The 72,089-nt window shown below is 39.9% G+C and overlaps 1 protein-coding gene across 1 annotated transcript; it reads right to left on the bottom strand.

Annotated features, from left to right (window-relative positions):
- Positions 1 to 43,939: 43,939 nt before the first annotated feature.
- Positions 43,940 to 62,751, bottom strand: ELOVL4 (ELOVL fatty acid elongase 4). Its single transcript, XM_029962829.1, has 7 exons — positions 62,730 to 62,751; positions 60,307 to 60,407; positions 57,828 to 58,052; positions 54,412 to 54,492; positions 47,645 to 47,816; positions 45,356 to 45,483; positions 43,940 to 44,851 (listed from the first exon to the last, which is right to left on the bottom strand). The coding sequence occupies exons 1-7, from the start codon at positions 62,749 to 62,751 to the stop codon at positions 44,576 to 44,578; spliced, it is 1,005 nt and encodes a 334-aa protein (XP_029818689.1). The 3' UTR covers positions 43,940 to 44,575.
- Between the last annotated feature and the right edge of the window lie 9,338 nt (positions 62,752 to 72,089).

Below are 72,089 nucleotides of genomic sequence, written 5' to 3'. Positions count from 1 at the left end.
TGATTTGGTCTTACCAGAACTTTGAAGGGCTCAGCTGTGCTTAAGATTTTCTCCAAACCTGTATATCTGCATTACATTAATCACAACAAATGTAAGCTCAGAAAATATTCAATACTTATTTTAACTGGCATATCTATATCTCAAAGATGGTTCATAAATAGGCTCTGTATATCATTGTCTTCTTCAAATAAACATCTTCAAAAAACAAAGGTGACTGAAGGAAGGATATTTGGCAGTAAAGTCGACTACTACTAGAAGTGTCTCCTCATAGCCCCTGGAATCACAGATCCTCACCACACAGTGACTGACTTCAATATTCACCTTCTGCTGTCTTAACATGAGCCCAAGCAGTGCATGAGCACATGCAAAACACCAGTCATGGCACCATCTGGGCAGCAGTAGTCCCACCTTTTGGGTGCTAATATGGAACCCCAAAAATACATCGTGAGCGTGCTTCCCTTTGCAAAGGGCTGGATTTCTTTTCCACTGAAAATATGCTTATTGCTAATAAAGTACTAACATGGTTGTGCCTGATTTTACACATCAAAAAGGAGCAGAACATCCTTTAATTGTTCTTGAGGGAAGAACAAGAGAGTAAAGGAATGGGACAATCTCAAAATTCCCTAATAAGTTGCTTTTAATGAATGGCATTTAATAAACTATAAGCACTACATATTACAGACTCTGTAGTTTAACTAAAAAGGGCCATAACCCTCCGGAGTTTACAAATGCTTTGTATGAACTAAAACAGTTTGGCTGACATCTGCCTTTACAGCAGATTTCCCATACCATCCAGCTATTCCAGTTTAGTCATAATTAAATAACAACACAGACATCTGCTTTAAAAGTAAAAGTAAACCTTCCAAAGCCGTTACAGCTGCTTGGTATTGATATTATTTTTTTACAGCATGAGACCATCTTCCTTTCCAAATGACCTTTAATTAATCTTCTTCCAACTACTTCTACAAATACTACTGTTGTTCGTGGTTTGTTACCACAGTAATTACTGAACTAGAAACAATACAGAAGGACCTTTTTGATAAGGCTACTGGGGATGCAGCAGCAGCAGCAAAGGAAGGATCAGGATAGGCACAGTGTCACTGACACGAGCAACGGTAACCTTTAAAGACATTTTCTATGAAGTAGAGATCTGGTGAGAACATAATCAGATCTTTATTGATATCAGGTAAGAACATAATCAGGTCTTTATCAATATCAGATAATAGAAAAAAATCTTATGTGGACAATACTTAAACTTTTCTGCTCAACTGGCATTTCATCTGGTTTATGTGTTGTGAAGGAAGATAAATCAATGGAGCAAGTAAGTTCTTTCACACCAGCCAACTCTGTTTATAAAGTATTTTATAAATTACAGAAGTGGAAATAAAATCTTGTTCATCTGTGCTTTGATCACCACCCTTGTTTGATTGTTGCACTTCTGTATCAAAGGAAGCCCAGGTTTCTTCTATGTTTTCCTCTACCCTTTCAACACCTGTCCTGATCATACTATGCTATTTTCAGGTTCACTTGAAATTTGCTTGTCTTGAATTTGTAGCTAGTGCCTTAGAAGGTAAGTGACCAGCTGCAGGGATAACAGAGGTCTCCCAAAGCTTGTGTTCCTACTAAAATTAATACAATAAATTATTTATCACCTCCAAGGAAAACATCTACCAATAGAAAATGCTCTTCTCTGATACTTAGAAAGGAAAATTGCATTTACCCCATCTGATGTCAAATAATGTGGCAAAATCATAGAATCACAGAATCATGGAATCGACTGGGTTGGAAAAGACCTCAAGATCATCAAGTCCAACCCTTGATCCAACACTGCCATGGTTACTAGACCATGGCACTAAGTGCCACATCCAGTCTCATCTTAAAAACCTCCACCATGGTGAATCCACCACCTTCCTGGGCAGCCCATTCCAATGTCTGAACTCTCTCTGTAAAAAATTTTTTCCTAATATCTAACCTAAACCTCCCCTGGCACAGCTTAAGACCATGCCCTCTTATCTTTCTGATAATTGCCTGGGAGAAGAGACCAACCCCCACCTGGCTACAACCTCCTTTCAGGGAGTTACAGAGAGTGATGAGGTCTCCCCTGAGCCTCCTCTTCTCCAGGCTGAACAACCCCAGCTCCTTCAGCCTCTCCTCATGGGACTTGTGCTCGAGTCCCTTCACCAGCCTCGTTGCTCTTCTCTGGACCTGCTCCAGCACCTCAATATCCTTCCTGAGCTGAGGGGCCCAGAACTGGACACAGTACTAGAGGTGTGGCCTCACTGGTGCTGAGTACTGGGGAAGAATCACTTCCCTGGTCCCTCTGGCCACCCTGTTCCTGATACAGGCCAGGATGCCATTGGCCTTCTTGGCCACTTGGGCACACTGCTGGCTCATGCTTTGGTTTTGTAACCCCCTTTTTAGGCAAACCCAGGTTTGGTCAATTCTCACCAAAGCTGTATCATCCAGAAAATTTGTTTCCTCCTTGAAACAAAGCAGCAGTGTGCACATCTGTTCAAGCCTAAAGCTTGAAGTAGATCAACCCACCTCCAGCAGTGACAGATCCAGGCAGATCTGAGCCCCAGACACATTCTGTGTAGTCTTCAGTCAATAGGAGGTTGTATGTGCCCCACATCCCTACCCCTGCTGAGGTGCCCAAACTGGTGCTGTGCTCAGACTGGGTGTCCTTTCAACACCAGGAAAGCATTAATATAGAGCAGTGGGTTGCAGAGAATTCAGATGATGTTCATGTCCTCTGCAGGAAGCAGGATGGTGTCCCAAGGACATATTCAGACTAATGACTTGTGACTGGGAAGAAAAGGAAGAGTAAGATGTACTGAGAACACAAAAAAGCAGACTGAGAAAAACATGTCACAGGAGAAGCTTTATATGGGACAAGACAGTGCTTGAGCTTACCTGGAGATGAATAGAGGAATCAGGACACAAGCAAGATGTTGTGTCTCAGAAAGCAGATAAAACAAGCCAACTGGAACCAGTATGAACCAGATAATTCAAGGGGAATTCAAGCTCTTTTGGGGAATTAAGCCTTACAAGGACAGGTGTACCTAGGAAACCATATCATTTATGACATTTAATGCTGAGATGGTGTATGTACTACTGTCAGGCATTTGGAAATGGATGTAGTAAAACTGGGATTACAAGGTGGTTTGTCTGGGAGGAGATTGAGTGGAGAAAGGGAGGTAAAGGTGGTAAAAATGAGAGTAGAAATGGGGGAAAAATAAAATAAGAAGGCTGCATTAAACCATTCAGTGAACAGCAGGATGTGGGATGTTCACTGGCAGGAACATGGACACCTATAGACAGTTCTGAAGCTGATGGGCACATCCGAAGCCCACCAGTATGCTGAAGGAAACACCTTGGATAATCCACCAGACACTCCATCAGTCCAAAAGTCTTCTTTGGGACAGTAGCCAAAGAAGGAGGAACTGCACTACAGTGACACATGGCGTGGGAGGGTACAGGGAGGGGTGGCAGAGCTGGAACCCTTTGGAAACGACCAAGGTGTTATCTGTCAAGCTGTTGGAGTTTCCCATTACATTTTTCAGCCTCATAATTAGATAGATAAACTGCAATCAGTCACTAGAAAAAATCATAGTGTTATCACCCATTCTAAAATCTAAATAAAATAAAATTCACATTGTCTATTCTAAAAATAAAGAAAACGTATTCCATGAGGCTTTGAACATCCTTTTCTTTGTGAAAAAACATCTTTGTGTTCAACAGGCATTTCTTAATACAGGGGCAGGTAAAGGTGAAACATTTGTTGACAGATACATAGTTAACTTGGCTTTTCCTCTTTACAGTGAATGACAATGAAACATGTATGGATTTAGGAAGTGACAGAGAAGCGTTCATCATTTATAATCTGGGTGATAAACTAATAATGCTGGACTGTTCCTTATTAACCATCTGTTCTGGCAGATAATGGGTCAGCACTGAGCGCTGTCATGTCAAGGATGTAATGGCCTCTGCAGTCCTGCACATCTACGTGGGCTTGGGAATGCAAAACATGGAAAGGCTCTCACTGGGTTAAGCAGTCAGAAACTCTCCAAGTGCATCCATAATCTGCTTACTGGCTAAGCTGGTTGGGAACCGAGGCGCTGAGATCTTGCTGACCTTCCTCAGTGGGGTCATCTCAGTCCATACAAATTTCAGAAGGTCTCAGACTGTGCAAAGGGAGCATGTTAGCCCTGCTCAAAATTATTGCCACTGCATCAGAGATGTGTGGCTATCTCGTCTGCATGAGCATTTAGAAGAAATATGGGTGTGATGATGATGATGATGATAATCTGTTGTTAGCTTGCAGAGTTTCACAAAACTGACAAGAGGAAGTTTTGTGCATTTTTCAGCAAAACTGATAACACTAAATTCAAGTAAAGGCCAGGGATTTCTTTTCCATGGTACTTATTGAATGGCTTGAAGCACAAAGTTTCCTATACATTGTATTATATTTATATTTTTAAAAATATATATATAAATATGAGTGTGAATTCTAGGGACTGGTTGGGTGGAGGGGGATAGAATTATGCCTCTGTCTTGAACATATAGTGTGATACGATGCTTTTTTCATACTTGTTCAAGTTATCACTGAAAATATTCATTATACCACCTTTTATTTCCTTAATTCAAATATTTATTTATATTTCAGGTGTGGGTGCTCTCGTGACAATTTGCTTGGTGTGGTATTAGATCTTTTATACTTCCTTTTCCCTTCAAGGAGGAAGCCGCATCCAATTCCAGGGATTCCTAAGGCCTGGTTCTACTGGAAAATATGAAGGCAAAGAAGGCATTAAGTACCTTGGCTTTTTCCATCACCTTCCCAGAGACAAAGGTGTGTCTCACGAGCCTGTAATTCCCTGACTCCTCCTTCTTACAATGCTTGAAAACAGGACTGATATTTTCTTTCTTCCAGTCCTCAGGATCCTCTCCCAGTTGCTACAGCCTTCCAAAGATGGGCAGGGTTGGTCTTGCAATGACGTTGGCCAGCACCCCAACAGGCCCCATGGACTTGGGTGTGTCCAGTTCCTTGAAATGTTTCCTAACCTTGTTCTCCTTCACAAAGGTTAAGTCTTCCTCATTCCAGACTTTCCTACTGGTCTTGGGGACCTGTGATTCCTGACAACAGGTTTTACCTGTAAAGACGAAAGACTGAAGGCATCGAGCTTAGCTTTTTCTATATCCTCTGTCACCAGGTGTCCTGTCCAATTCCTCAGCAAGCCCACATTTATCTGCCTTTCTTTTGCTCCCACAGATACACTTGAAGGAGCCCTTCACGCCTCTTGCTGGATTTGGCTTTGGAGAGCTTTAACTGTCCACCTCTCTTTCCATCTGTGCTGTATTGCCACAGGGACAATTTGCATTTAACCTTAACAGAATATTCTAGTTCTTTTCACTAGTTCTGCATGATTTTCTACAATGATTTTATATTATTCGTATACTACACATTTCATTTATTTTAAATTGGTACCAAATTATGGATAGTTATTTATGTGTGACTGTTTGAGATGACTCCTCACTCCATTAAAAGAACCTACAGAAGCATCAAGTTGTTACCATGTTAAAGGTTCCATGCACTGTTATCAGCATTTATGCTTAATATATATGTTCTTCTTCTAGGATGAAAGTAAAAGACTATAGGATGGTTGGAACTCCTTCCTTCATATCCATTAGAATTTATCCACAGAAATATTTCTGAGTTTGGACTCTTTTTTTCCTGGCTTTGAAGTGGTTTTGTCCCTGCAAATAAAGTAAAAAATAAAATGAAATTAAACATTCTAGCATTTATATTTCTTGTCATTTTCTACAGGGAGTAAACATTATTACAGAGTAATGAACTTCACACTTGTAGGAGGTCAGGGGAACAGACCATCCACTGTGTCTATGTTGCACTAACCAGGCATGGATGACCACCACACTTCTGTGTCTCTTGAAGGACCTTCTGGAGTTTATTGACATCTCATAGTGTTTCCTACAAGATGCATTTCTTTTCACTGTGATGCTGGCTTGACAAATTCCCAACCCAAATACTTTGGCTGAGGCCACTTTTACCCCTCCACGGTTTTTCCATCCCCAGTCACTTCAGTTTGTTGACACTGCAGGAGTGTTGCTGGTCCTTATCTTCCCAATCCTGTTTGCAGGGGACCTTAGTGAACAATGGCAGAATTGGGGGCAGAAAATGAACTGGAGAAAGGGAATAGTGGAACAGAGTAGTGGTTCCTGACTTGAGCAGGACTTACTTAATCCAGCTTTGCATGACGGTGGTCTATTATACAATTACGATTTTGGATGCCAACTACTTCTTCAGAGAGTGAGGAAGTAGCCACAACGTCTAAGATGTTTTGAAGGATTGTTGTTTTTAACCTACTGAGCCTCTTGGTTTTTCCTAAGAAAAAATAATGTTCTTGTGAAATGAAGTCATACTCTATTTCTCATCCTACACAGAAATGAACAACCATCATGTATGAGTAGTGGAGAATGAGGACAGATTTCCATATGCTGGGACCCAGGAATGCCGGAGTTTATTTTTAAGCTGGATCTGGTAAAGATTTGTGAAAGATTGATTAACAGTTTTACTGTACTTACAACTCCCTTCCAAATTTAAAAGAATCTCTGTGTCTTACCCTGTTCACCTTCAGAAAGAGACTAAATTGTTTGTGCTGGTAGCAAAGTTCAACTCTTCCCTCTCTGCCAACTTGCCCAGGCACCACTACAGAGCACAGCTGCTGACAGGTGCCCCTGGGGAAAACCTGTACAGGCACACACCAGGGAGGTTCAGCATGTCTCAGTAGGCATGAACAGCCCCCTGCTGTAGTTCTGATGCTTAAACAGACATCTGGCTCTTCTAATATTGTGTCCCCCACCACCATCCCTGCTCCCTTCCAACCTCTTTTTCTCAGGGGTCGCTAGTCCTCTCCTTCTAGTGCTTCAGCAGTACATGTTGGACCAAACTGTGCTAGCATGTACTCCTTGCAGTCACCCGGGGTCCCCATCAAGAACGGACACAGATTTCCCCTAAAAACCCAGTGTGATGGGAATTACTGTTTTTTACTGACCCTGAGTTAGTTTAAAACGGGAAGATTCACATTTGAACAGAAGCATATGGATTAGTGCTATTTATTTATTTATTTTTAACCATCTGCAGAGGTTGTTACTGGTATTTTGGTTTCTAAGTCCTGACATAGTAAAAGGGCCTTTGTTTGCAAACACTTCACTGTTCTGATATGTTTAGTGATGTTCTTCCTTAAAGTCCATTGGAAAGAAAGCATTATACATCTATGAGTCTGGTTCATTTGAATTCTGATAATAGCTTCATTTCAATAATTTCCTGTTTCTAATTATAATGACCAAAGCTACACACTGGTGTCTATTTTCAAACACTGTATATAATTTATGACATTGTTTATATAATGTTATAGAGATTTATATATAACATTATTTATATGTTTGTGTTTTCACTTCTCTTCTAGATTTCATCAGACTCTTTACCAGATTCAAATTTCCATTTGATTTTAGTAATCTTTATATTTCTATGCTCCACTTTCCTGGCACCAAGAGGAAAATTAACAGAAAAAAAAAAAATCAGTCATACAATCATTTAGGTTGAAAAAGGCCTCTAAGATCATTGAGTCCAACCATTAATCCAGCACTACCAAATCCACCACTAAACCGTGTTCCCAAATGCCACAGCTATACATCTTCTAAAGACCTCCTGTGATAGTGACTCTGACACTTCCCCAGGCAGCCTGCTCCAATGCTTGACAATCCTTTTAAAGAAATTTTTCTTAATAACCGATTGAAACCTGCCTTGGCACAACTTGAATCCATTTCCTCTTATCCTATTGCTTGTTACTTGGAGACCAACTGTAGAGAACAATAAGGTCCCCTCTGAGACTCCTTTTCTTCAGGCTAAACACCCACAACTCCCTCAGCCACTCCTCATAAGACTCATGCTCCAGATGCTTCAGCTTTGTTGCCCTTCTCTGGAAACTCTCCAGCACCCCAATGTCCTTCTTGTAGTGAGGGCCCAGAACTGGACTTGAGGTGCAGCCTCACCAATGCTGAGTACAGGGGGACAATCACTTCTCTGATCCTGCTGGCCACACTATTTTTGATACAAATCAGGATGCCATTGACCTTCTTGGCCACCTGGGCACATTGCTGAGGAAAGGAAACAGCCCAGCAAGCAAGCCAGTGTAAAAAGGCAATTAGATTGAAGGAACAAGGACAAATGAAAAAGAGTAATTCCCTTTCTCTTTTTGAGTGTCTTTTAGGCACTTGTTATTTGTATCCTCCCACACCCATTTTCATATTCAGGTAACCCATTCAGACTTGCAGTCTAGCTGGGTCACTCACTCTTCTCTTCCTCCTCTGAGAGATGATTCCCCCAAAATATTTTCCATTTTCCAAGTGCATTCATCTTTTACATTTACAACTTTGAGATCTTAAATTCAGTTATCATTTAAAGCTCCACCTTCCATTTCTGGCCAAATAACTCAAAAAGTCACTTCTCAGGCTGGATCTATGTCACTCTATTTTTCTAATCCATTTGACATGATTTTTAGTTGACTGCTATGGATAAAGCAGCATGAAAGTAAGCTGTGTGATTGAAAGGTATCTTTCATAAAAGCAAGGGATACAACCTGCTCTCAGTATTTCACTGAGAGCACTGTGCCATTAGCATGTGTTATCTCTGCTGGAAAACAGTCAGATTGCTTTGCCAGGTATTCCTGTGAGGGTTTCTTTCTGCCAAATCACAAAGAAATGGCAATGCTGGAGCCTGGCTTTCCTTGAAGGACAATGACTGCCTTTTAAAGTATCTTATTTCTGAGGTAGTTAGAAAAAGGGGAAAGTTTACTCTTTAGTGCCTATTTCAATACCAATTTTTATTCCAAATACTGTTATTTCAGCTGTTTTCCAGAGATCAACACTATAAAGTGAGGTGATTCTGCAGCTTAGACCTCCTTTTGCCTGGAAGACTTATAACTAAACCTAGCTGTCCTTACCAACCAATTAAACCAATTTTTTTTCCTCTTCAGTGCAGATAATACACTATCCTCAGTGCAGAGCACAGAGTTTTTTCTCTTTTTTTTGGATAAATTTCACAACTCAACTCTACTTTTTCAAATTGCACATTAAGCTGAATTAATCATAGAACATATAAGAGCACCTTTGGAAAGCAGGGCAATCGCACAGACAATTTTGTTTCCAGGATAAATGTTAGCTTTTTTCGCTGTTGATGAGAAGACTAGCAAATCACGTGATGCTACCTACCTGGCTAAGGGGGAGACACAGGGTATGATACCTTAGGCTTGCAACTGAAGCATTGAGGATGTGTGTGTTCCATGTTCCCCTTAAATAATCACTGGAGATAATACGTGTATCTCCATGCCATGTTGACCTGGAAATTTAATTTGGGGCAGGATTCCAGGACTGGAATCATCTCCTGGTTCAAGCATTTAGCAAAGAGCTCCGAGTTTTCAGGTCCTCTTCATTCATAAGGGAAACCAAGCACAGGGAAGGGCAGTGTCCTCTGCACCACTTCTGTGGTCACGGTCTGACTTTCCCTCTCCCTTCTCTCTCTCATTTATAAAGTTTATTCTGTCAGACTATACTGATAATAAAATCCTATCCAGGAACATGTGTATCTGAACCTCCTAATATTCCAACCCTTCTTTTTTTCTCCTTGCATCCCCACAGTAGGTGTTACTGGCACAGACATCTATGAAGTGTGGAGGAATCCCTGGGTATGTGTGTAGTGCTTCTAATGTGTCCACAAGTCACATCAACAACACAGTTAATGTTTTCTAGGCTACATAGTAGGTTAGAGGGATGAATCTGTTCCAGAGAGATTATTGAAGAGTAAGGCTTTGCATCCTCATACTCCTGAAAAGTGCTTGCAGTGACAATTCTGTCTTTAAAAAACACTCTAGTCTCCTTTTATTGTTTTCAGATACATTTAAGTGAAGACTTTTGCATAAGGACATTATATATCAAGCTCTTAATTAAGAACATTTTTGGTACAATAAATATAATGTAAACTTAGAATGCAAACAAAGAAAACCCAGCCAACCTTCTTGTAGAAAATCTGAAGTGTTGGATGACATGATGGCATGAAAAACAACTAGTCTGAAACTACTTTTTGTTTCCATAATAGTAAGCCACATGATAAAGTAGGTTTTGCAAATCTTTGAGTTGGGAATTGCAGATCAGATCCCTGACACACTCCACTTCAGTTCTTGCAATGGTTCCCTGGAAGATCTCCAGAGGGCTGATGCAGTAGAGGGAGGCTCTGTTGCCTGCAGGGTCCTGTCCTCTCTTCAAGAATGCTGTGGTGTCACCAGGCACACCCTTGTGCTGCCTGAAGGGCAGCACTGAGTTTGGGGGCTCTGAACAACCCCGTTGGTGCAAGAGGAATGTGACATACTGCTTTTTTATAATGTAGGTATGGTGCCTGGTAGTGGGTGGTTTTCATCACAGCCTTGAGCCTCTTCTGAGAACCGAGTGGGGGAACGAGGGAGTGATCAAAATGGAGAGTAGGCATTGCTCACTGTTATTTTTACTTACATCGTTACCAGCTGCCTTGCTTGTCCTGCTGAGTTGTGCTGAGTCCTTTGAATTAATGGGAGACTCGGTGGCACAGAAGGCAGAATTACAAGACATGGCAATTTGGACAAGCAAGCAGCCATAAACGTCACTGTCAAGTAGGTTAAGGATGGCACCACTGCTCACATCCAGCTTCTAGGGCAGTACAGTGGAGTTAAGGGCTGTTTTATTCTGACACAAATTTTGGAACAATAGTCCACTGTTCCTGAGCATTATCTGAAATCTAAATAATTCCAAGTGATTTGTGAGAGCAATCTGAGTTTGGATGATACTCATGGTATCTGTCAAAATTTTGTTCCCTACTTATGAGAATAATGAGTTGAAATGGGAGAAAAAGAGTCCCTGATGGCATTCTCATCACTCCTGGACTCCCTGAATGGAGTTATTTGAGCACAGACACCATGGGCACAAGAAAAAGTGTTGCAAACTGGTCATGAGTAAACTTACACTGGAAAATAAAAGCTTTCTAATTATGTATGGTATAAATCCTGAAATAACTTCCAACTGGATGCAGAAAGCCATCTGCTTTCAAAGCAGAATTTAAAAAACATGCGAGAGGGATGAGATAAGGTAAGTAGGTACATCAGCTGCCTTACTTGCAATGACTTAATATGTTGGAATTTATTTTTCATGTGATAGTCTGAATCATAATGTAAGGAACTCCTCATCCTCATACAGGGCATGGCACTAACTTTCCACTGGACATATTCTGTGTCAGTGGTCCCTAAGGCATGGTAGTATATACTCTGGTGGGGAGGTTCACCCAAGTGAACAAGCAGGGTGACAAGATACTTTTCAAGGATTAATGTTTCAGGTTGAACTGGGAAAGCCAAGGTTTTCAAACTATACTTCTGTGTGTCAGGCGAGCACCTGTGTCTTCCGTTTGGCTCAGCAGAGAGGCTCTGAGCAAGTTTGTTGGGTCAATATGACCTTGCAGAAAAGGCAAGTGGGGAAATAGCTGGTTTGAAAATCCTCCCATTGATGAGATGGGAGATAAAACTCTGAGCAGCTTAATGGGGTCAGGCTCTTTCTGGCTGTGCATAAGGTCCCCAGAGGAAACACTGTCACCCTGGGCAGTGGGGAGACTGGGTGAGAGCCTGTACAACACATGTGCTGGGGACAGGCAGAGGAGGTTGGGCACCTCTTCTTTGGGGGTTACATCTGTTGTACAGTCCTAAATTCAAACACCCATGTAGCTTTTGGGAAGGAGATATTTTTATTATTTCACACGTAATGTTCCAGATATTTCCAAGACATTGCACCAGAAAAAGGTCTTTCCTTTACCTTCTGGCTGCTCTTCTGCTGGTTAAATTGGAAGGACATCCTCTATAATAAAATCATCTGAGCATCGCAAATCAAAACAGTGCTGGTATTTGAGGACTGGAGACAGTGGTCAGGTTTTATGCTTGGACTGGTGCAGTTCAAGCCCCTGGAGTTGTTTGCCACAATGGTCTGAAAATGTAAGTGCGTGTATGGCTCTTGTAGTATGTTTCAATCTTCAAGTAAACAAGATATAATCATATTTCCTTTATGTGCCTTTAAAGCCCTAATCCCTGCAGGAATAAAAGGAATTATTTAGTAGATTAATGTAAACACTTCTTTATATAATCAGAGGTTTTATGTTTGGGCCAAAATATTTATGTTTTCCATTAGTAGGAAAATACGTAACAGATACCTGTCCATTATTAATCATCTTTATGTTAAGAAAACTTTCATTTATGGTTAGCAAGTACATAGTGTGTGACTAGACTATTTTAAAACATGATGAATGGAAATTTTACCTCTGTTCTGCCAATGAGGCAATTTTTATACTCAGATGATATTTATATTATAAATAGCACAAGCTGACTGCATTAATGCTAATAGAATCATTTGTTATTGGTCTTTCAGCACTCCTCCTGAAAGCTGGCTTCACTGGATTTAAATCCATCCAGAGCATTTGCTGAAAAGGTATTTATGTGCCTTTAACACCCACTCTATGCTGGCATTGGGGTGTCAGTGGGAAGCTGTGTCTCCCTGCCTGTGAGCTTCATGTGGGAACAAATCAGTGTTCTTTCATGACTTAGAGTATTTCTCCCCTTCTCCCCTTGCTGATTTGAAATGTGGTTTTCACATTAACCTTCTAAATAAAGCTTGGAGATACCTATGTGACATTTCCTTGACTGTTTTAGGTACCCAAATTTCCATGAGAGCTCCAAGTCTAATAAGATGCTATGGTAGTTATACAAAGGCTGCTGGGTAATAGTACAAAGTATGCTGCTGGCATGATTAACTCATCTCAAGCTCTCGTCATCACAGAAATGCATTTCTATTCTGGAATCCATTTCTACACTCAACCCCTTCAGCAAACAAAAGAATAATTTCAAGATGAAGGCTGAAATTACTCTCTCTTGAATAAATTTCCAGTGCTTAAGGCTGTGTGAAAGGCCTGATATTAGTGGGGATACAGAAAATCCCAGTGCCAGACCTTTCTGTGGACCTCCAGCACCATCTGGCCCTGTCCCCTGGCTCATGGGGACTACGAGGTTGCAACCTTCATGTCGGCATGCTTTGCTTTCCTTCTCCATGGGTAATAATATCCCCCCCACACACACAGAGCCACAGGCAGAGGGAGCTGCATTAAAAGCACTCCAAGAAGGGCCAGTGGCCTCTCTGGGGCAGCACTGCCACCTGTGCCAGACCCCTGATGCATGGTCATCACCAGCCCCTGCTTGGTTTTCCCACTGGGCTGCTACCAGGTTCAGAGCTGGGGAAGAACCAGCCACGCCTTATTTACTGCATACTAGCCAACCCCGATTCTCAAATGCTAATTTCCTAATACTTTTTTCCTGTGGCATTTCCCATAATGCACCTGCTTCATGAACATTAATTAACATACCTTAAAAGCATGCCTGTGTCAGGAGAGACACACCATAGGCCTGATTTCCAGCCCTCCCGAGGCACAGAGTGTTTGATTGCAAACTGCGTCCTCCCAAGGGCTGGCCCGAGGTGAGCTCACCATGGGGGCAGGATAAGTGAGAACGAAACTTCAGGGAATCTTGTTTGAGTGTGTATATACTCAAGAGCCCCCCTGAATCCCTTAGGTAGTGGCAAAATCCTGCCCTACCAGAAGTCAGAACGAGATGCTCTAGCTAGATGTCGTTCTCTGTCCTTTCCAACATCCCGGGCACTGAGCTGGAACCTCAGCTGCTGGTACCCTGGGATCAGCACCAAAGCGGAACCAAAGGGGACATCTCCATCCTCCTTGTAACTCCTGCATCCTGCTCATCAGGCTGAGAGCAGTGAATTAGATTTTTGATAGCAGGAGATGGCATCTCCACCATCTGAAACAAGATCCCAAACAACGAAGAAGCAAAACTACGGAGAGCTGAGATCCTAACTTTCTGTATTCAAGTATCTTGCTTTATTAACTAGTAGAGAAATAAATACAACGCAGCCAGTAGTCACAAAGGGACTTGTTCAGACCACCTGCAACAGAGCCAGCGTTGAAGATAGCAATGAGTGATGTAGACTCTCTATTGCCATTTTCTATGCTATGGTTGATGAAAGGAGTTGAGCAAGTTGGGTTAGACACCCGGGCATGAGCTGTCTGAATATGTCCCCTTTATCCTCAAACTGCAGAGACCAAGGTGTGACCACCCCACATTTTTGCAAGTCTGATCAACTCAGTGCTTTCTTTGTGGGAGATATGAAAACTTACCTTTGTGACATAGCGGACTTTGACTATAGCATGGTATTATCGGAGACATGGAGTGAATCACCATCTCTCTGTAAAGGGGGTATATATGAGGAGTAGTGGGAACAACACTTCAAATGGAAAACAGCAACCCTGAAACCAGTAAAAGTGTGGTGCTGTGTTCCTGCTCTGTAATGCTCTGCTTACCAGAAACCCATCTGCATCCTTGCTTTAGGGGTCCTCTCTCATTTGGACTCCAGACACTTCCCTGCTTTTAATATTTAGTTTTATGGGCACAGATGCCCAGTGACAGCCAGAATCTAATTAGACATCCTTATTTAGAAAGATAATATTTCCCAAATGATGGCACTTGAAATACCTTGTACAGTAATTAGTGGGTTTGGTCATTCCTAGATTATAGACATTATAATTATCACACATCATTTTTCTGCTAGTTGGAAAAAATCTGTTTGTTTTTTTGGAGGGGAGGAAAGTGGCCAGCAACTTATATATATTGGTTTGTTATGCTGAGAAAAAGAGACATACAGTAGCACAAAGTGTCCCATTTCACTTTTTCTGTCTCCTCCTAGGTTATGCATTAGCTGCCACTAATCACAGGTCCCTTTCAGGTGTTTCAAAATTTCTCCCTTAATATGGTTGATATACAATCAACATACATTTCATAATCAATATATTGATAAAATGTGTTTTAGGGTTATTTCTTTCTGAATAAAGCTTGCCTTTTTTTAACACTGAATCAAACTTGCTGGCTTTTGCAATTACGTCACTAATCAGATTTATACAGCAGCTAAAGTAAATTTAGAGAATTATTTTATCATAGAATCATAGAATGGTTTGGGTTGGAAGGACCTTAAACATCGAGTTCCAAATTCTCTGCCTTTGGCAAGGACACATTTCACTAGACCAGGTTGCTCAGAGCCCCATCCTATCTGGCCTTGGAAACTTCCAGGGATGAGGCATCCACAACTCCTCTGTGCAACCTGTTCCAGTGCCTTACCACCCTCAGAGTAAAGAATTTCTTCCTAATATCCAGTCTAAATCTACGTCCTTTCAGCTTAAAGCCACTTTAGAAAGAAGCATCTCTAACCTCTTTCATGTTATTTTTTTTTAGCTCCGTTAGAGCAGCAATAACAAAACACTCTTTCAGATGTTGCTTTTGTTCTTTAAATCATAGTATACAAAGGAACTGAGATGAGTCTAAGTGGACCATTATTCCATGCAATATTAGCTTACCTTGAGGGTAAGTTCTGAGCAATGAAAATTCCAATAAATAAATTGCAGCCCACAAAATCCTCTTATCTTTCTACCATGTTATTCTCTTCCAAAATCTCAGTTAATTTCATGGTCACAACTTCAATATCAAGATGTCACCAAAGCAACAAGTAATTTTTTTTTTTTTGCAGCTGCAGAACATGGCTTCTGCTTTTACGCCACATTACACTGACTCACACTTACTTTCAACCTCTCTGTGCCCCCAGTTCACCCAAAATCTCTAGTGATAAACTTTTCTGTAATATGTACAATATTTCTCATGGGTCTGGTGTCTCTAAACACTAAGATACCATGCATCATCCTTAATAAAATACCCATGAATAAACAGTCAGGCTATGACAGGGATTTTTGAAGAGGCTACTGGAGGTTTCAAGTATTGCTTTATAACAAATCCATGGGATTTAAGTAGAAATCTAGTACTTTACTTAAATCCATTAATTTTAACCATACTGCCAACTTCCATCATTTGTCGTTAAAGCTGTATGACATAAAAGCTCATCTGTCCAAATATTTCAGCTGTGGTTTTGTTGCCCATTTTATCACTGCCCAGCAAGTACAGCAAGCTTTAGAAGCTTAAAAATTAAGATTCCTGAAGACCTTTGAGACTAAAGATAAGTAATACTAGCTCTTGTCATAAGACCTAATTAACTGGTTTGAAATAGTGCCATTCCTTGACACTAATTCCACCGAAGGTGTATGTGTGTTCAAAAGAAATAAACAGGTATAAAGGATAGCACCACAGCATTAAAAAAGGGTCTCTCAGTCTACCTCTCTTTGAAGCTGATGTGAGCTTGCTGTTGACATTGTGGTAATGCAGGTGTAAGTGAAAAGGTGTGTATGTTTTCAGACCACTGTTGTGGGAAATGGGGAGCACTTCTCAGGAACTCCCAGATCCAGGGGCTCCTCTCCATCAGGCCATCCTACCATTGCCTATGTGGGATGAAGGTGAAGGGGAGCCATTTGGGCCTCATGGTACTCACCAGTTCATCAATGGCAGGTGTCCTGATTTTGGTCAGAAGAAGCTGTCCCAAAGCCGCTCCTTTCTATAGACACATTCCAAAGAGCCTCTTTCAAGTGCCTCTAAATCAGGCTTGAAATTATACTTGTGAAAACCTTCATGTGGGTTATAACAACGTCCAGGATCACTCAGGCAACATGGGAGAGGCTAAAGTGGTGAGGCCCAGCCCAAATCTGCAGGTGGAAATGGAAGGTTTTCACAGAACCATCTCACAGGCAATAGCCCATGTGCCCTTTTAGAAAGGGTCTCGATTCTTTCTAGAGACTTTTTTTTTTGTACCAACAAACCATTTTGTACTTTTGCATGTACCAAGGTGATTATAATATTCCTGCCTTATGTCTTGGACCTTAATTATACTTTCAGTCTTGTTCTCAATTACTTTAATTAATTCATTCTTTAGTTCTCTTCGATATTCAAAAGACATGTCTGTCAGAATAGAAAAAATGAAGCTGAGGTACTGGTTCAAATCCTGACACATGATTATCCATCAAGCTTAAAGGAAGGTGTGGGGAGAGGGAATTTGGGGAATGTCATCTGTGAACTCTGCCAGGTCATTTGAACACAAGGCCAGAAAATGAGCTTCATGGTCCTTTACATTTACTAAGAAAAATATGACCACTAGCTCCAAAAAAGTCATTCTCAGTGCCTCCCTGTGGCTGGTTGGGCTGTTTGCAGCCACCCCCACAGTAAATGTCCTGTGTGAATTTTGGGCAATGTGCTTGGATGCATGCTTCATTTTGGTTGTAGTTCAGCACGTCAGATGTTTCTGCAAATTTAAAAGTGTCCATCTTTGGGTGTGAAAGTGTGTTTTTACAAGTTGACCTGTTAGCTCCTGGAGCTTCTTTCTGTGAAGATAATTTCTCATCCTGTGGTGGTCTTGTCTGGATAAAACATAAGTGAGCAGAGGTACTGCAGAAATAGGATGCTCCACTGCATAACTATTGTCAGCTTAAAAGGTTTATGACTGCTGTCCCAAAAACTGCTTCCTTCCATAGACACATTCTAAAGAGCCTCTTTCAAGTGCCTCTAAATCAGGCTTGAAATTATAGTTGTGAAAACCTTCATATGGGTTATAACTGATGGTCAATTCTTTTCAGATGCCATCTATGTGTCCTGTGTTTGTGTGCAGTGAGGTAGAGGGGATCTGGAATCTCAAATGTTGTAAATCAGGCAAACATGAGCAGATTTACACAAGCTAGCCGTTTGGGTGAAGGCCATTATACTTTATTTATGTAATTATTTACTTCTTTCTGAAACTCATAAACACTATACATCACTCTATAATCATTGTTACAATAGATAACAAGTGGTACTTTCAGCTGGTGGGAAAATCATACCAGTACTTCTGCATCTGGAGCTATACAGTGAACCATGCTGAGGAATCGATCTGGTTAAAAGCAATTCAATAAAGAAGATCCACCTAAGACTCAGATCAGGGTCCTCTTATGGTCCCACAAAAGCTGTGAAGGCAAAACTGAGGAGATAACATGGGGCTGGGAGTGCTGAGAGACAGGGCAGAACGGGAGCCATCAAAGGGAACCTTTGTCAAATGGCAACCTGGCAGGAAATATGGCTGGTGTCATCAGTAAGTAAATCAGCTGATAAGTTATGGATAATCTTTGACCTCAAATGTGCTTTCAGTAAACCTATACATCTATCTAGTATAGGCTTAAGCAATTTGACTGCACCTGACATCAATATCTGACTGGTGTGACCAGACCTGCCCAAGCACATTGCACTGGGAAAGGATTTAGGATTACATGTTATTAAGTTAAGAGGCAACATATGAAAGGGAAACTAACATTTATTCAGAGTTAACTTTAATTTGCACAAAAAAGCACAGGTTTTAAGTTCTTAAGGCTCCCTGTGTGTTTAATACATTTTAAATGCTTGGTGAATTAAACATTCCAAGATTTTCTCTTTCTTATAGTGATGTGGGTCTGAGGGGAGATTAAAAGTTGTATTTGAGGACATTGTTATGTAATTAGACTTGTGTGGCCTTTTGTTAGCCAGTGCAGTTGCTTCCTCAGACCTGTCCATGTAGCATGATTTATAATTCAGCACAGAATAGGTTTTCTTGGCTTCACGTAATTGCTCAAATTTTTATTTGTCAACTGTTGTAGATCACAAGCATTTTCAGTTCTGCATAGACAGGCAAATGCTGCTTAAAATAACCTACATTCTGCAATTCTTCCCTCAGGAGCTTATCCATGAACATTTTCAGCATACTGATTAATGAGACCAAGCTTCCCCCTCACACTCGTCTGATTAAAATATTTAAAGGAATACTAGACAAATTCAGATTGTTTAGTAAGTACTGGACATGCTCTTCTCTGATTAGCTGACTCTTGTTCATCTTGATAAAAGATGTCAAGAAAATCTCAATAAATCAGAAGTCTGCTACTGTCTGAGTCAGGAATGCTCTCCTGACTTGTGGAGGGGACGAGCTTTGGCAGGTAACAGGTGTGAGGTCAGACCAAATATTATGAAACAAGTGATGAAATAGGCAGCAAAGCTATTATACAGTGCAAGTTAAAGAAGTATCTGTTTCAACGAAATTTTAAAAAATAATTAATGATTGGGTCTGCCAAAATGATCCCAAGATCTGTGACTCAACAGATGTTGATAATGAGAAGACCCAGTGTGAGAATTCAGATGCTTGACATGAAATGGGTTAAGCTCACAGCTTGTGTGTGATAAGCATTCCTGACTTTCGGTAATGGGATGTCATGGCAGGCATCAAGCTCTGCCCATTTCAGCTGCTCATATGTGAATCACACAGATTCTTCTTGACAAAGTCAGTGTTCTCTCTTCATCTGCTCATCATTTTTGATACCAGCTGCACTCTTAAACACAGGGCTAATCTATGTATTCCTAGGAATGTTATAAAATTGATGAGGGCGCAGTGAACTGCATCCAAATGGACCTCTCTGAAGCTAACAGTTAATAAAGAAAAACATTTCCTCTACTACCATGATTTAGGAGCCCTAATTTTTATATATATGGACATGAGATCAATAGGTAGACGTGTGCTATGCTCAGCACATGCAAGCAGGGAAGGCATGGATATGGAAACTTCTGTTACAACTACATTGTGGAAGGCAATTGAGCTGTGGACAGCTTGGGCCCCGAATTTGAGGGGTTGCAGGTGTGAAATTGCGAAGGAATGTCAACGATGAAGATGAGAAGGTGGACAGGGAGGACGGAGCTGCAGGGCAGCTGTGATAGCCAGAGAGCCTGGACTGTTTGCTGAGTCACCCTGAGTTGCAGAAGCTACAGAGCAATCAACCTTAAAATGTGTATGTAGTAAGGGCACCAATGGTGGTGAAACACGCTGGCTAGGGGAGACTATAAATTGGCCATGTTTGTATGAAATAAAGGCTTTTCTGCATGAAATCCCACTGTGGTGCCTGTCCTGACAACGACACTACATCCCCTGCAAGTGTGTATAAATATATTGACTTTAAACTACCTTTAAATATATGTGCCTCTTTGTCCTCTACAACCTTTAGCAGCTTGAAATTCTTTGTGAACCACCATCCCTTCGTGAAGCTGTGAAATGCTGTCAGTGGCATTTTGGAAACGGGGAAGAGAGAGGCTGAGGTCTGAGTTCACAAAGGCAAGCTGAAGCTGAAACATGCCAGCAGCACATGTGTTATGCCCCAGGTTATGGGCCAAGTCTCCAGCAAAGCTCAGAAACAATCAGGAACCTCCCAAAGCCAAAAGCACCTCCTTGTCAGAATGGAAACTGCTTGGCAAGCCTTCCTTCGCTGCAATTGCAAGCAGAGAGAATGGCTTTGCCCCAGCTGAGGAAACCTTTGTACAAGGACAGGTTGAGGCTGAGGGTGGGTTCCAGCTGCTTTGCACCAGCCAAGTCAAAAGAAGTGAGGCTGGAAAAGCAAGGGCTACAAAGAGGAAGAAGTAGACTTTCTTATTGGAAAATTCTTCCTTTATTTTAAATATGTATATTTTCAGTACCTCTAGTAAGAAAACGTAAAAAACTTTAAGAAGATCTTTCAATCCTACAATTTTTCCTCTGATTTTCCTGTTAAGAGAGGAATTTGGCACGTGGGAAGAAATGTTGATGGGAGGTATTTTTGATGGAGTCAGTGGTGACCAGAAGTAGGATGCAGCTGCTTGACTGCAACAAAATTACTTAATCTCTCTATCAAGAGAAAATCCTGATAAGACAATACTGACCAGGAAGGGAAAGTTTAAAACTGCTGATAAATTCTGAGTGGAAATGAGACAAGTTGCTTGGAGATTCCCATGAAAGGGGGTGCATGGGATGACAGTGACATCCAGATCTCACCACACAGCTCTGGGGGTTTCTCATCTCCCTGTAGACATATCCCCTCTGCAATGGATTCTGGAGTCTGTAGGGCAGGAGGGGGTGGCAGGAGAACCACAGGAAATGTGGGTTTTGATCCCATGAAAGTGAAGGTATTAATGATCCCACTGGATTTGAGAGCTTGAGGTGTGAACCTCTATGCTGTTACTGTGGCTGATGGGCCACTGAGCCTTTGCCATTTGCTGGCCAGCTGGGCCCCCCTGCAGCACCTCAGGCTGCCCTGGGTGGGCACATGGGCTTTCTGCACAGCCCACCCTTCCAAAATATGTGGGAAGAGGAAAAGAGAAGGAAGAAGGAAGGTGAGAAGAAAAGTCCACGAGAGATTCCTCGAGGTAGAGGTACAGGGCAGGCAATGGAGTAATATGGTCACAAACGAGCAGGTGCAGCAACCGAGCCACATGTGCACAGTGTGTCTGGTACAGCTCCCATCCTCCCAGGTCAGGAGAGGCTGTTCTGACTAATGATTTCATCAGCACATGGGAGAGATGCTGAAGAAGTTTCTCCTTAATCCACCATCAAGGCTCAAAGAGTTTCTGATGGAAAACAATATTAAAATTGTTGATTTTTACAGAAAAAAAAATAACATCCATTAATCAAACAAATGGCATGCTCAGGAACTGAGCACTGTGGGACAGCAAATTGATTGCAGGAGTTGTCTGTTCCCCCTATATTTCTCAGCATTTCAAAATGGACACAATACTTGGTTTTATTATTTGCCAGCCCTTTACGTTGGACTTGAAATGCAATTAAAATAGCACTTGAGAGAGCCATACATTTTAGTTAATGTCTTGCATTGCTGAGAAGTTGGAAAACAAAGAGAGCATTGTCCACTTGGAATGAGTTAATCAAGACAGATGCATTCCTGGGTGTCCATACATCAATATGACGACATAATCTAGTAGAGCAAGAAACCCATCTCTGCTGTAATATCACTTGTTTTGCTTCAGAAATCTAGCCCAGTGGGTGTGTATGATGAGCTGAGCACCAGAGGAACAGCCTCAGTTTTTAAAATTGGGACAAAATATATCTGAGTAGATGAGGTGCTGCCACAGGACTCAAAAAACAAAAGGAGTCCCCATGAGACTCAGCCTGCTGAACTCCCCTCCCCATTGTGCTGCTTCTCCTTTTGGTTTCCAGCTCTCAGAGCTCTTGCTCTGAGCTGCCAAACTGGTGGCTCAGATGCAGCAATCGCAGATGAAGGTGACACCTAAGAGTGGTGTGAGAAAGATTTGAGCACTGTGATACAACATCTGGAGTTTGCTCCGGCTCAATAAGCTTATTCTCCCCAGCAAGCATGGACATTGCTGGGAAGTATCTTGGCTAATCCCTGCTGCTCCCAGTAGCACTGCTTCCATGGACAGCTTGGATGCAGCAGCCCTCTTTTGAAGGGTACACAAGATATATAATGTGTATATACATGTATGTATGTGTGTATATGTACATATTTATGCCAAAGACTGGTATCAGGCAGGTTTCAAGCACAGACATGGACTTTCTATTCCAGTCCCTAAGTTCACAAATATTTTACATGATGATCATCTTGTAATGATCATTAGCATTTATCATATATCCACCCACACATCACACACCGTTTATGATTTTGGCTAAGGAGCAGGGGCTACATGGAAGAGATTTCTTCAGCACTTTACAAGGGGAAAACCAAACTGAAGCAAATGAGAAAAGGTGAAAGTCTTAGTAAAGGTAAGAGACTGGAAAAATGCAAATCTGTCAACAATTTTAAAATGCATTTAGAGACCTTAAAAATACAGAGCACCGAGTTAATAATTTGCAGCGGACAGCATTTTTTAGGCAAATCAGTCTTTCCTGGACAAGGGAAACTCCAGGAAAAACTGGCAGAAGTAAGTCACTTATGAAACAAGATGACGGAAGAAATTGGCTCTTGTCAGTATGAGATAATGAGTCTTCGCAGAAATATGTTGAGCTCTCCTGTCCCCTTATTCATGTCTCTGTGAAATCTGACTTTTTTGGAGAAAATATTGACAACCTTTGGGGCTACAATCCAACACTAGGCTCTGATCTAGGCATCTTCAGCAAAACACAGAAAGGACGGGAATAGAGAAATGAGAAAATGCCATTCAAATGCTTTGGACAGTTTTGGTCACCTCATCTTGAAACAAGAGGTTGAAACTGATGGGCTCCAGCAAACAAATGATCACAGAGAAAATCTCTTCTTACTTTCTCCTCGGGGTGGAGGTAAATGAAAGCTTTCCATTCATCTTGAAAGAACAGTTCAGCTTGCAACACTTGTTCTGTGTCATGGAGGACTGCAGAGCACAAACTGACCTATCATCCACCTTTACAGAAGTACATCCTTCCCTGAGCAGCCTCCCAAGAGAGCCACTAATGCAGACCAGCCTGCTGCCACATCAGCAAGGGGTTTGCTTGTGCAGTCTTTGGCAAGATTGTTCACTGGCATAAACCAGCTCAGAGAAGTAACTGCAATGCTCTGGACACAAGGAAATGTCCAAAAGCTGCCAAGAACACCTAAATATTCCTTATGTTATATCCATTGTTTGAGATGTATGGTTTTTATGGTGAGCAAATACAGAATATCTGTTTCTCTCCTTAACCATGAACCTAAAAAATCAGTTTTATATTTGTGTATATACTCTTCCCTATTTCCCCTCTTGGGACTACCCAGACAGTAAGTTGCCAATGTTGGCTGATGGGACAGTTGACTCTTCCTGTGGCCACTGCTTCTCCAGTTGGCTTATACCACGTTACTGAGCAATCCAGCCCAGTCAACCTGTCTATATGTCTACAGCAAAGGGCCAGAGGGGTCGTGGGCAGGCATAAGCATCTCTCTGCCTGCTCTGCAGGTCTTGACTAGTCAGGAGATGGACCTGCATGTCCCAAGGAAGTTGCTGGCACGTGTGTGTGCACATGGGGAGTTGCATATGCATTGCTTGGGGTGACTGGGGAGAAAGAAAAAAGGAGATTTTTGCAGCCTGGCTTCTATCTCCTCTGCCTTTTCATTACACACGGTTGGAAAATATTCCCCAAATGGAAAATAGTTGTTTGTATATTTTTTTTCCTTCAGCATTTAATAGCTTTAAACAATTGCATTACTAAGGGTTTTTTTAGCAACTAGCAGCCATAGTAACATGTGCCCACTTCAGAGTGCACGATTTAGGCCTGAGATCAGCAGAACGTGGGTGTACCTTAATCCACATCTGTGTATTCACTGGGGAAGCAGTCAAGATGAAGTACTTTGTCTTCTGGGAAGTCTGCTTGAGTGTGCAGATCTCCTCCTGACAGCAGTTTAGCAGAAACTGGAATATCTTATTGTCACCCAGTCTCTTGTGGAACAAAGCCCAAACAGTCCCCTTACTAACCCCATTTTATTTTCTGAGGTATCGAAAAGCCAGAAAGGGGGAGACGTACATGAAAGGCTACTAGTGCTGAAGCAAAGGGACCTAGAGACCTAGATAAGTGCACTGAAGTGAAGGCAGGGAATCTGCATGAAAAAAGGGATACTGTGCAATTACTGGAATAACTGACGTGTTGCTTTGCAAGCCACAAACCACTCACTTAGGGTTACACTGTGTTCTGAACTTTGACTGACTCACATAGTTGTGTCTTTATTGCCAACTTCTACAGAAAGAGAAAACAAATTCAGTCAATCTGAGCCCCCAAATCTACAGTCATTGAAGCCAAGAAGTAAATTCTCTTCTCTATGGATCAAAGACTGAAGGTGAACTCAAATTTCCAAGAACTTGAGGCAGAGTCTGAATGGGAATTTCCCGTGAAAATGGCATGAGCCTTTGGATCAAGTATCCAAGATGACATACAAAAAATAAGGATATGTCAGCTTCTTTTGTCATTTGTCCATACTGCTGTGGGCACTCAGACCTGACTGCATTCTGCCCCAGAGCACCATCCCACTGACCACCTCATGCATGCTCACTGTTTTTGCCCTGCCTATTCAGCAGGTGAAAGCCATCCAGTGGTGCAGCTGGTGAAGAAATGGCAAGTACACCCAGCCAGTCTGCTAGAAAAATGGGGAAATTTCATTGTCCTGAACTAAAATACCTTTGCTTTATCTCTGAGTTTTGAATCCAGTCTGAAGATGTATTTAAGTAGAGCATTTGCAGTGGGACATAATGGGGAACAAGTTAAAGGGAGGGGGTAGAAGAAAGGGGGGGGTGAGGTGCAGTGGGGAAATAACTGGGAAGCTACTGGAGGATCTCCACCTGCAGCATTTTAGCATTTAAAATTTTCCTTGAGAGCTATAGTACCTTTTCTAAGAGCAAGTCCTTACAGTGCTCCCTCATCCATGCCCACAATCAACACTGGTAATTTTTGCCACTGTTACCTCCAGCCCTTTCAGGTACTCTCCCCATCAGTAGTACTCCTCAAATGAGGCTCTGACTGAGACGTAGCACATATACTGGGAACAGGTAGAGACATTTCAGGAGAATGTTTGCAAAGGACAAACACACATTTAAAGATACTCATAGCTCTTAGTTGGGATTTGTTTATTAAAGACAGAAGAGTAATTTTTTTTTCATGAATTCACCTCTCTGTTTGGTTTGTGAAACCAAACAGCTTGAATGTCTAGCCTTTAAAGATAAGCTTTCGGAGTTATAAAAAACGGACCAAAAATGGGAGCTTGTCAAGATTCAAGTTCAGATATGAAATAGCCATAACTATACTGAGTTGGGAGGGAAGTAACATAAAAATCTTTGCTTGCATCCCCAGTACAGCCTTTCTGTGAGTAAAGTCACTAATGGTTACAAGGCACCATGGACTGGATCCCGCCTCAGGAAGTCCCAATACTGCTGACTGATTTCTGGAGGGAGAAGACAGACACCCTACATGTGCTCTCTTTTTAAACACCTTCCCTATGGATGTACAGTCTCCTGACAGAGTCGGTGCACTGAGCAGGGTAGTCCTTTCTCTAGTCTTTTCTAGGGTCCCCTCTGGTGTGGCAGTCCCCATGTTGGTGTAACTACCCCTAGGTTTTCTTCTTGCTGCCTCCAGAAGTGGTACCTGCTCACCTACATGCTGCTTGCTGCTCTACAGAATCATTGAATCATTTAGTTGGAAAAGACCTCAAAGATCATCAAGTCTGACCATTAACCCACCACTGCCAAGTCCACCACTAAGTGGACTAGTGACACATCTCCACATCTTTTAAACACCTGCAGGGCCTATTTGCCTCAGTTTTGCTTTCCTGTTTGTTTATTGCTAAGAATGATTTCAGAGGTGCAGGCAAGTCTCCTGCAGCCCACCAGGACCTTTGGGCTTGGTGTCCATGACCCATGGCCATGCCAGATATGAATCAGCACTTCTTCTTCAGCATACTGCAGGCTAATGGCAAAGCAGACAAGGCTTGGGCTGCCCCCAGGAAACTGGGACATTCAGGAAAAGAAACAAAAAGGACTCCAGGATGATTAAGAGCAATGCCCTGCAGGACTGACTCACTGCTGGGGCAGAGAGTCCCTTTGCAGGACCATGAATTCTACTGATAAGATCTGAGGTTTCCCTGTGGGACAGTTCAGGGACTGAACAGGTTAACTGAGAGAAAACACATTAGATCTTTAGAAACAGTATAGGGCAGCTCTGCACTGTGTAGAAAGAAAACCCAGCATACGGCTGGATAATCTTGTGATATTTTGAAGAAATTGTGCCCCCTGCTGATTTAATTAAGTTTTTTTTTTAGCCTCAGCTCTAAACTTGGTGAGAACATTCAAACATACTGATTAGCATTCAAGGTCAATAATTCAGATGTCCTGCTGGATAGTAAAAATCTTCTCTTTCAACACTGAAATAAGATGCTTATTATTGATTTTTGGAAGCAGAAGGCAAAAGATGAATGGTATATCCTTGGCAGGGCCAGCATTCTGAGACCCTGTCTAGCATTTTACATGTCCTTTGTAGCATTTAATGGGGAAATAAAAGCCAGGAATAATAATAATACAAGCAGAAATTTGTGACCAGGGGATCTGACAGGTTTATAAAGTCTCTGCTTGTGACTTACTTGCTTGGTAAAATTATATCATTTTCTAGTCTGCCTACAAAGGACAGTCATTGGTTGCCTCTTTAAAATGATCATGAGTGATTCACAAAAAAAAAAAAAAAGATCACTGTGATCACTGTGGAATAACAATCACTGTTGTTTTATGAGATGGTTGGTTATACCCAGTATCCCACATCAACTCTCTCAATGGCCAGCAATATGAAAAAAATGCATTTTTTTTCCCAGAAAATCTCAGCTATGTCAAATCAGCTAGCACAGAGGTTACTTCTAGCACAGGTCAGACAGCAAAAGTAGGAAAGAAAGGATGAAACCCCAGCAGTGTGCTGGGGCTCCAGCCAACCCCACACTCCAGTCCCACAGTGGAGCCGGGTACAGGCTCACACTCCCCAGGAAAGGGCCAACAAACCTCCATTTCCCATTGCCCCATTTCCATCTGGCAGTCTGGGCCACTGGAGCTGTGGTACAGATTTAAGCTCATCCAACATTTCTTTCCCCTAAAATCCTCTTTACTGTGCTTTCTGGTGCTGCACTGTGCTCTGCTATTGTTAATTCAAGGATCAGAGACATTTTCTTTTGCCTTTCCTCTCCCAGTCACCAGATCGCAAACCTGCCTTCACTAGGAGGTCATTGAGTACCCTCTAGTGGATATTTTGGAAAACATATCTCAGGTCTTTATTGGTCTCTGGAGTCTTGGCAGCAGCTCTCCGGAAAGCCTTGGGGTTATAGTTAAGGTACACAGGGGATGAATCACAGTAAGCACAGCACATGGAAACAGTTGTAAACTCTTACAAGAGCTCCTTCTCTTTGGTTAAATCAAACATGAAGGGCAAACAAGATTAAAAATCAATACTTCAAGACAAACTGGTTGATTTTTTAATCTCGTAGATGTATACAAGGCAAAAATAACTGTAAGGAAAAATCAATCTGCCAAGAGCATTCAATTTCAGCTTTTGGAATGGCCTGAGATGGCATTGGGCCCCCAACATATGGTAGCCAAGGACAGGCTCCTGGTAGAAGCAAGAATATAACCCCATGATTGGCCTCCTTATCCTTTTTTTATTAGTTTTATTAATCATCTATATTTGTGGGTTTTTTTTCAAAACTAACTAATGCATTTGCTTTCTGTTTCCCATGATCTGATTGGGGTAGGTTAGTCATCACAGACAGCCGAAATCCCTTCCAGCCACTCACTCACACACCCCCCCTTCATCCCAGGTCTTGTGTCAAGGTAGGACAGGGACCTTGGTAACTTGCCAGTTACCATTGCAGGCAAACTAGACTTGATGGGGAGGGGGACAATATTTTAAGTTGTTGCCAATTGAAATAGATTCATTTAGAGAGAAACAAGGATAAACATTAATATTATATCTTTCTTCTGCTTTTCACAGCCTTAGCTTCGTTTCCAACTCCTTTAGCTCCTTTCCTCCCCAGGTTCCTCAGGGGGATAGAGAATGGGAGCTGGGGTCACTGCACAACTGCTGCTTCTTCCTTCTCATGTTTTTTCCCCTGCTCCAGCATGGGGTCCTCCCTGGGCTGCAGTTCTTCAGGATAAATCTGCTCCAGTGTGGGTCCTCAACAGTGTGGTGGATATCTTCTTCAGCTCCTGAAGTACCTCCTCCCCTGCCCTCTTCCTTCTCCTCCTCCGACCTTGGTGTCCCCTCTGCTGTTTCTCACTTTGTCCCTTCTCCCCTGCCCACCCAGAGTTGTCTGCTCTTTCTAATACAACTTACAAATTTTTCACTAAAGTGTTGTATGGCACTGAACCAAGAGATTCACAGAAAACCAAATATCTGCCTACACAGAGTGCAGACAAAGAGTGCAGGAAAAAAAAACCCTCAAACTGTTCCTTCCTCCTCTTCATCACAGTGAGCAGCATTAGTTTCTGTTGTTGTCATCTATCAGTCCAATCCCTCTGTCAGCAGTCTCATCAGTTTGCCTTGGGTTGATGTCAGACTAAATGTTGTACAATTACCAGGCTCATCTTTATGCCTTTTATCAGTGGCTTAATGCTAATGCTCTGTAAGACTTCAGGAATTTCCCCGGTACACCAGGATGTTCTCAAAATGAAGATAAGTGGGCCAATTATCTCCTAGGCAGATTTTCCAGGCCTGAGTATGTAGCAAGACTTAAACCTGTTTATGTCTAATACAGATTTTTAACATCCTCACTTACAACTTAGCAGCTAAAAAAAGTCACTTCTCTCATTTTCCTTGAAAATAGCATCTTACTTGTTTCTAAATGCATAATAAAAATGTCTATCTATCTGTCTTTACTTCTTCTCTACCATCTCCTTAGTAGGATATCAGTGCTGCCTGCTGTTTTTCAGGGATATCCATCAAGCTTTGCCCTCGGCATGTCTCATGTCTCACCAGGAGCACAAGTTCTATGCTGGTCTGCTGGATATTTCATACAAAATACAGTACCTCTGGCAGCTTAAAAGGTTTCTAGACCTCTCCTGGTGGGATGCTGTAAGTTCATCTCCTTTTCTAATGTCTTTTCTTGTGGAGCTTTTGGCCATGGCTCCTGGAGCTGGACCTCATATGCACTGTTCCTATTCCAAATTCTGAATTTTCAATTTCTGAACTACCCTGATGGATGGAATTTTGCCTTTTGCTGGGAATCATCATTATTTCCAGCAAGTAGCTAGCTGTCTGTTTGTCATGATTTAAAAGAAAACCAGACTGTCTCTATATACAGGAAGGTAAAAGATGAGCCAGCTGAGCCTTGAACCCTCTCTCTAACCTCTTCTTTCAGGTCCTTCTTAGTCCACCCTCTTCACTAACAGTTGGGACACCTACAGTCTCCCTCTGCCCTCTCCCTGTGTTAGTCAAAGTGTCCAAATAGTGAGTGTTTGGTAAGTACACATTTTCAGTAATGGGCAGGGGTTATCTGAGGAGCTTCTCAGTCATTGGAAAGTGGTCCTGATCTGAGCACAGGTTTGGGCTAGAAGGTCACCAGAGAGATCTCCCAGGTTACATTATTCTATAATTCTATGTAAAAATGTGGTATATCACATAGTAAGATAGCTGAAAGTATTAAAAAAAGGTAGAAGTGGGGTACAGGATGAGATATAAGACATAACTACATTATTGAAAAAACGTGGACTTTTTTATTTTATTTCCTGAAGTAAAAATCTGCAGGAAGCATATAACCATTTTTTTTTTTATATTCCCTAATCCAATGATTTTTTAAATTACTTTGAAGGTTTTCCATTGATGCCAGGTTGCTGTGCTGGTGCCTAGGCATGTACCCAGTGCCCTATGATGTACATTTTCCTTGTTGGCTCCTCTGTTACACAGAACCTGTGCTCTCTGGTGAGACAGCAATAACACTGCTGTTTTGAAAGCAGAGTCACCTGCATTTGCTAGTAATACATTCATAATCTGTGCCATTTCTGGCTGTGTTTTAGCCAGGGCTCTGAAATACCTGGGGCCACAGGAAGAAGTTATCCAGCATCAGGAAAAGCTAAAAGTGGTTTTCTAAGGAACCAAACTTGACTTTTCAGAGATGCTCTGTGAGTACACATCTACCACACAGGAGACTTGTGTGGCCTCTCCAGAGCTAGCAAGTCCACGGATTTGGTTTTGAGAGTTAAGTGGTGCATGAAAGGATTTTTTCCCTTTCTCTTACTCCACAGGCTTCAGAGAGTTTCCTATGGCATTGGAAAACAGGATGCACTGTATTTGCACAGCAAGGTTTTGGTAGCAGGGGTCTACAAGGGTGGCTTCTGTGAGAAGCTGCTAGAAACTTTCTCCATGTCCAACAGAGACAATGCCAGCCAGCTCCACTGGCCAAGGCCGAGCCTATCAGTGACAGTGGTAGCACCTCTGGGATAATGGATTTAAGAAAGGGGAAAAGGTACTGCCTGGGAGCAAATTGTAGCCAAAGAGGAGAGGAGTGAAAATATGTGAGACGAAGAACTCTGCAGAAACAAAGGCCAGTGAAGAAGCAGGGGAAGGAGGTGCTCCAGGTGGCAGAGTAGAGATTCCCTTGAAGCCTGTGGGGAAGACCATGGTGAGGCAAGTTGTCCCCCTGCAGCCCATGAAGGTTCATGCTGGAGCAGAGATCCACCTGCAGCCCCCGGAGGATCCCACACTGGAGCAGAGGAAGTGTAAGGAGTCCTCTCTTTGAGGAGGAAGGAATGGCAGAAACAATGTATGATGGGGACTGCAGTCCCCATTCCCTGTGCCCCTGTGCTGCTGGGAAGGAGGAGGTAGAGATATCAGAGGTGAAGCTGAGCATGGAAGAAGGGAGGGGTGTGGAGAAGTTGTTTTAAGATTTGTTTTTATTTCTCATTACTGTACTCTGGTGTTAATTGGCAATAAATTATACTAATTTCCCCAAGTCGAGTCTCTTTTGTCTGTGATAGTAACTGGTGAATGATCTCTCCCTGCCTTTATCTCAACCCATGAGCTGTTTGTTGCATTTTCTCTGCCTTGCCCAACTGAGGAGGGCAGTCATAGAGAAATGCTTCGGTGGGTACACAGTGTCCAGACAGGGTCAACCCACCACACAAGGATGTGCCAGCTCAAGCACCAAAGAGACAGTCTGCTTTACAGATCAAGCAGAAGTGGTTTTTTTCCGTGTGATTTCAGGTGCAGTCAACAAGCACTTATAACAAAAAAATAAATTGGCTTAGCCAGCTCTTCAAGGGGTGTGAGCTGCCACCCATGGTAATTTCAGTGTGATACCTGCTGCCTTCCCCTTTGTAAAAGGCCGTTTGAGTGACTCATACACTCATCTACTCACATTCCTGGCTTCTTAAACTACACCACTTACTCTTTGTCTTGGACACAAAATTCCCAAATTGTTTTTAAAAGTCGTTTTCTTATGTGTGTGAGTGTGTATTCACAGAGCCTTCTTTTGAAAGACAGGCATTGCCAGCCTGCACACCGAGAGACAGGGTTGGCAGCAGGAAGTCACCATCCTCCCTGGTCTTCCTCACCTCACTCGCACTTGCTTTTACCTGCAAAGGGATGGAGCTGTGTCCTCCCTCCCCACAGGTGCCAGTTGAGACACAGAGCTGCCAGGAACTCTCTGTCTCTCCCTGGCAAGAGGAGTCTTGCCCTTTTCTGATTAGACTGCGAAGTTAGGATGCTGACCCAAACAGAAAGGCAGGATCTGTGGGCACTTCCTCCCCCTGCTTTACCACTAGGCAGAGGAAGAAAGCACCATGGTTCCAAACCCTCCCTCCTTTGGATCCCCCCACACCAGCTCAGATGTGCACCATTTCAAAGAACTTTCAAAATCTTTCCTAAAGAGCATAACCACTTTTGTTTTTATTTAGCACAGATGGCAATAACTACTTTTGAAGAGGTACAAGGAGGTCCACAACTCCCCAGCCCTGCAAAGAGAGGTGCAGGGTGTTGGCATGGTGTGTGGCAGTGCTTCCCATGGTGGCAGGCCCATGAGGCTATGCTTTCCCAATGCCTCCAGTGAGACATCCACTTGGGAAAGCAGCTCTTCTGGTTACATTTAGCTGCTTAATCCTTTTCTTTCCTTCTCCAGAAGTGACAACTTTTCTGTTTGCACCTTCATTTCATCACCACTCCCCTCTGCAGTTGCCCTGCATTTTTTTTTGCCTAACAGCATGTAATTAATCAGCTCTGGTTTATAATAAAATATGACGCCCATTTAATAGACTGAGTCACTGGTAGAACCAAGCAAAATGAGCCTATGGGAAGGATGGCAGGGGAGATAACACAGGGCTGTCAGCAGGCAAGGGGCAGGCCTGCCTTGCACAGCCAGCGCTCTTCAGAGGCAGCCGGGGCGACACCAAGACCAAGCCTGCTCCTGTTTCCCTGTTGCTTGGTGATGTTTTGGCATGTTTTCCTGCCTAAGCCAGCGTCTCTGTGGTAGGAGCCAGATCGGTCACTCCTTTCCATAAGTGATGGGCATGAGCTGAGGGTTAGTCTGGGAATGGGGAAATACAGAGAATGGTTGGAGCAGAGAGGTGATGGCCACTCCTGTAGGGACACTTGCCCTCTGGACAAGGTGAAGGAGCTGGACCCCACCAAGGGGATGAGCCTTTTGCGGGAGGCACTAGCCTCATTCCTGAGCTGTCGCTGGCTTTTCAAACATTGGGCCAATTTCTAGTTGTAGCCTTTTTTGTTGATGGCTGTGGTACAGTCACAGTGTTAATTTTCATTAGAGGGTGATAAAATACGTATATAAACACCTTGCAAAACCAGCTGATCACCGGCACCGAATTTCACGTGCTCTAGACTCGCAGGACAGAGCAGTTCGGTGACATTATAAAAATCTCCCTCCTGTGGCTCAGCAAAAGTAAAAGCTAAGGAAGAGTTGTTCTTGTGCAGCTGACAAAGGCTTTAGGACTTGCACACAAACAGCTAAACTGGTGTGTTTGGGACTGCTCATGAATAACACCAGAAAGATGCTGGAGGTTTTACAATTTACTTCACAAGAGCTGTAGAAAAATACAGCGTCAGCAGATTAGTTTAATTTTAACATTAGAAAAAGAGAAAATAGCCTGGATACACTGAAGAGGCGGTAAAACACAATTAACCTTCGAAATAAAAGTGAAAAGTGCAACACCATGATTTTGGAAGGATGGGTGTCTGGGTGTATATATGTAGACAGATGTAGCAAAAATAAACAGTTTCTGATTTTATGGCTAACACAACTGCTATTGTGTTAGAAGCTTTTAAAGAAAAAACTGTTTTAGCTCTGTGTCAAGCAATTATGAATATTTCCATCTGACTGCTTTTCAGCTGTTAGAAAATGCTTATCTAGGAATTTTTTATGATGTAAGCTAATTACATCCCAAATTAAAAAAGACTTTATTATTAATGAATAAGATACTGGATTTGGCATTAGCTTTCAGCATTCAGCACAATTTCTATTAATGCTGCGCAAACTAATTCAGTCTCTTATCCCCGAAACTGCAAAAGCTGTGATGGTACAAATCACACGTTGCAGCATATTCACTGCACGAGAAGATTCAGGGTGCTCTGGGGACGGGCAGGAGAGCAAAAGCTCTGCCAGTTCTCGATGTTTCTCCATACCACCATCCCCCAGGAGGCAGCAGTGGCCTTAGCACCTCATTTCCAGCCCCTTGGTATGACAAGTCCTGCACTGAACTTGAAGACAGAGCACCAGCCCTGTGTTAGCCTGTCATGGCTGCAGAAGGAACGGGATCAAAGGAGAAAGTCATCCTTACCCAAGTTCTTGCAAGTCTTGTTTCTGGTTGTTTACCAAGTATTCCAACCACTTTGTAAATGCCTTTTTTTTTTTTTGTTCTTGAAAAAATATTAACAAAGAGCTAGGATTTACACAAATTACCTACCCTGCTTTTTACTGTTAAATTAATAATCTCCTCACTTTATAGTGCTGCCAGGAGGGATAATACTATTGTTAAGGCATGACACCACACTGCAGAAAGGGTGTCTGCTCAAAGGTTGTTCAATCCTCCCACCCTTGCCTATAAACCACTGGAAAACCTACAAACCTCCCGCAGTTTGCACAGTAGCTATTCCGCATAAACCACAGGTCTTCTCTTTTGCTCTCCTTTCCCTGTTAAGGCAAGAAATAGCCCAAAGCTAAACACCTGAGAGTGGTCTTTTACTGATGTTGAGGAGCTCTTGAAAGAGCAGCTTTTCCTTCTGCCGGTATGTGGACACCAGAAAAACCAATTTATGACTGCCCATCAGTTAGAGTCTTAAAGCCGTGGAGGTGGAGCTGCAGAAACGCCCTTCCTATTGATGCCAGAACATTACTTAGCTCTTCCTTAGAAAACATCAGCAGTTCGGAAAGGTTCCAAGTTTTCCCAAGGAAACACTGTAGTGAAACACATCATCCATCTGGCTGTGCCTTCACTACCACTCACCTGTATCTGTCCCTGCATCGTGTAATCTGGTGACAGCTTGTGGGTTGCGCAAACCTGCTAAACTCAATTGCCACCCAGAAAATGTTTTGCAAGTGGATGGAGTTTCCAGCTACAGGAATGTTCACTTCCCTACTAAATCACCTGGAACAAATATTCAGCATCTGTTACTTCTGTTTACTTACCTATTTAAATTGCTGCTCAGTCAATCCAGTAAGTCCTCAAAGGCAAACTAGTCCCAAGAAATAGGATTGATGAGTGATGAGAATGTTGTAATTTTAAAAGTGGGTCAGGGCCAAATATTGCTATGATTTCTAATTCTTTTGACTTTCACAGGATGCCAGGGCCATCCCTCTGGGTGTGGATGGGTTATTCCTTGCTAACATAACATGCTCCTTCTGCTACAGAAATTTCCAGTTTCAGGAACTGAAATTCTGGCAAAAACGTTCAGACAACATTATATCACTGAAAAAAAGAAATCAAGAAACATAAGTAATTAGTCCACCACCATTTCTGATTGAGTATATCATTAATCTCTTTTCTAAAGCACTCTTCACAACTGTAATGGTTATTTTATCTAAGTAACAAAGAGAAACAGGCTCCAGTTGAGGCTTTAAAACCTGATAATGATTTTCTTAATTCTATGGAATTCTTTTAAATTTGTAATTTAGATCCAGAACGCACTGCTCACCAGGTCACAATGCTGTTGAGAGCTAATCTTGCTGTCTGGCATTATGCCTACAATGGGAGATTTGCTCAGTGAAGGAGGCACTGCACAGCATTCTGCTCCTGTTCTAACAAAGAATTACATTGCCTCAAGATGTCATGCTGCCAAAATTGTTACACCAAAAATTAAATTGAGAACAGAGCCCCAAATCACTTGACTGGCTAAAACAACACGTTATTTTCAGCATCCTTGCAATGCAAAAGCAAGAAACCACTAACGCTTTGTGCATCTGTTTGTAACCCAGCACATGTTCCAACTGCCCATGAAAAACATACGTTTAGATATGATGTGAAGAAAATACCAAGAATATTTAGGTCAGATTAAAATACCCACTTACTCTCCAGTCAGTTGTAAAAATTCCAAACAAAACACATAACAAAGTAAATGCATTCCTTCTACCTAATGTGTCACCTATTGAGTTGAGCAGCCATCTTCTAGTACTTGTCATGAATAGATGAGAGCCCTGAGCTGCTCCCTGGTAGCCAGTGGCAGGACCAGAGACTCACAGAGTCAAAGACTTGAAGTGTTGAAAGAATGAGAAACTGTCTTATCGCCAAAAATGGTCTGAAACATACACATATGGTGCCTTGCAAAAGTCAGTATGAAAAAAATTACAGGCTTGCTTAATCTGGAATTCAAGCTATTGTCCTAATAGTTCCGTTCAAGTATTTTAGTAAATCAATACCTCTACAGTTTTCAACAGGCTTCAGACAACATCTTCCAGATCCAAGAGATTTTGTAGACCTGTGAGACAGATAACTTAAGCCAACTGCTTATCAAGATGGTACTACAGGTGTATTCCAAAGTGTTGGTGGAACCAGAGGCATTCAGGAGACTCTGGGCTACAGATGTTGCACATAAAGTCTCATGTCTGATCCCTTATCAAAAGTAGATTTAATAAAGTGTCAGAAAGCATGAAAAAGGTCTGCCTACGCACTGGTCTGCAGCAAAAGCAGGGTTTTCTCAGTAAGGAATCTGCTGCACCCAATTGATAAGTTGAACTGGTAAGTTCAAAATACATTGCCACTTCAAGTGTTTTACTGAGGTAATTATACCTTCATTGTAAAGTCATTAAAAAAAACTACATAGGAAAAAAAAAAAAGATTTTGGTACTTATTTTTTTATTATTCTCCAAACTTCTTAGTGTGCAATGTGAGGTCTAAATGGTAAGTGTGCTTTTATAAATTCTGTTAGCTTCATGGAGTGCCCTTAGTGAAAATACTCACTGAAATAAGTACAACTTCACATATAGAACACCAAAAAGCATAAAAAAGCCAGGATGAGAATTTTTACCTGTGCAAGAAAATATTTATCTAGTTACCTGACTTTGAAATAAAAAAACCCCAAACCAAAGGTCAGATTTATATAAAAATCTGGTTTTTATTAAATTCTGATCACAGAAAAGAGTAGCTCAGTATAAAATCTCTAACAAAGTGATTTTATAGTGCAGTAAACTCTGTCTCTTGCAGCCATAAGCTCTGGTTATGAATGTATTATATACCTTCATATCATAGAATACAGAACTGGAGTTTGTCCTTGTAGCCCCATTTTTATTAAGCAGGAAGACAAAATTTACTAAAAACCTCTTCCTTTTTCTAGCTTACTGTATCCAGAACACCCAGTTTTGTTATGGTATTTTGAGACCATTAAATGCAAAATACTGTTACTACTCAACCTGCTCGGACTGTGCGGCTGCTGTTCTGCATTTCAGACAGTAAGAAAAGTCACTTCACATGCCCTGGTGACAAATATCACAGCAGTAAATTATTCCCTGAACACACATCACAATCTTTATCCAAGAAGCCACACTGGCAGAGCAGAGAGGCATGCACAGTGATTGAAGAGGGCAAAGGGGAAAAAAGGAAAATTTCTCAGTAAAAATCTAGCTACTAAACAAAGTCTCATTTCCTGAATAAATCCTAAAAGGGTGTGGGGTTTTTCCTATTTAATTGGAGCACTTCCAGCAAATTTGATTTCTGTCAAGCAACTAAAAACTGAAAAGCATTATAGGCTCTCTACAAGTACTGAATCCAGAAACACATTTTCTTTGAACTCTGTACCTCATGCTGTCAGAAGAAAATGTTCCAACACGTCCAGCCAAGTTTGGTGTTTTGAGAATAGGTAGAACTGCAAAAACCATTCCTCTTTGGTCCAAGGACTTCTCCTGCCCCATTTGCCAAATGTATGGAAAGCAAGTCCAGGTGAGAATCTGTTGTCTAGTAATGACTAGTAGGCTAGATGGACCCCAACTGCTGTGCCCTGTGTCCAAGAGCAGCATTTGAGATGAAGCCAGTGTATCAAATGATGCCATGGACATGAAACCCTTGCCTATAAAATACTCCGGAGTTCATTTTAACATTTTACTCTCTTGCAACTACTACAAGTCTTTCTATGAAATACATCCCACTCTGAAATAAATTAGTAAGCAAGCACCTGACCTGAAAATACATTTATAAAAAAGAAACTAAGCAATAGTAGGAGCTCAGCAAAAACAGGTTTTTTATCAGTTATACAGCTATTTTCAGTTTTCCAGAGTTTTGTATTAGTGCAAGAAGCTCCTCAAAGCTCTGAAGATTATTAATCAGAAAATAAAGAGGAAAGATAAATTATTTGTGGGTCCTGCCAATGCAGGACTACAATGTTTGTCATTACTTAACCACTAACATTTGTGATTAGATAAATAGTTCCCTTCATTGTCATTTAAGACAAAGCAAATTTTTATGTACTTCACAATGTACTTATGCACAGGTACACTACTTGGATACAATTACAGCATCTATAAAAAATAAATACACAGCAGTAAGAGTCAAAATAATCATTTAACTCCTGCAACATCTAGGGGCAAAGGCAAAAACTAGAGGAGCAACTACACCATGTTCTCTAATTTTTGGCCCAAATTATTTCTTGTATTTCTCTAGTTTTCTCTCATAAACACACTCCAAAAGATATCAGCATAAAGGTGGTTTTCTTATGAAACAAATTAAGGTGATACCACTGCAAGAATAACAGTTCTCCATTTAAAGATAAGGACAAACAACACTTATCTTTGAATCACTCTATGAATCAAAGATTTCTTCTCATTTAGCAGACTGAAACCTACCTGATACTGATTTGACAGACAGTGATGATGTCATGAGCTCGTGTCAGTTCCCACATACACAGTCAAAATGCAAATAGCTTTTTCCCCTCAAAGCTGCACTGACTTGCACAGTGCTCTGGCAGGAACTGCCAGCACTATTCTAATACTATAGACCAGTGTGCACTAATCAGGGTCTGGACAACTGACATGGGGATGATCAAGACCCTTAATCTTGCCCATCGATAAGCATCTTTGTAATTAAGTCAAATGTGATGTCACTGACACATCAGGCAATCAACAGAAAAGTGTGTGTGCATTCAGGAAGTTCCCTAGGAGAAGTCTCAAGCAAAAAAAGACACTGAAAGGCACTAGTCCATAGAAGGTACTGCCATCAAAGCTGTCCTTGAGTACATGCTTCGTGTGTGTCTGAGACTACAGCCTGCGTTCACCCGGTGCTTTGAGCTGAGCAAGGAAACAGGTAACAAAGCCCTTTCCCCAACCCCAATTTTCTGGTCTTCAAGAAGCAAGTGATACAACAAAGAAAATTGAACATGAAAAACAGAGGATCCAGTCTATTCCATCCAATCATCTGATGAATCTAACTTGATCATGTGTTCTGATTTTTAATTCCTAGTGTGGAATAAGTATTACGGAAAAGACGCCTGGACAGAGAGCCTAACTCCAGCACATATTAATCATCTAAAAGACAAATCCTGCTCTGAACACATAGTGTATTTTCAGATTCCAGGGAGGATGTAAGCAGTGGATTGAAGCAACAGCTGAGAATTATGCAAGAGATAATTGATCACACCATATTTTGCTGTGATGGCAGACTTGATTCTCTACTACCTGGCATCCGGAGTAGCTATTTGCATTTAGGTGCAAGGACTGCAATATGGGTGCAACTCAATATTATGAGGTTGATTACAGAGATCATAATTGGCAAACTAACTCTGAAGGAACTTACTGTACACAGCAACATGTAATCACAAATTGTACCTACTGCCAAAAGTCCTCCAGATTCTCTGGGATGAGAAATCACATTAACACAACACAGTGTCCCACAACAGCTAAACTACGTGTTAATTGTATTCCTAACTGCAAGTACTTTCAAGACCAAAAAAGGAAACTTACGGGTTTTCTTTGTATAAGTGGACATCCTATTTTCAACCAGTTCTCTAAGGGTGATTTCAAAGCCACTACACTACTCTTTGGGGGCAATATTCAAAATTTGGTAATCCCCATAACGTTAAAATGGGAGGGTGTGCCACAAAAATATTTTTCTCAAACTTCTGGGCTACAAAACATCTTACCTCATACGATCTGCACAACACTGAAATTAGCAAGCATCCGAAAGCAAGATGGGACGCGGAAGAACACACTATGGAACGTATAAAACCAAACTCAAACAGCATGAAAAAAGTAATGTTTATTTTTAATGTTTACAAAAGCATGAACACCTTATGCAAAAGCAATACCCTGAGCCATACATTTCCCTTATCCTCCCAGGATATTGGCAGAAAGCAAGTACTTTCTCCACTCTTGAGGGTTCAACGTACCCTGCTGAGGTAAATGGGAACCACCCCACTGATTCCCACGGAGCTCCAGCTGCTTATGTCAGCAAAGAGGCCAACGCATCAGAGCACAGTGCAGTGAGATGTCACATGGGTGTCTTGCTTTAGGTGTCAGATTGGATAAGTCTGTGCTTCTAACCAAGACAAATACACTATCCATATACTTTATAAGCTCCCCATGATCTTCAATTTTAACTGAAACAGATCTCATTTTAAATATCTGTTTCAACATTATGACTCTCAGCCCACATGCAAGGTTTAACTTTATGCACCATTAACAATTTTACTTGAGTTTTTAAGAGACAGCAAGTATGTTCATAAGCTATTTTAGGACTGAGACCTTGCAGCACAAAAGCTATTTATCCTTTCTTACCTTCCCTCCCCAGCACGTGGAGTTCAGGTGCTTACTCTGAAGAAATGTGCCCCAAGGTTAACCTGAAAAAAATACGCATCATTTTCATTTTACCTTCAACTTTTTTCTCCTGATCTGGAGCTGGAAGTAATTCATGGTCACATATTCAAATAGGCCTTGCTTTTGAATCTACAGAGAAACATTTATTCAACAGTTGGACTCGATCTTCTTTACAGCCTTTTCCAACCTAAATGGTTCTATGACTCTATGATTTACTTTTCAAAGTGTTTTGTTAAACAGAGAATATGATTGCAATCATTTCAAAGACTTAGCTGCAGCAAGTTACTCATACTGTTTCCTAAAATGATTCCTACTATAAAACAGCATATTTCCTCAGCTACACTGAATTGAGGTCCCTCCCCTCAGAATCTACAACTGATGCCTCAAAATATTTATTACACTGGGTGAAATGGTTCTGCCATGTCTGCCATCCTATGTCTAAATGACTGAAAAATACTATTTATGTTTGCAAGATTGATATGGGATCTATGGATGGAAGAAAACTGCTTAATTTTACTGCTCAAGCTGTAGGAACCATTCTTTTAGCTCCTGCCAACTTCACATTAAAGAAACATAATTTCCTTCACATATTGAAAGAATCTGCTAAGAACCCATACATATATACACACACACACACACACACACACACACACTATGTATGTGTACACATACATACAGACATGTATCGATAATTTGTATTTATTTTACACTGACAAAGTGCTAAAACAATCCAACAACTGCCACTGCTAGAGATGAGGCTAAATGAAATTGTATTATATGGCATCAAATAATTATGATACTCTGGTCCAAGAGCTTCAGAACTCCTAGCAAAAAAAAAATAATAAAAAAATCTCATTCATTGGTAAAAAAAGAAAAGTTCCAAATGGTTTGAATTTAATTTTTAAATAAATTTGAAGGATTTAGAAAAAAAAACAAAACAACAAACATGCAAAGTAGACTGTATAATTTAAATTTCAGTTCTGTGGATAGCAAATACACATATTTATACATATATTCTATTACCTTCATGGCAAAATTTTGAGGTGCCCTTAGACTCAAAGATGACTTTAATGAATCTGTCAATATCTCACATGTGCATCATTGCCTCAAATTTTGAAAAAGAAAAAGCTGTAAAAGTTCAGTCCTGTATCCTGTGAGTCTGGTTGCACAGTCAGAAACAGAAATATTGCACTCAAGACCATGCCTACAAAAATGCACATTTAATAAGGCCATTATATTCAAGATTGTAACGGGACTTTAGTTACACAAACAATCAAATATATCATTAATAGAGCTAGGAAAGTCATATTGCAGAAGATGTACTCAAAACAGCAGTGTTCCAGCAATTAACTTTTTTCCCCCCATGAAATGGCGATCTCTCAAACTGGTTTTATGCACCGGGCCAGACAACATGACGTGTACCCATGCACTCTCACAATGTGCTTTTTCACTTTTTCTTAGAAGTTAACAATTGCCCCAGAGTTTGACAGTAAGTTCCTACTCAAGTTCTGCTAATAAGGTTCAAGTTTTAATCAATTTAAGCCACTTCCATGTATGATGAGGGAAGGAAAGATTTAACTTTCAGTTATTTAAATATTTGCCATTATGCAAGATATAATCCTTAATTTAGAAAGTGTAGCAAAGACATAATTGAACCTGTACTGAAATACTCCTCAGTATGCTCTTACAGAGCTAGATCACACTAAGAGTATCAATTTATCTGATCTGGCTTATCCAAAGAACGATAGAGCATGTAACCAATTTAACATAATTCAAGGAATGATACAGATTTGAAAGTTAGCTGCTCACATCCCATGGCAAATAAAAAGAAGCTACCCTTTAATCAAAGTGAGGTAAACTACCTTGAATTTACAGTAGGGTAAGTGTATTCACACTACCCATTACCTTGGAGTAGCAGGTCTGCTGTAAATTTGCTTTGTGGTTATTTACTCCTTTAGCCACTCCAAAGTTACCGAGTCAGCCAGCATTTTGGCTTGGTTAAGAGTAGTAGCATTTGTCCAAGAAGGAAGCATAGATCGCTGTCCCTCTTCCTCATGCTACACTACAAAAATACATAGAGTTATGCAAATGCAAAAAGCATCAGCACAAAGGCTGGAAGAATCACAAGACACAACAGATAAAAACTTAATGGTCACATACATTACAGTTCAGCAGAGACATTCTTTCACAATTCTATATTCAGCCATAAAATCCACAGTGGTGGTACTTATGGATGAACCACCTTTCAGCTGAACCAACGCCAGCATTACAAACTAGTTTGGAATACAACAGACTATATCCAAATTTTTTTCCTAGGACCTGTTTTTTGGGCTTAGATTATTTTTTTTGTACAGAGAAAAGAGACAAACCTGAGACACAGAAGATGTGACCTGCTTGTGTACTATAAACAGATGAATGGATAATTGAGATGCAAAAATCTATTAAATGTGTCACACACTTTACACCTCCAGCTCCATGTACTTTTTCCTGCAATAATGGTGCCACTTGACAGATGCAAGGTTGTTGCTACCTGTGAACATGTTTTTGACCAGGGCTGGGGGGAATGCTTTTGGACAGCAACAATGCAGTTCTTAAAGTGATGAGCAAGGAACACAGGAGTCCAGGACATGGTTTCTAATTCCATCCCTGTCCTATACTCACTGCATGCTGAGTAGCTCAAAACATCTCTTAGTAATCACAGTATTGAAAAGGCGAATAACTCTTTCTCTATTTTCTTCCCAAAAGGAACAGTAAAAAGTCCTTTATATAACATGCAAATGAACATCCATCTAAAAGGCTTCTCCTTATTTTAGCAGTTTTGACTAAAAATGGTGGCTCGTCTACCAGCAATACTTTGCAAGTGTCTAACAAATTGAGTTTTGACAGGTATCCAGCAGTAACAGCATTTTCAACGTTTTATGTTTGCTGTATTTAGTACTTTTAATCCAAATTCCTCTCCCAATACAGTGATGGTCTTGTAGATAGCATGACTGCCCATGCACGCAGCATTTCTAAATGGAATTACATGTTGTTGTTTTCTTTCCAACATAACATTATCTTACCATTTTCAGTATCAGTCAGCACCACAGGTTTAATGCAGGTCATGGAAAACAAGCAGCAAGCCTACTTTTACTGATTGCTTCAAACAATATATTCTTTCATGTTGATACATTCTTAAAATGTTTCCTTGATTTAGCTATACTAAAAGTACTGTTCCAAAATTTCAGTTTACATTAAAAAAGGTCATTGATGACTTGATCAAAAAATCCCTTTTACTCCCACAGGAAATCATATTTTCTTCTGAATTAGTGTTAACAGATATTTAGATTAGAAGACTCCATATTTCAGAAACCAGTTATTTAATGCTCAATATTCTTTTCAGCAGATGAAGAGGTAGGTATATTTCCACACACAAAAAAAAAAAATAAAACAAAAACCAAACTGTAACAGATACTCAATTAAATCAAGTAATGTCTGAAAATTCAAACACTGTTCTGACAGCACATAATGTGTCTGAAGATACCCTCCAAGGAGGACAAGAAAAGTTGCACGTTCTGATTAGATAATATATCATAATTTGAAATTTAATAATTTTCTGGAAGGAAAACACAAGTATCCAAACGCTACTTCCTTCCCCTCCCCCCCAAAGAAATGTGGGTGCCAACAAAACTGCCTTTACCAATGGTAGTATTAACTTTTGGACTGCTAAACATGGAATCAACTGCAATTCTTCCTTACATTCACCAACACCAGCAGTCTACAAGTTTACACAGAGACCATATGCATGATAATTACATAATTACAATAGAAATTCAACTTTAGTGTTGTTCTTAAAACAATCTTCATAAATAATGAAAATATCTGTGTTCTAGCTCTTCAGTAACCTAAGGTTAATTGGTACAGATAGTGTTTTTTTCTTCCTTTTATAAACCAAACCGGAGGTTCTCACTGCCAACAATGGTTAAGGCCTGGATCAAGTTACTCTCCTTTTGCTTTTCCCTTTTTCTGCTTTTTTCCATTTTCCACCACTGCTTTATTTTCTGGTTTGCTTACTCCATTTGCAACAGCACCATTTGCTATTTTTCCATTCTTTACAGGTTCCTTGGGCAGTTTATATGTCCGATAGTAGAAGTTACCAAACAGGAAAATGAAGGTGACAGCATAGAAAATGACACCCCAGTGCATCCATTTAGGGAAAGGACAATCAATATAAATAGACAAGGCTGTGTGGCCAATAGTCACATGGAACTGCACCTGTAAGACAGAAAATATAGAATCAAAAAGGTCTGGATATATTCTGTAGGTCTGACTGCAACAATTTACACCTATGCATTAAGTTATGAAAACTGGTAAACTGGGGGGTGGCAGGGAGCTGTATTTAGCTGTCACATTCATGCATGCACACCTGTGCTTGACCGGGAACGTCAAATTTATTGCAGTATCTGTCATAGTTTTCAGAAACAGGAAAATGAGAAGATTATAAAAGATCTGGATTTTCTCTACCTTTTGAACATGTTTTTGCAATTCAGTTGAAACAACCAGCAAGGAAAGACTTTAACTGACACAACTCTTATCTATGCTGCATATTTTTTTAGAAATTGAATAAATGCTTCCATCTCTGGGAAGTATTCTAAGCTGAGCTGTCAGTGGCAGACAGAGAAGAACTTCCGGAAGGAGCAGTATGTGTTCCAAAGCTCTGCAAATGCAAATCCACTCAGAGGCAATACCTTTTGAGATAAAGGGAGAAATTTTACTTACCAATTGCAATATGGTCAAGTATCGTTTCCACCACAGGTACTTCTGAAATTTAGGGCCGCAAGCTGCTAATCCATAATACATGTACATAATGACATGAATAAATGCATTCATTTGAGCTCCGAAAAAAGCTGTCATGGAACAGAAGGGAAGATCGTCGTGTAATTTTGGAAGAAAGAGAGAAGTCTTTTCTACTATTATTTATGTTACAGTAAAAATTACAAAGCACAGGACACACCAGGATTCCATCTTCAAAATATTCAATAGTATAGTACAGACCTGACTGTTAACATATGCTGACACAAACACCTGTTCATGCAAGTAGTATGTCACACCTTTCATGGAACTATTTAGGTAAAAGCTTTTCATAAGATTTTCGTTTAACAGACATAAATGACATGGATGCTACATCAGTTGTAGTATAACTGCAACTGTTTTGCTAAGAGATTATTAAAAGCTGTATTTGACAATGTAAAGTATCATATTCTGAATTTAAATGCACGAGGTTCACTTCTCAGCAAGAAATCAAGAAACTCACATGAAAGTCTGATTAAATAGGCCCCAAAAAAATCAACCAGAGTAAAACTTGACTTTTGGTTATAAGAACTTCAAGGGCATTGCCAGGTGAGTTTTCCTAAATTATTCATCTTTAGTTTCTTTATTTATCATTAAAATATCCAGCATTCTTAAATATATAAGTGTATAGTATAGCATTATTAAGAATGTTCCATGTTGGAAATGATGACAGTTTCATTTACATTAAGATCTCTTTGCTTTGTCAAGATTAGCAGCCATTTAACAGATACACATTGCATCTTGTTAAGGTATTCTTACACTGACAGAGAGGCTCAAAAAGGCTCTAATGTCTAAGATTAGGTTAACACAGACAGTAGCTGCTGACATGAAGCAGCTCAGATGTCCATGTGGTCTAGACCCATTAGTTATACTAGGGTCTAGTTTACAATAGACCTGTCTATGTAAGCAATGTGCTATCAACTAGAAAACAGAAGAACACATCTATCCGCATTTATGCAGTAGTGCTACATAAACGCAGAAAAGCAACCTCTGCTTTTCCTTTTGCAGGACCTAGAAACTAAGAAGCAGTGCAAGAACAAAACTTGAAAGAAATTTGGAAATAGTCTCAATGGTTATATTGAAAACTGTTGATATTTAGCATGAAAACTCTGAAAAGGCAACAAGGGAGAGACACCAAGAGAACTTCTAAGCAAGACCACAAGTAACCATCCAGTCTCCAATAAACTTATTTTATAGATGCAGTTGCCAATAAAGATCATGAACTGTCTGGCTGAGTACCTGCTTTCTGCAGATTACTTGAGAGAAATTAAAAGATAGTCATGGGTATTAATTTTATATATTTCTTCTTTTGAATATAAGTGACCACGCAGTACAAAATATCTATAGTAAATGGGAACATAAACCTCCCATGCATTAAGTATTAGTGTGGTTCAGAAAAAAACCCAACAAAAATGCCAAACCTAAAATATTAACTTGGTGTTTATAATACGGCATTTTGTGTTTACTATATGCTAATTTTAGTGTCATAAGCCTACAAAGCACATTACAAACAAAACATGGCACTTTTCCTTTATCCTCAGCTTTCCAGAGTTGTAATTTCAGAGGGACAATGGTAAAACACCAGGAACAAGGGTACAAATACAGGCAAGGGAGAATGTGACAAGTACAATAAATAATAATAAAATTATTTGATGGAGGCTTTAAAAAAGAAGCAATGGGGAAAAAAGGCTGATAATGAATTACAGACTTGTGCCATCATGAATAGGTTTTAAAAGTGAATTAACAGATTTATTGGCTCACCTCCAAGGGAAGGTTTCAGAATTTTATACAAGCCTCTTTATTAAAAAGAAAGCAAACCTCAAACTCAGATACAATGCCAAAATGACATCTCCATTAATTTCACTAAATTTGCACACAGATTGTAGCCCATAATTAGATTTTGCAGTTCTCTGTATCTGAAAAAATTAAAGTTAGGCAAGACATATACATCTTTCTGATTCATAGAGAATAAGGACACTTTTTAAGGCAGAACTTCAGGCTTGCAATTGATGCCCATGAGGAAAAGAAGTTTTGCAATTCATTAGATTATTGCCCTGTTATCTTTTCCTCCCCCATGCTTCCCACAGACTGTACGCGTTAATAAACAGTCTTGTAAATTATAAAGTCAAGTTCTACAAAACTTTTTTCCATTGCTCCAAAACAATAATAATTCTCCCTTCTGCCCCGTCAAAAGGGTATGGGAGGAAGAGAACTCACCTTGTCCACCTGCAACCCACTTAATACCAATCCACCACAAGGTGAACATGGTGAAATGGTGATAGACATGAAGAAAACTAATCTGGTTAAATTTCTTCCTCAGGATAAAGAATACTGTATCCAAATATTCAATTCCTTTAGAGACGTAATACCACCATAAAGCAGCAGCTATCTGCAATGAAAAACAGACAATACAAAAGTTTAGTGATTTCAAGTTGAATGGAATAAAGTTCTCTCCACCTATGTGCTGCAAGAGAAGGATACTTCTTCTTTCCCCATATCCTGGTAAATGTTGAGGTGGAGTCATCAAGCATCTGATGGTATGAGAATAACAACAAAAACAATACTTCTTTCATCTATTCTGGACATGGAAGCAGATTATTCTGAATCTGTTGCTCACAAATTACAACTGTAAAAAAAGAGCTAATATAGTTAAAAACTTTGCCATCTCTGAACAGTTTACCAGTTAAACAGGGAGTTTGTGTCCTCATTCTCTCTCCTAAGCTTTGTGAAAGAAGACTTCCACAGGGCTTCCCCTACTAGTGAGGCAACACTTTGATGTGGTCAGAACAATAAGGCAGAAACATTACAATAAAATGAAGTGGCAAAGACTGAAACCTTCAGTACCACAGGCATATGGGTGGAAAGATACCAAATCACTGTTACAAGATAGGTGTAGTACAGAGTTCACATCCCTTAGAGCAATGTTCCCTCAGTTTTTTCTGGTCTGCTCACTAACTCCCTCTGTAAAGCAGCATTCCCCCAGTGGCTCTGTGCCATTCAGGGAATAGAAGAAATGAGACTAGAGGAGCCATAAAAACTGCACAGATATAACCATTTACCCAACAGGGCAGTGTTACACACCCAAAATTCTTTTTCTAATCCACCCATCACAGTGAATTTTGCCCAGGATGCAACATAAACATGGCTTCCAGCTGAAATCAGGATATTGTTAAACCAGAAGCCCAGAAGCTCTGTGTAGCAATTTGTTCATACTATGATATGGGAGTATGGTGGTGGTAGGGACTCCCTTCCAGATCCCAAAGCATAGCAACAAGTCTAGTTCCTGGCATTGTAAGTCATCTAGCTTGTTATGCAAGGGTGGGACCAGAACATATCCCAGATGGTGACTCACATAGGGAATGGGAAAAAAAAAAAGAATTGGAATTGGTACGACCTGCAAGAGGAGAGAGGCAATGTCACAACACACCTATTTGTAAGAAGTTTGCCTTGTCTTTCAGGACTCAGCTGATGACAAATCACACTTTCTTACCTTAACCTGGTGTGAAATAACCCCACCACCTCCTCAGTCCCCAGGGGAGACAGAAGAAAAAAAAGGTTAACACAGAGTAGCTTTCCTTCCCAACTACACACATAGTGTTTAGGGGAGCAAGAGAAAGTAGGATCAGAAGAATGAGTTGTACAATGCTACAAGCCCTGCATGATGTTTTCCTCCACCTCTCCAAACTAGTGGGAAAGGAACACATCTCTCCTCAGAGTAAGTTTTTCACAGCCATAATTGGACTGGTGACCAGTTTAGGAGAAATTACAGCAGCAGCAAAAAAGCAGCACAGGAGAAGAGTGCTGCAGATCTGCATTGCAGACTGCAGTTTCCCAAAGGGACTGCACATCTTACTGTTGCCAAACTGCAGACTTCAATGTATTGTTTAATGAACACCTTTCTCACTCACTGGATTTGATTTAGCTTACTTCAGATCTCAGGAAGAGGAGGCAGATTTTACCAGTTTTATACCAAAAAGATACTAATATCTGTCAAAGTTGGAGAGAGGCTCAGCAAGAGAAAAGTGACTCTCACAGAGTTCCCAGACACACAAGCAAGCTGCAAGAACCATATGCATATACATACATATATTGCTCAATATCCAGTACAGTACTGCCTCTGGGACAGGTAGTCAGGTGGTTAATAACACCCACATCAAGGTTTGTCTCACACCCATGGATTAGCATAACAGTCCAGCATCTTTTATAGATCTTTGCTAAAGCTGCATCTCTTAAATAAATTAAGACAAGCATCTTTTCATCTCATAAGTTAACAACAAATACTTTGGACTATATCCATAAAATGACAAATCCAGCACTGCAATACTTTAGCTCTTTGGAGGTCCTCCCTTCCGAGAAACTTTTATAGAATCAATATGCCAGTTACACGCAAACTGCCGAAAATCTTTTATAAAGCAAATGTATATTTTTATTAATGAAATGGGGGAACAATAAATCAAACAGCCAATAAGCAAAACCCCAATTTACTGTATGATATAGAGCAAAATATAGGTGGAGAAAAATCCTGACAAAATACTTATGTTTTATGCCCAAGATGCCACAGGATCAGTATATGCTCCTGGACAAGTCACTTAACACATCTCATTCCTCTTCTTTTGAATTCCACCTGTCTAGCACAGAAAGCAATTACAGCCCCTGGATAAAAATAATTCGAACTTTTGATCAAAATATTTCCTATTACTTAAGAACAATAACAAAAAAGAACAGACTATTTCTTTGCAGGATGATACCTGCTGATTTTGTGTTCCTGTAGATTTTTTTGCCTGTCAGCTTCTTTGCTCTCTCACTATCATCAAATATTACCACCATTTACTCTCAAACCTGATAGATTTTGTGTACTGATGATCTATTTCAGTGCTTCTAATGGCTTATACAGATGCTTTCAAAATGAAACAGAAGTCATGTCATTTGCTTGAGGCCATGCATGCAATCAGTGACTGAGGGCAGAAATAAAGTAGAACAATATACTAATATGTAAGCTATGTCAGGAGCAGGTGGCTACTACTAAACTTCTTTTGCAAAGCTTCAGAAATCATGACCTAACCTGTAGTCTTTCTTTGAACACAGCATGAAAAAAAGATTTAGTTGAAAAGAAAACATGCATTAAAAAGGCACATTCCTGTAATGAATAATATTAGTCAAACCGTATCTTTTCTGGTAATTTTCATATGTGCCAACCTAAGTCAGTTAAAACACCAGATGGCACAGAAAGATTACATTACAGCCTAGGATTAAGGGGGTCAACAAGAGGTTCAATCCCATGTCCTCTGCCTGCTGCAGGGTTTTGAATGGAGGGCTGTTTTAACACAGGACTCTGTTTCTGCACCATCCTTCCTCATTTTGGGTTGGAAACAGTTACCCATCAAGGGGTATGAAGGGACAGGCACTTCTTGGAAGGTCACAGTAATATGAAAAATTAAAGTAGCTTTTAAAGAGAACTCTTTTCCCAGTTACAGAATTTTGTTTACGGGACTTGACTTGTTAAGTCACTTTTAACTTCTGTGAAAAAAGAATGTAAGTTAAGATTAGGCTTTTTTTCATAAGAGGAAATCACTCAAGCTCTAGACATAAATACAAACAATGCAGATTACAATCACAATACAGGAGACAACCATTGCTCAGCTTCAGGATTTACAATCAGCACGCTTAAAACTAGAGACCCAGTTAACACAACCCCATATTCCCATTTCTTAGCTCTTCAGAAATGCTAATAAAATAGATGAACCCTGACCTGGGAAACAAGGGCACACAAATGTAAGCAGAGGGGGAAAAGGACTACTCACAGACACTAAACATGCCTTAAGTTAGACAGTGTTAGGAAATTGTTCACTTCAAATATTGAAGCTCCCAAGGGAGTACTACAAAGCATGGATTTAACACCTCTCCTCTCTGCATTTATTATTTTGACTCTTAAGCTATAACCAAAATTTTTTTTTCCAAGATGCAGCAGTAGATCCTTCCAAATCCCTTCTTGGAGATTTGTTCCCTCTTTTCTTTCTTGTCTACCATGGACATTTTATTTTTTTCACAACAAAATGCATTTAACTTCCTGCCAGCAGTTAGTAAGGTGGTTACCTACTATACCCAGAAGATAAATCCGTCACAAAGGAGTTTATTTCTACAACTGTGGAATCTAATTTTCATCCCTGCTTGCTGCAGTTGTCCATTGCTTCTTGTAGAACAGCCAGGAGAGTCTGAATGAGATTAACAGGTGTAGGTAGGTTCAAAACAGTAAACAGGAGGACCAGTTCCTTCACATTATGCGTAAACTACCTACATAATTCATCATCAGTGAAAGTCAGAAGTTTGATAATATTGAAGAAAACATACAGGCAAATTAATGGAAAAATAACCCCTTAAAAACTGGCAAAACAAAGAGGCTATGTCTGACTTAAGAGATCTGTGAGTTACATATTGCTGGTGTTGCTAAACTATACAGAAGTGCCACCACGTGCCCTCACACTGTTCCCTTAAAATCACCACTGACTTACTGTCTTGACACACAGTGTGGGTTAGAGAAGAAAAGAAAGACATTCCCTGGCACCCAGGATAGCCAAACTTTTTTCCTGGGAACTGTTTACCAGTTCTCTGCACTCCCTTGAGGGACAAAGGATGCTTTCTAGATCCCTCATTTTGATCAAGATCTTTGAACAAAAGGGGTCACTGCATGGCAACATCACAGCGGCACATTCCCAAAAAGACAGAAACAGAGGTCATACCAAGGCTTCTATGTTGCCATTTAGACCATCATATGCAATTACTTTCACATTTCTCAATATTTGTTCCAGATTTCTAAGCCCCAAAATAAAATCATACATGAAGCTGTTGCTTTCCAGAGCACGTTCCACAATGCTTTCTGGGCTCAGTGCTGTTTCCCTTGGAGTTAGTCCCAGTCTCCTTTATCTGAGCAATACAGGACTTATTTACTCATTCTCTTACAAATAAAGTAATTGCATTTGTAATGAATTCTACTGCTTCAGTGCAGCATTTCTCTTCAGGGAAAACCTGATGCCAATAGATACTAGACATTTAGTACCTAGAGCTACTAAAAGGATGTGAGAGATGTGCTACAATGTTCATCTATTCTAAACACAAAACTGCAAAAACATTTTAAAATTGCTTTTGCAGGTTTATATTATGAAAAACGATGGTGAAAAGAATCTTGAGGAGGTTTGAGGGTTTGGTTTCTTTTCTGTTCAACACTGTCAAAAACCAACAACATATCTTCTAAATGCAGAGCATGATACACTGTAAAGCAGAACAGAAATGTATCCCAGACTCCTGAGTTAGACAAAGTACACTTGTGGAAAACAATCTTCTGCTTGCAACTTATTTACCTAAATTGAGAATTCATTCCACAGAACTACCAGAAAATTATCAAGGTAAGAGTCTTGACTGATAGCGTACTATATGGTTGCTGCAACAACTTGAGAGAACTCAATTTTCCCTGCTTCCTCAACTCCCTCACTTGCAAACTGAATATGCTGGACCTTAAAACTTTAGAAATAAATTTTATTTAAACATTTTAAAAAAATTTGTAAAAAATAATAATAATAACAAAAAAAATTAAAATGTTAGGAAATCCAAAGATTGCTAGAGCAATCCTTCTTTTCTGGACATATTATATGCTGTAAATACACTCTGCAGGTCATTTTGCATTTATTGCATTATACAATAATAGTCTGCTTGTCATAACAAACAAAACAGATGTTAATTCTTTTGTGCAGGTCTGGCCTGTCCACCGCCTCCCACAAACAAGTGCACCTAAAAGTGAGGATATAGAACAGAACTTTTGCATGCTAAAAGTTGTACCTCTTGTACATTAATACAGATTAATATAAAAATTTCTTTAATGTACATCATACCAGTCCTCAATGTCATTCAGTTGCGTACATGGGCATTCTATTTTGCTTATCTATAAAAAAACCTTAAACCTTTCAAGCACTTGGTATACTTTGCTAGATCTTGTTTTTCAACAATTATTTACAGATGTATTCTAGTGACTGAAATAGTGAGAGCACAGTATTGGCAAAGGTGAAAGATTGGCAACTACCATAAGGCCAATAAAGTCTACACACAGAGCTGTTCTGCAATATCAGCCATTACACATAACATGTAAGATTCAAACCTTTCTGTCTCACTATCAGCCCTGCCACATGCACAAGCTTTTGAGTAATACTATCCATGAACAGTTACCTTGTAGACAAACATTTTTTCAATGGTGCTATAAACATTAAATGTATTTAGACCAAACCATACTTTCATTACACTTCCTAATGTTCTAATTCGTAAGTGAAACTTGCAAGGACAGCTGAGAGATTCTCAAGTGTCAGCTCTGCTGGAAGATAAGGGTTGGTACATGAGCTAATCAACAGCATTACATAAAAATTAACACGCATCTGCACTTTTAATTTGGATGTTTTCCAAAACTCACGTATTTGAAATCTAAGATTCTACAATGAAATGTACTGATAATACATTTGCCAGAAGCCAGCAAGACCTCATGAAGCCAAAGATGGGTAAAGGAGACAAAAAGCTGCCTCACCAGTATGGGTGAAGTGCAACCACAGGATATGCTGACAAATCTTACTTGCTTTGATCTACCTAGAAAACACCACCATTACTGCGGTTACCCTGGTATCATAAACTTCAGCAAGATCTAGGAACCAAAGTATGTACACAAAGTTTATCCTGGATTGTACAACTGTGGATGAACCAAGGATAGTATCTAAGATTCCCCTTACTTGTAGCAGTCAGATGAAAGTTAATGCAAATATGCTGATGCACTTTCATTAAACCTGTGCACAGTGTAGTCAAACCTGAAGTGGTCTGTGAAAATATAACGGGATACAGTCATGGCTGACAACAGAACTGTGGAACCACTATTTTCAGACAAGACTTAAACTATCATGTGGTGCTGTATAAAACACACATTCATATACAAATATAAAAAAAGAAATACTCACCCTAACTTCATAAACATTATCTGAATAATCCACAGTCTGGCAGACATAGCTGTACCCTCGAGCTCTTGATGACAAAAACAGCTGAAAATATTAAAGTCATACATCAGGGGAAAGATACTACATAAAACACATTTATAAAAATTATCAGCAAGTTTCCTGCTACATCAAACTTACCTGAACAGAAATATTTAAAGTATCCTTATTAATCCTTAGAATACTATTGGAGAAAGCCAATATTTAGTACTAACAACAAGCTGTTACACAGTACTTACTTTTTTCTTATAATTAAAAAGACAGTACACATTTCTCCCTGCATGTATCTGCCCAGATAATTACAGCCTCATACAATTTACTACAAATTCCAGTATGACCTTGAGCTATTCAAACATGAGTATTCTTTCTGATGGCTCTAGCTTTGGAGACAGAAAACACCTATCTGCTTTCACTACAATTGACAGAAATACTATTCCCAGGATGGATTCAAGAGAACTCTATTTATGTGACAGGGACTAGATAATTTGGATCTACAATTCGTAACACAGCATACCAACTACAATCCAGAAAAAAACCCAGGTTGAACAGCCAAAGCTGAGCACCCACAAAACACACTGAGAGAAAATGGATGGAGAAAAATTCCCCATTTTGTGCCAACAGAAATGGCCTAAAACACATTAAGTGCTCCTGTAGGGCCACTCCAAACCAAGAACATTGCAAAAACCTGGACAGGAGAAGATAAACTTGACACTTGAGCAAGTTCCCATTGGAAAGAAGTACTCTTGTCTAGAGCTGTACAAAATTCAAACAATATTTCTAATCTTGACATTCATAAATGTTATGATCCAAGACTGTTTAAAGCCAGGTAATTCCACCCTGTTATGGATCAAAGAGAGACAGCAGCAGAGCAGACATAACCTGTAAATTGGGAGCTGTAAAAGTAGAGAAGGGTGAGAGAAAAAGATGGCGAAAAAAAAGGATGGGTAGGCACTGACTACTCTTACCACTAACCTGACTTCCATCTTATTTGAACTGAACTTGAGTTTACTTTGGTGTCTCATCTTGCACACAGCACTAGGAGTGCAGTCAGATGCAGAGACAAGTGTTATCTAGAAAAAACACCCCAGTATACAAAAGCCTGTGAAGCTCTGGACATATTTGCTGCACATGTCTTTTAATGTAAGTAAATGAAAGAACTGTCCACAGAAATTATTCTAGAAAACATACTTCTGCATCCTCCAAGTCCATTTACAAACTGCTGTAACACTCCAGTGTGGTCCCACACAGGCGTGAGGACATTCGATACTATTAAGGAAGAACAAGGAAAGTTTAGTCCACACTGTTATAGAAATCAACCAATCTCTACTGCAACCTACTGGGTAACTTGGCCAAGGTTACCTTAGCAAAAGGCAGTAAATTGACTTCACCAGACTGCCTCAAAGTAGAGTAAGAAAGTCCTGATTTTGTGGCAACATAGGCTCTATATATCCCCACATACAGGGACTTCTGCATGTTCTGAGTAAAACTGTCTCCAAATATGAACCTGCATTTGAATCCAACATATGGAAGTGTTGGACTAGACATCCTCACAGTGCTTTCTGGACTTACTATTTAATGTAAGTTACCACAGATGAACGAAACAGCTTGCCAACAGGATGGTTATTTAAATAGCATTTAAAGGCCTTTCACATTCAATTTCTGTTCTTAGCATTGTCTGGAAACTTTACAGTCATTCACAAAATACAAACTGTATCATTTTACTCATAACAATTCCATTAAAACTCATGTGAATTACAACAGTGGCACAGTGGTATTGTAAACCTCATGTAGATGGAAGGAGAAGTTGCCTCGTAAAGGGATCAACTGAAACTTGAACAGCTTCCTCCTATCAGTCTCTTAAGATCAAGAAAAGGCACTTCCTGTAAATGCTGTATCTGTAGCCTTAACATTCACTGAATAACAACCTACATTTGAGAGAGCAGGAAACTAGAACCTCTGTGTCTAAAACTATGAGCTTTCAGCATAGCAGCAGCAAAAATGTATTTGCAGTCCCATTCATTTTTGTGTTAATTCAGTGACTTGGAAATGCCACAAATTCAGTGACTTGGAAATGCCACAAACATGTTACCCTATAAGCAACATAGGTTTGAAAACCATTTGACCATAAGTTTGGTATAATTCAGCTTACGGATAAAATAAATCAATTTAAAAGTCAGCGATGGCAGTAACACCGCAGAATTCATTTCAGAGGAGTTTCAGTTTTAACCTGCCAAGATGATTGGATTTAATCTCTTCCCACAACTATCCTTGGGTGTCAGCATTAAATTCTGTTGTACCTGTAGTACTTAATTACTTAGTTGAATAGTCCAAGGAAACAATTGAGACAAAATGATGACTGAGCTGTGATGGCTAAAATTTTACTGAACCATGTCTTAAAAAGAAGCTGAAATCAGTTAAATGCTCTTATTATAGAAGCTTTGGGAAAGGGTCAATATGCATATCACCATCAGCTATACCATGCTTTCTTGGCAAAAGTACAGAACAGACCAGCCAGAAAGTTCTTGAATGCTGTAATTTTAACTACTCTGTTCATTTGCTTACTTCTGGAAACAGATTTTGCAAAACTATGATCTGAGGTCTTCCAGGAAGACGCCTCTTGATCCACATGAGCAGTCATAGCAGAATTAACTTAGCATCAGCCATATTCTGTACAGCTATCCTTGAATAATAATTACCAAACTGTTAAGTAATTCCAGTTAGCTACTACTACAGAGTTGGTCCATTGCATTGTTACTACTCATTTCCTCTGTACAGAAATCCAAAGGAAAAATGCAGCAACACAGAAATTTATTAGAATTAGCACATTCTGAACATTTCAAACCAAGTAGTAGAAGACTCTATCCTTTTATTTTTATTTAGAGATATAGTTCACTTCATTTTTATTCTTATTACAAAAGATAATGTACAGACAAGACAGTTTTCCTCACTACAGGTAATGGACAGCTGAATTTCTAAAAATGACAAACACGTTGAAGGCAAGAACAAACAGCTCAATTTCTAACAAGATGCATTCTAACACCCTTTAGGATTATTAAAAAGAAAAAAAAATATCAGTTACAAGTGTTAAATCTCTATAGATTTTACTTATTCTGTCCAGTATTTAGACTAACATAAGTCTAGGAAGAACTTGGAATAGCTAGTACACAAATTCTCTCTATAGACTCATTTACTGCATTTATTCTCAAACAGACAGTACCTAGCTATAGAAATACTCCCAAAGACAAAGCCATCTTTAAAAGTCTGTGCAAAACATTCACTCTCAATAGACATCTTAAATATGCAAAATAATTATTTTCATTTTGCAACCTGCAGACATCCTCAAACCTCAGTAAGAATTCCCTCTTGCAAGAGGGCATACACACCTCTTTGAAAATGAAGAAGTTGAGCAGAACCATTCCAAAGTTGTAAACAACCAACAGGAAGCGTAACTGGAAGGGCTCTCTCGTCTTCATCCATTTGGGGCCCAGCCAGACAGTGAGGAGATAAATAGTGCTTATAGTCAGTGTTGGAAATGGAGACTGCATCAAGGGCCAATCATCAACACGTTTGTCTGAGGGGGTGAAGCAAACAGAAGGAGTCAACAAGGTCTGAATAAAATATATTTCATCATCACTTTAAGTACTGAATTTGTTAAATATTATTCTCTCCTGGAATAGCTGCATCAGCTGGTAGAAACACAATGCACTCATTCTTTCTAGGAAGGTTAAAGAAAATAGTTTTTTTAAAAAACACACTATATCATATTACCTCACACAGAGATTCATTATGTTATTTAAGCTCTGTTGTCCAGTTCTACAATCCAAAACAGTAAAGCAAACAGTATCACATGAGCACAAACACGACTCAACCCACTAATCCCCCCAAACCCAGTTTGCTTATGATGAACAGTGACTGCAGTGGCAACATAATCAAATATGCAACACTACTGCAAATGAAAGATACACAAATTTGGGAAAATACTGATAAATCCAGTAGTTTTTATTAGTTTAAAATTAGGCACTAAAAAGCCTCCTATTAATTTTATACAGGTGTTATGATGATAACCAAGAACTTTGGCTATTTGATGTAGGTCAGTCTCATGTTTCAAACAGAATACTATCAATGGTACTGGAAAACAATTAAATAGAAGAGTTTAAAGGGATGGTTCTAGTTAATCTGTGCTGCCATATGGGAAACAAAGGTTTTATTTATAGTCTGCTTCAGCCACTCACGGGATTCAGAGATACACTACACATATTTCAGAGCCCAGAATATGCTGTATTAAGTTCTGGATCAGTATCAAAAAAACGCTCTTAGCCTGATGAACCAGTGACATGTAGGATTAGAAGATGGCTCTGCTAGAGAAAGGAAGCAAGACTACAATGACACCTCCTTACTCAGCGCCCGTGTCGTCCCATGTGTCGTGTGTGTCCTCTGTGCCCTGCAGGCTAATCTCAAGTTGTAGCAAGACATAAAACGTAAATACTCCATAACTATCAGAACTTCAGATACTGCACAGCTCTGATATTAACTGGAATACCTTCCAGTTGCTTAGGTTAGTCATAGTTCATATGGAAATCACATCACAGGGCTCCTTGGGAAGCTCAGACATCTAAAACACGTGCCCTCAGTCATTTGTGAGCAAACTCACAAATGCAGTTGCCCACATGCTTACTTAGAGGACAAGTTTCTTTTAGAGAACTCAAAGACAGAGGAAAAATCCCTATACCAAAAATTAATTCCTAATCCCAGGCATACTAACCAGTAAGTTAGAAAACTCTACTTATCTTGAAAATGAGGAACTCTAATGCAATGAGGAAAGTAAAGAACAGCACTGCCATTACTTCTCCTACACTTCTTTCTCATTTCCTTTGTTGTCCTTAAGATCATAAATTAGAACCTCATTTTAGGAGCAGATTTCATGAGACCCTCTATTTCTCATAAACAACAAGTATTATGAACTACAGAAAGAGAGCACACAGAACACTAATTCTTCTTATATCCAGGTGATTTAACAATAACTGAGCTGCACATTCAAAGTAAGATACCAGGAGGTCTAAAAAGAAGTGGAAAAGAAGAAAGAGAAACCAGCCTAGCTGCTTCCATTACGGCTGTTAATACCGGAAGAAAGAATTCATGCTAATTGCATGGAAACCTCCAGCATGACTGACACTGCCAGAATGATGGGATTCAGTGTTGCAGCCACAGCCACCAACAGAAGCCAAGGGCAAGACAGAGCAAAGAGTACAGGGAGGAGTGCAAAAAAAAAAAAGAGAAGACTGGCTGTAGAAACACAGGCAGTGGAAACAGAACCGAACAAAGTGAGAGAAGACTCTTAACTTTTCAGCAAGTTCCTGGAACCAGACAGAATACCACCTACTAAAGCAGAAATCACTGATGCATTCCAATTATTACACAGTTATATCCCTTACACTTTAGTTCCTGCTTGATTTTAGCAATTGTTCTACCAATCTGAATTTAAAAATAAAAGATAACACTATTAAAAAAAGAAATGAAGAACCTCATAATCTATCTGATACAAATTAATAGACAAAGACTCATCATGAAGCAAGAAGAAAGGTGTCAGTTAGGAAGCAGCTCTGGGAATAGTCTGTGTGTCATGTCTCAATCAAATCCACATCTCACTTCATTGTAGTGTGCACAGAGTTAATAGCAGGTGAGGAAGAGACACAGTTGCTTTCCCAGTTTTCTTGCAGTAAGCAATATAAAGAGAATAAAGAGGCAAAGACACATAAGAGAATCTGTCTTCTATTTTATAACACAGTGTTTCATGGTATCTTAAATGCTGAAGTGGCAATACAAAGAAATGTAAAAAAGGGAAAAGATAGATTGTAATTTTACCCAGGAGTTGAATGTTACCACCCACTGCTGAAACAGGAAACCATGACCTATTCCAGATTTCTTTTTATGGCAGAAGACAAAGATGGAAGAATAAGGATTCACTAGAGGGTGAAAGGAAAAACAAATGGACAACTTATATTAGAGCCCAGCAGTAACTAGGCTTTGCCTCATACCTCATCAGCACTGTAAAGAATTCTTTCACCTCCTTTCCACAAGTACTACAAATTGAAGAACTTCACTGGAAAAAACCCAGAGATGTATTTCACTAATTCTGACAACAACATAAGAGCACCTGAAAAGCTGCCATTACTCCTCCATACCATGGTTTCAGCCTGGTACTTTCCCTCCACAAAGGGTTTTTGGAGCCACATCTCAGAGACAAGTCTGTAAGTATTTGCAAGAAAAACATAGATTACTGATACAGATCTCATAACACACTGCCCAGGGCATCCGACTGCTATTCTGGAGGCCTGACTTCTTCTAGGACAATTAATTACACTTCAAACACAAAATGCCTGTATGAGAGGGTAGGCAATTCAGTTCTAGAGTACATCCTGGCCAAAACAGAAACGTATCTACAGGAAAAACTTTATTCTAATTCCTGCTGTGCTAACTAACATGACCTTACATTTATTTTAAAGAAATCTAGGAGACTGCATATGAGTATTTTTTACTAGTACTGTGGCATCAGAAAACATGCTACTATTCATTCCAGAACTTTTTTATCACAAGACCTCTCCTGAATAATGCAAAGTAAATTGTTGCATTTAAAATCAGCTCCACGAATCATTCTTATTGCACAGAAGATATTCCAAAACCAATTTCATTTCAGTTTACCCAGCAAGCCTCCTTGTCCATGTTCTACACAAAACCCACAGTAACCTGCAGACCCTTGCTCCAAACTTCTTTTCATATACTCTCTTCCAAACCAAGATAAATTCACCCTCTTAAGTCATCTGCTTAGTGATAAACATCGCAAGCTACTCTAACACCTTCCTCCCTTCCATCCCCACCTTGTTTTAGCAAAACCAGCAGAATTTTGTGTCCTACTTAGTAGCTGGTGCTGATGACCACAAAAGATTCTGCAAATTAGAAAGCACTCTGATAGCTTCAGGGGACATACGAGTGTATTAAATCCTTCACTATTTCACATGCAATAGGGACATTTTTACCTGCAAGATGAAATAAGCTTGAAATAAAAAGGCCAGCTCCCTGATTTAAAAAAATCCCTCCAGCTGCTTTGAAGCAAAATGACCAATGCCTTTACCTGATTAGAATTGACAGAGATTGACTGAATCTTTCAGGGGATTAATGCGTTTGTCTTTCAAATCCCAAGACCCAGATTCTAATTCGATCACAAATAAAATGTCTGCTGCGATGGCACAGCCTGTAGTACAGTTCTGTTTTGGTAGGGTGGGAAAAGTTTTAGAACAAATACTTAGAGTTGCACTTTATAGCAAACATGAATCCAATGTAGAATAGGGCATCTGCTAACTTGTTCCTGATAGAAAATTACTGTCGTGTAAGGAAATAGTATGAAATGTTTATATACACAAGGTTTTCTGTCATTTAGTGTAAATATATTTTAAAGTTTCACCTTGCAAGGACAAGAAACACAATAACTTATTATGTATGCACGTATGTATACGTGTGTGTGCATATATATACATATATATATATATATGTAAAAATGATTGAAATTGCCCTGAGGTACCTACTTTTGCAGGATGGAAATATTTACATGGGGAAATTAACAAGAAATACACACATAAATCCTCTGATTCTTTCTTTCAAAGGAAGAACGAGAGCAGGACCAGTGAAAAGCACTGAATATCCTGCCTGATAAAGTCCAAAGAGAACATAATTAACCTATACTGAAATATAGATGTCAAATGAAGATGTATTTCAATATGTAAGGTTGCAGTGATGGTTAGTACTAAAATCACAAGGAACTTCTGTGAAACATAATGTAATTGTTTCAATACACAAACACTGCTGTTAAATGTGGTTTAGAATTTCCTTTTCAACAGAAAGGATTTTAGATGGTTCAATTTCCTGCATACTACTTAGCCTATGATCAATTTTTTTTTCCTTTCCTCTAGAAGTTCAAATTTTAAAAATAAGCAAACAAATGTATAGCACAGTCATTCTGACATTCACCAAGAGAAATTCTGAAACAGGACAATGGTGACTATCTCTGCTTTTAATACTCGTTTTAGGGGAAAATATTACATTACTAAAATACATGATTTTTGAGATTCCCTGCATTCATGTTAGATTCAAAAATCAAAACTTAGATAGTCTTTATTTTTACTTTTACTATGCATTCCTTAGCTATAAGGTCACTACTCACTAATTTATCTGGAGAGACTTTCGAAGTTATTAATAGCTATTGATACTATTCTCAGCGCAAAGACACTTACAGTGCCAATCCAGCACATCCATCTGTCCGATTACATTTCCAAAGACACTGCAGAAATAATGGCAACTGTTTAAAAGTAGTTCTGTGAGAGCTCTCTGCAGATCACGCTGTTTACTTTAGAAGTCCTCTCAAAGCCCAATCTCAAGTTTAAGAAAGATTTCCTTAAATGAGTGAAATTTTAAATTCCACAATATGAGGAAGGCAACCCAGTATTAGCTAGTTGGAGCACTGTTCTATGAACTACACTATTTTAATTATCTAAGAATTTCCCATGTCTTGTTAGTTACAGTAGCACTGTAATTGAAGGCTCTTTCAAAATGAAAACCTGTATAAGAAAACATGAGAAACAAAACTTTACACACCTTAAAATGTTTACAAAGCTTTCACAGATCGTTTTGCAGTACTTTATTGTCTCATTCTCCCCTTTTCTTTCTAGCTACAGATAATACTCTATACAGCATACTTCTCTTTCTCCATTTGTATTAAAAATACTGTTTCAGTCATGTAAATATTTACAAGTGAATACAAGGTTCACTGTGGCTACACAACCACTGCAGACTGGCTCAGTTGAAAGTAAACTTGAAAAAGCATCTACCTGATTAGACCCTAGGCTTTTAAACTGATGATGATGAACGTATCAGAACAATTTAGAAGTACATTTACTGTTACCAGTTTGTAGAGATTCCAAGAAAAAACCCTCAGTCTTTGACTAATATCTCAGAATGTACAAATGGAACAAAAACAGCTGAAGCTTAGCCTTTATAACAGTATGTGACTAACTATATGGGCTGCACTGCTTGAGACTGAAGACTGATAGAGAAGCACCACTGCAGAGTAAAAATTGAGAGGCCATATATTTTTGGATTGAACATCTATAGATGTTAAAAATTTCTATGCACTTATTTATTATGATTTTAATAGACCAGTTCATATGGCCCAAAATTAATTATTCTTTTAAACATCTTTAGTGTTTAAATTAACTTACCTGCTTTGATGTTGATTATTCATTGCACATATTGCACCCTAATCCTCAATTCATAGAATTATAGAATCATTAAGGTTGAAAAATACCTCCAGGATCATTGAGTCCAATCTTTGACTGAACACTGTGTCAACTAAACCATAGCACTAAGTGCCACATACAGTTTTTTCTTGAACACTTCAAGAGATGCTGACTCTACCACTTCCCCGGGCAGCCCTTTCCCATGTCTGACCACCCTTTCTGTGAAAAAATTCCTCCTGATGTCCAAACTGACACTCCCCTGGCACAGTTTGAGGTCATTTCCTCTTGTCATGTTGCTAATTATCTCAGTGTATCAAGTTTATTTATGAGAAATCCTATGACAGTAGATTGAAGCTATCACACGAACTAAAATTACATGCCTATAGCCTCATCATTGTTTCAATCAGAAAAATTCTCTGTGTCCTCCGAGGCAGGATTGTGCAGACAGATTGCTACAGGAAAGCAAAACAACTGGGACACAAGAAATGTCCAGTTTAAGCTTCTTTCTTACCTATCACACTTGACAATGTCTGCAGTCTTCTGGCCCTATGGATATTTCTAAGGAGTCTGACAGGGTCAAAGATACCTGTGCCTAATTCAGGAAGAATCCAGCATTATTTACAAACAAAGGCCATGAAACTTCCCTTAACACATATATTAGCTAAGCAATCTTACTTAGAAGAATTTCCTGGTTTAGCTTATGTCTTTTCAGAGGTGGAAAGCCCAGTAGAACATACAGCAGCTTGCTGTAAAATGTTAACTAGACCCACTGCATAAATTTGCTCTCTAAATCCAAAGGAATTAGGATTAAACTTTAATTAGTTTATTATACTTTTCTCCGCTAAACTGAAGAGACCTTAAAAATCACATAGTTTCAACCACCACCATGGACAGGGACACCTTTCACCAGACTGGGTTGCTCAGAGTCCCATCCAACCTGGTATTGAACACTTCCAGGGATGGGGCATCCACAACTTCCCTGAGCAACCTGTTCCAGTGCCTCATCACCCTCACAGTAAAGAATCTAGTCCTATGTGTGTTACTGGTAAAGCTAAGGATGACATGCACAGGATGGATAAAGGTTCCCAAACCTGGAACAAAAAAGCATAACAAGTGACCTGGTTTAAGTAATTATTTTTTTAATACAGAACAGAACACTACAGAGAAAGCAAGTTTACTTTGATCTTGAATAATGAGTGGAAATAGCTGAGTTATGTCCTCAAGCTTTAACTAGTTAAGAACAAACTAACTTGTTTGGGTCAAGAACAAGAGACATCAAAATTTTATGGCAAAGTACTGTTGCTTTAGCAAGCCATGAAAAACAAAACTAAGGTGCAAGAATAAGAATATTCAGCCTGAAGCACAATTAATAATGAAAGCACTTACTCTGAAAATCAAAACAATGAAGCCCACAGATTCTAAGTTTGCAAAGATGTATGAATCCTGCTGCACTCAGAAATGAGAGACACCTAACCCAGCACCAAAAGGACTGCAAGACAAGACTAACAGGTATGACCTATAACCAGTTGTGGCTTTGTTTTGAATTTCAGGGCTTTGTTATCAACCACTTAGTCTTCCTTAAAGCTATATACAAAAACATAAAATCAAAATGCCACACTGCTAAGAACAATATCTCCTGCAGCTAATGAACATCTGTGTAATATGCATGTTTCATAAACTTCCATAAAGTAACAGGAATGCCTTGCTGTTAAAAGGTCAGATGTATTTTATCTACCCTTCCCATTATTCTAACTAGCATTCTAGTCATCTCAGGACTCCCATCATTCAATAATTAATACCATATTTTCTTTGCACCTGTATATAGCAATTACAGAACCTACTTGTTTCAAGACAAGAATAATAATGGAATTATTATGAAGTTCAAGAGACACAGCTATTTAACATCGAGTCTGAGGATTTTCAAGTCTAAAGAGATTACTTTGCTCAAATTATATTTATCTCTTCCATTGATTATGACTACTTGTGGGGACAATGCAAATGCTCTGTTTCAGGGAATAATAAAAATATAATCCTCATTGAAGCTTACGTAAGATTTGGAAGATAGAAGAATGCTTCATGCCTTGGGGGCTTCTGTTTGTCAAATCTTACTTTTCCAAACATCACAAATGCAAGATGCATTCCCAGTGCAGTAATACCTGCATGCCTTTTCTTAAACATTGTATGTTACAGAATAAACAGAAGAAAACAAAAAAAATCCCCAATCCAGGCACAAGATGCAGTTTTATAAACTAGTAGCAGACTTCATGATCCAGTCCATGCCTATGTAGTTCTAAAGCAATAAAAGTACTGCATAAAACTTTCCTTCTACAGTGATTTCCTTACTGAAACTTTTACTCACTCTTCTCTGGTTTCTGCCAAAACTATTTCTCAGACCTCAAACTGGAGATGTCATTACTGCACAGAAAAGCGTTGAGGTTTGGTCCTATGAGAATAGTTGTAGGGGTATCAATAAGCAGCAATACAAACACAGGATTTATGCATATTCAATGTTGCAATAACAGATTAGGCTATTGGCCCATCTAGGATTTTATAATGCTGAAGGGGATGACCATAGAATATGATTATCTTCTCCATAAACAGATATTTTTATTAGATTTCCTCAGTTTAAATCTAATCCTTGAAAAATGTGAAGGATTATTAACAACAGTTTAATAATAACTCTGCAAGGCCTTATCCACTGTAGAGACATGTGTTACATACTCAGCATACACGAGACAGTAAATTGAGCACTGATACACTTCTTGCTGATGTGCTAACACAGCGGAAGGATAGTGATGCTTAACTACACTGCAAACATAAACAACTTACATTGCTGCTCTTGTAACACAGAATAATTTAGGGCTGCAGATGAATATTTAGACACTTGTAGATGCAGTTTTGAGCATGTATGTAAACCAGCAGCGGTAAGTGAAATCTACCTCAAAATAGAAGAAAGCTACTGGAGAAAATTTGCAATAAGTTGCACAGAAATGTCTCTGATAAAGTACCTGTTTTTTCTGTTTGCATCACCACAAGAATGCTCATCACTTTGGTTTTACAGAAGGATGAATGAAGAGGGAATTTTGTTTTGATTAAAAACTACAAAAGGAGTTATTGAAATGCATTAGCTCTTCAAAGTTCAGAGGCAGAAGTATTTCTTACAGTTGTGGGATACATTAGGTCTTCTGTGAGCCTAACACAAATACATCAGTCAAAACCTCTGAAGAAAAACAACTCTCTAAACATTTAGAACTTAATTCCTCAACATGCCTTTAACATCTTTGTTAATGACAAATTAGGGGTGAAGAAACCAACAGCATAAAAAGAGACTAATTTTGAAATGTTGATTTTCAAAACATGAACTGAATGCCAAAATGTTTTTAACCCAAAGATGGTGAAAAGAATGATCAGTGTCTGAGTCTTTCGCTAAGTATACAGTAGCAAAATCATCAGTTTGGCAGCTACATAATGTCCATGCCCCAACAACTGCTACAACTAAGTCTCCTCACTTCCACAGTCGTGTTACCTTCCATGGTAACACATGGCCCCTAAATCTAAGCTTCTCTAATGGTTTCTGAAATAAAGTTTCACTCTTGATCGAAAATTCATGGATCACCAATATGGAGATTAGACAGTACAGAAAAAAATCTGACCTAAATATCAAAGCAGTACTCTGTGTGTGAGAACTTGTATTGTGCACGTCTGTTCTCGGCAAACCACTAAATATTAAATGCAAACAAAAAATATGGTTATGAAGTCTCCTCTTCAAAGCCGAGCTACTCAATTTAACAGCTGTATTTCCTACTTCCTTTTTTTTCTTTAGAGTATCTTAAAGACAATGTGTTACAATGATACTCTAAGAATGGAAGGGCATAAAATATTGGCTAGAGAGATAAGATTTCCTGGCTTAATAGAAAAAGTAAAAGATATGGTTGATAAATTCCCTTCTTCCAGCAACATTCTGTGAGCATTCAGAAAGAAATAAAACAACCTCTCATATTGGTTATAATTGGGAGAGGGAAACAAGGAGATGTTGTCTATAAGCAGATAAAAAAACCCCGAAACACCATGGTCAAACATGTAAACAAAGCATAACATATACAAGAGCTGGAGGAAGACACTTTGAGATACAGCCGAAAGAGATAAAAACAATAGGAAGATGTGACAGAAACAAACCAAACAGTCAAGAGTTCATGATTATGTTGAAAGAGAGGAGTACATGTGGGAGGGGGATGGATGAAATGAAATAGGAATGCAGTGGTTTGACCCTGGCTGGGGACCAGGTACCCACCAAAGCCACTCAATCACTCCCCTCCTCAGCTGGACAGGGGAGAGAAAACAGAAGAAAGGGCTCATGAGTTGAGATAAGGACACAGAGAGATCACAGATTACTGTCATGGTCAAAACAGACTTGACTTGGGGTAATTAGCTGAATTTATTACCAATCAAAATCTGAGTAGTATAATGAGAAGTAAAATAAATCTCACAAACAACTTTCCCCAACCCCTCTGCTCCTTCCTGATTCTCTGCCTCTTCCCTGCCAGTTGCACAGACACAGGGAATGGGGGTTACAGTCAGTTCATCAAATGTTGTTTCTAATGCTGCTTCCTCCTCAGAAGGAGGAGTCCTTCCCCTGCTCCAGCATGGGGTTGCTCCTACAGGAAACAGTTCTTCACAAACTTCTCCAGCCTGAGTCCTTCCCACAGATTGCAGGTCTTCACAAACTGATCCAGTGTGGGTCTCTTCCACAGGGTGCAGTCCTTCAGGAGCAGGCTGCTCTCTAAGGGTCTGCAACTGCAAGTCCTGCCAGTAACCTGTCCAGCATGGGCTTCCCACAGGGCCACAGCCTTCTTAAGGCATCTACTTGCTCTGGCATGAGACTCCTCCACAGGCTGCAGGTGGATCTCTGCTGCCCTGTGGACCTCCATGGGCTGCAGGAGCACAGACTGCCTCATGATGGTTTTTCCCATGGGCTGCAGGGGAAGCTCTGCTCTGGCACCTGAAGTACCTCCTCCCCCTCCTTCACTGACCTCAGTGTCTGCAGAGTGGTTTGTCTCACATATTCTCACTCCTTTCTTCTCTGGCTGTAATTACTTCCGCGCCATTTTTTTTTCTCTTCTTAAATACGTTACAGAATCACGGAACAGACTGAGTTGGAAGGGACCTTAAAGATCATCTAGTTCTAACCCCCCTGCCATGGACGGGGCCATCTTACACTAGACTAGGCTGCTCAGAGCCCCACTCAACCTGGCCTTGAACACTCCCAAGGATGGGGCATTCACAGCTTCTCTGGACAATCTGTTCCAGTGCCTCACCACACTCACAGTAAAGAATTTTTTCCTAACATCTAATCTAAACCTATTCTCTTTCAGTTTGAAGCCATTCCCCCTTATCCTGTCACTACATGCTCTTGTAAAAAGTTTCTCTCCATCTTTCTTGTAGTCTCCTTTCAGATACTGGAAGGACACAATTAGGTCACCCCAAAGCCTTCTCTTTTCCAGGCTGAACAATCCCAATTCACTTAGCCTTTCCTCATAGGAGAGGCGCTCCATGCCTCTAATCAACTTGATGGCAAAACTGCAAGCCAAACTGAGGTAGCTTATTCCCCCTCACCTTTCATGAGAGAAAGATAAACTAGCTCATGCTTATCTTGAGATCCAAGCACACACAGAGGGTGTTAATACAAACCATGCCACACTCAAATCATCTCCAGGTTTGCCTTCCAGCTACTTATTGCTTAGTCTACAATCTAGGGTGTAGTACTCAAAATCCCAACAGAGCTGACACTTAGATCTCTGCAAGCCTGAATTTCAGAGCTGCCTTCATTTGCCACAAGACCTTGAAGTTCAGATGCTCAGAAGCACTTGAGTCTTGACAACATTGAGTATGCTTGTACCCACTTGTCACCTAAATGAGACCTGGTAACTATATACTCAGCATCGACATCCTCCTAAAAAAAAATCTCAGTCAGACAGTCCCACTCAAAGAGTTCCTTATGAAATACAATGGTAGCTAAAATTTAGTTTCCAAATACAGCTTGAGAAAGCAAAGCCCTGTCATATATTTACTAGTCAGAGAAGTCCTACCTCATGGATCAGATATGTCCTTTAAATCACAATGTGCCAACTTCTTCAGGCACACTCCAGTCATACCAACAATCTTTAAAAGCCAAAGGTCTCATTCTTTTAATGGCCAATTCTTTTTAGATAAATAAACTCTCATGTAGCTCCAGTTTTTCAGGCCATTCAGGCATTCATTCAACCCCACTTGCCTTACCTCAAAAAACTCTTCAGTACACACAACAGCCTTTTCTCTTCCCTTCATCTTGCATCCTAGCCAATTCTTCCTCTCAAAGTTGTCTCCATATACACTTAGAGCCTTTTCATTCATTCACCTTTTATCTAAGTGCTCTCTTAATCCATGTGAATCAAGTAACTCCAAAAACCTGTCTGGACTGGCAAAGGAAAAAGTGGAGTTTTGCCTCACCCATTCCTCATGGCTCCTGATCTACAAGACCTTAAAAGGAACTACATCCTATGCTTCCTACACCTTCCTCTACTAATTGTCTTTATGCAGCCTTTGACAATCTTCCCTGGTTGCACAGGACAGTACAGCACAGCTGCCTTGAATACAACCTCTTTTGGTCTGCCATAGCTATAACCATAGCCCTGCTACATGTCTCATCACACTGAGCACAGAATAAATACAGTGACTACTACAATCAACTTCTAGTCAAGTTACTCCAACTAGAGAAGCTACCTTACAAGCAAGAGTTCTGACACTATTCATGATCAATTTACGCAACTAGTGGAATTTGCTTCATGCCACAGCTGTTTCAACTGCTCAAGGATTTTTCACCTCTGGTTGTAGTATGTGGCTCCAGGACCACATATCGATTTGCACCTCACTAATGGCATGCAGCCTCAGCTAAGAAACATGATTTACTGAGAACTCCACAACAGCAATTTACCGTGTGCCACAATTTTAAGCTTCTAGTTATTTGGCCTTCTGCAATAGGTACTAAGGTCATGCAATCAGTTTGGTTAAATTCTGCATAAAGCTGTTTTCCCATCTTTTTCCATGGATTCTCCTTTAGGAGTATTTATAATATCTGATTTCCTTCAAAGATTTCAAGACACACTACCTACACAGCCTTAAAATGAATTTCCGAAAATTATGTTCTTGTGATTTTGTCTACACGTTTCCTTTTGCTTTTGGATTGTGTTGATGAGTGTTCAAACGGAATTATGTATCACATTCCTGCTGGTGCTCTTTGAAGGCTTTTTTCTGTTTAGTGTCTTTGCTCAAGCTGAGCAGGTGGTCCCCACAATTTCTCCTTCGTTTTAGGAAAGAGAAGTTTTCCACTCACAACTCAGCTCCTCATCCACAATGTTAACTTCGCTTCATGCTACTCCCTCATAATCGAGTTCCTGAAGCCTGGTGATCCAAAATCTCTAAGCAGACGTTTCCATTTCAGTAATGTACTTTTCTGAATGATGTTTTCATTTCCAAAGATGCTTGGTATCTGTTTAGTTCTGATTATGTCTTTCAAGTGCTGTAATATGATAAAATCTCCTGGTGATGAAATGTGGGTGGTATTTCCCTCAAACACCCAGCAAATTGTCTTCAATACCAACAGCTGTTTTTTCGTCACTAATAAATAATTTTTTCATCACCTCCCTCCACTGACAAGTAATTAAATGTGAAACAAACCAAATAAACTGGGATGCTCCTATTGCTCAGTTTGGTTGAAAGCAGACTCATATGATCTAGTCTTTAACATTCTTTACTTCTGTAATCAATTTCTCTGAGGGCTGGTTATGCCACAGGTTTTTTTCTTTGTGTTTATGCCACAAGGCAGCCAAGCCCATTTACACGGCTTCTCCAGTTTTTGGTGTGTTCCTGTCTAATCCTTGTGTTTTACCCTGTCACAGTCACAGATGGAAAAAACTGTTCCCTTGAGAAATTTTTCCCAAGAAAATTGTATCTGCAAGACAAGTATCAAAAATCACCAAGTCACCATTCCAAATCACCAAGTCTAATGCTCAGCCATCCATCCAAAAGCTTAGGAATACATTCTGCTTTGTTTCTGTGAAATAGGCTTCTTGTACCTTCATCTCACCATTCTCTCTCCCCCCATCATCACTTTCTGAGGAACTTTCACTGGGATTCTACTTGCCTCCAGCTTTGGCACAAATCCTCAAATACAAGGGACTACTTTCACTCAGAGTGTTCTGCTAACCACCCCAATGAGCCTTCCTCAAGCATAAACATTCAGGATCCTTTGGCCATAGTTGGTTTCTCCATGGGGAAATGAATGAGGGAAGAAGAAACAAGTTTTGTTCCAGTTCTGTTCCC

The sequence above is a fragment of the Manacus vitellinus genome, unplaced genomic scaffold (assembly GCF_001715985.3).
Source record: "Manacus vitellinus isolate BGI_N305 unplaced genomic scaffold, ASM171598v3 scaffold_4_pilon, whole genome shotgun sequence".
Classification (NCBI taxonomy): Eukaryota; Metazoa; Chordata; class Aves; order Passeriformes; family Pipridae; genus Manacus; species Manacus vitellinus.
This window is presented reverse-complemented; position numbering and strand designations above follow the sequence as displayed.

Bases quoted from the DNA above. Each gene is read 5' to 3' on its own strand.
- ELOVL4 (XM_029962829.1), bottom strand. From the start codon at position 62,751: ATGGATGTGCTGGATTGGCACT. The intron at 54,493-57,827 runs GTGTGTATGCCC...TAATATTTTCAG, and splicing joins ACTTCTTCATTTTCAAAGAG to CTGTTTTTGTCATCAAGAGC. The intron at 45,484-47,644 runs GTGAGTTCTCTT...GTTCCATGACAG, and splicing joins GTGGGTTGCAGGTGGACAAG to CTTTTTTCGGAGCTCAAATG.